The sequence below is a fragment of the Scyliorhinus torazame genome, chromosome 11, assembly GCF_047496885.1.
Source record: "Scyliorhinus torazame isolate Kashiwa2021f chromosome 11, sScyTor2.1, whole genome shotgun sequence".
Lineage (NCBI taxonomy): Eukaryota > Metazoa > Chordata > Chondrichthyes > Carcharhiniformes > Scyliorhinidae > Scyliorhinus > Scyliorhinus torazame.
The window spans coordinates 153,781,001-153,853,089 of record NC_092717.1 but is presented as its reverse complement, the minus strand read 5'-3'; positions in this window follow the sequence as shown (position 1 = coordinate 153,853,089).

Genomic DNA, 72,089 nt, shown 5'->3' with positions numbered 1-72,089 from the left:
GATGGAAGGGTGTGGAAGGAGGCAATGCCTGGGTGAGAGGGGTCTCTGACAAATGCTGTCTGCCTTCCTGAGGCAGCGGGAGGTGTAGACAGAATCAATGGGAGGGTGGCAAGCTTGTGTGATGTGTTGGGCTGAGTTCACCACACTCTGCAGTTTCTTGCGATCTTGGACTGAGCAATTGCCATACCAGGCTGTGATGGAGCCGGATAGAATGCTCTCTATGGCACATCTGTAGACGTTTGTGAGAATCGATGCAGACATGCCGGCTGGGATTCTCCGAGCCTCCGCGCCAAAATTGCGATCGGCTCCGACGCCGAGACGCGATTATCTGGTGACCGGAGAATCGTCGGCAGTCGCGCGCGCGCAGTCTGATGTGTTGGGTGCTCTGGATCCGTGGAACACATACAGGCCACCAACACTTAAAATAGTGCAACACTATTTTAATAAGTTAGAAACTGTTGAAAATACTTTCACTGTGGGTTAACACGATGTTAGATTAAACTAAAGACCTATGCCTGTCCTAACCAGTCTATGCACTCAGCACATGGTGAAGATCTGTGCTGTAAGCTGTAAGCTCTGTCCTTCTAGGAGGCTCCATCCCGAATGAGCGGGAACTCTGATGCCCCCTGTCTTATAGTGAGTGTGCTCTAACTGGTGATTGGCTGCGGTGTTGTGTGTGTTGATTGGTCTTGCTGTGTGTCCATCAGTGTGTGTGTATCTGCACCATGATATACTGGTGTATATTATGACATCCCCCTTTTAAAAAAGAATGTATGTGTGTGGCAATAAATAATGTATGGTGAGAATGTTCCTACCTTCGTGTGGGGTGCGAAGACATATTTACAGGACTACGTACATGAGAACTAAGCGATTTACATGGGAAGGAGCCTGGTGCAGAGAAGCAGTATGCAACAAGAATAACGAGATCAACACTATATACAAACCAGGGAAACGATCAAACAAAGCAACAAAACAATTCAGAGAGTATACAGTTCCGCAAAGTTGATAAATTAAGTCTCTGAGGTGGGCGACGAATTCTGGTTGACCGCCTCAAGGGTGGGTCGAGAGCCGCTGGTTGAGGAGCGGGCTGGACTGCGTCGGAGACGGGGGGATGCAGAGTGACAGGGAACTCTGCATAGTCCGTGGCAGGGTCAGCAGGAGGGCGAGGCAACAGTGGAGGATCAAGTGGCGAGCATGGAACGAGACGAAGGGCGGGTCGATTCCGACGCAGAATAGAGCCATCTGGTAGACGAACCAGGAATGAGCGGGGCCCACCTGCCGAAGGACAACAGCGGTTGCAGACCAGCCACCATCTGAAAGATGGACGCGGACGTTGTCATCTGGAGCCAGAGCAGGGAGATCAGCTGCATGGGAGTCATGAGCCGCCTTGTGCTGTGCACGAGACATCCGTGCATCCGGCGAAGGACCGGAACGTGGTCAAGGTCTGGGACATGGATGGATGGCAGCGTCGTCCTCAGGGTGCGACCCATGAGTAACTGGGCTGGCGACAGGCCAGTGGACGGTGGGGCGGAGCGATAGGCCAGCAAGGCAAGGCAGCAATTGGACCCAGCATCGGCAGCCTTGCATAGGAGCCGTTTCACTCTTTGTACAGGGGACTGGATGTCTCATGGGCAAAATTGTACCGCCTGCCAAAGTTGGGCCATTCCTGGCTGACGAAGCAGGGGCCATTGTCTGACATAACCGTGAGCGGGATGCTGTGTCGAGCAAAGGTTTCGTTACATGCACGAATGACTGCAGATGAGGTGATGTCGTGCAACCGTTTCACCTCCGGGTAATTTGAAACGTAGTCCACGATCAGGACATTGTCTCTACCCAGCGCGTGGAACAGGTTGATGCCCACTTTGATCCATGGTGACGTGACCAACTCATGGGGCTGCAGGGTCTCACGTGGTTGGGCCATCTGGAAGCGCTGACAAGTGGGGCAGTTGAGCACTGTGTTGGTTATGTCCTCATTAATGCCGGGCCAGTACATTGCCTCTCGGGCCCGTCGGCGTCACTTTTCCATGCCAAGGTGGCCCTCTTGTGGTTGTTCCAGGACAAGGTGGCGCATGCTATGCGTGATAACAATGCGGTCCAGTTTTAGAAGAACCCCGTCTACTACCGTCAGATCATCTCTGACATAGAATTCAGGGCATTGGCCCTTGAGCCATTCGTCCGTTAGGTGGCGCATGACACGCTGTAGCAAGGGTTCAGCCGCCGTTTTGTGGCGAATTTGGACGAGGCGTTCATCCGAGGCAGGTAGATTGGAGGCCGCGAATGCCACATGGGCGTCAACCTGGCAGACAAATCCCGCTGGGTCACATGGAGTGTTGACTGCCCTAGAGAGAGCATCAGCAATGATGAGGTCTTTGCCTGGGGTGCATACCAGCTGGAAGTCATATCGCCGGAGCTTGAGAAGAATACGCTGGAGGCGAGGCGTCATGTCGTCCAAGTCGTTCTGTATTATATTGACCAGTGGGCGATGGTCGGTCTCGACGGTGAATTGAGGAAGTCCGTAGACATAATCGTGAAACTTAATCACACCGGTCAGACAGCCCAGGCACTCCTTTTCTATCTGCGCGTAGCGCTGCTCCGTGGGGGTCATCGCACGTGACGCATATGCAACGGGGGCCCATGATGAGGCTTCATCACATTGAAGGAGCACTGCCCCAATGCCAGATTGACTGGCATTGGTCAAAATTTTGGTCTCCTTTGCTGGATCAAAGAAAGCTCAGACCGGGGCCGTGGTCAGTTTTGCTTTGAGTTCTCTCCATTCGCGCTCGTGGGTAGGGAGCCATTGGAAGTCTGTCGTCTTCCTGACCAGGTTCCTGAGAGCCGTGGTATGAGAGGTGAGGTTAGTGATGAATTTCCCTAACAAATTGACCATGCCCAGAAATCGGAGGACCGCCTTCTTGTCCTCTGGTGTTTTCATAGCTGTGATGGCAGCTATCTTGTCTGCATTCGGCTGCACACCCAATTGGGAGATGTGGTCCCCAAGGAACATGAGTTCCGTCTGACCAAAAGAGCATTTGGCCCTGTTGAGGCAGAGGCCATGCTCATGTCTACGTCTGAATACGCGCTGGTGGCGACTAACATGCTCCTGCGGGGTGGTGGATCAAATTATTATGTCATTGACATAGAGGCGAACACCTTCAATGCCTTCCATCATTTGTTCCATAATCCTATGGAACACTTCTGATGCAGATATGATCCCAAACGGCATCCTGATGTAACAATATCTGCCAAAGGCGGTATGAATGTGCAAAGTTTCCTGCTGGATTTATCGAGCTGGATTTGCCAGAATCCTTTCGAGGCGTTGAGTTTGGTGAAGAGCTTGGCGCGAGCCATGTCATATGTGAGCTCTTCGCGCTTGGGATTTGGAAATGCTCCCTCATGATATTTTGATTTAGATCCTTGGGATCAATGCAAATTCCCAATTCCCCGGAAGGCTTTTTTACACATACCATGGAACTGACCCAGTCGGTTGGTTCCGTGACTTTGGAAATCACTCCTTGGTTCTGGAGGTCCTGCAGTTGCTGCTTGAGGCGGTCCTTAAGGGGTGCTGGGACCCTGCGAGGTGCGTGCACCACAGGCGTGGCATTCGGTTTTAATAAAATCTTGTAGGTGTGCGGAAGCCTGCTCATGCCCTCGAAGACGTTGTGGTACTGGTTGATAATGGCGTTGAGCTGCGCCCTGAAGTCGGTGTCCTGAAAGGCAGACGCGTCAGCAGGAGAGAGAGAGTGAACTCTCTGAACTAGATTCAACAGCTGCATGCCTGCGCGCCAAGCAGGGAGGCTTTTGAGGAGCCCATGATTTCAAAGGGAAGGATGGCTTTGCGTGACCTGTGCGTCACTTCAAGTTGGCATGAGCCACTGGCAGCAATGGCATTGCCATTATAATCTAACAGCTGGCAGGCTGACGGGAGGATGGCTGGTTTGACATGAAGGCTTTGGAGATCAGACCGCGCAATGAGATTGGCGGAGGCACCAGTGTCCAGGCGGAATTTGTGACCGGTTGACCGTCAGGGTGGCATACCAGTCATCGTCTGGATCGATGCTGTATACCGATAGAGGCTGGATTCTTTGCTTCGGGGACACCCTGTTTTTGTAACGATACCGACTCGAAAAGGCACCTTCGGGTCCTCGGTGTCAATATTGGGTAGGAGGTCCGCATCGGACTCGGTGACCGTGGGTTGAATGGCCCGGACATTCCTGCAAGGCTGGCTGGAACGATATGAGTTGACAGGCTGAGCTGATCTGCATAAACTTAATGTTCATGGAGTATACAGCCCACTGCCAGGTCAGAAAAGGTATCTGTGATGGCGCGGATGCACCTCTGCACCGATATCTGTGAGAAACCAAACAGGTCCCCACTCGCCTCCTGGAAGGGCCCCATGACAAAGAGGTTCAGGGCGACCATTTCTTTGATGGCACTGGATGGGGTGTCCTCCTCCATACCCTCGCCGTTCTAGGTGCACTATCACCTTGCACAGGTGCCGCATGGTCTCTCTGGTTAGCCGAAGGCTTCTGCGGCACCCTCGGTCTGGCAGGTCCTGGAAGGACAGGTGCCGAATGTATACATGTAGCCGGATGTGTCGCCTCCTTCGCACCTCCTCCTTGGCCTGTTGGACATCCAACTCGCCAACCTCACTGGCTCAACCCTGCATCACTGGGGCAGGCTCCTGTTCTGCAGGTCCTCCCTGAACGGTTTCTGTTCCCACAGCCTCAGTTCATCCACAAGGATCCACAAGACAGGCAGAAGGCAACCATTGCTGACTGAATACCGAAGTCCATTCTTTGCAAGGGGAAAGGGGTAAACATGTTTACATGGTAAGTACTCCCATGCCCATCCAGGTCCAATGGGCTATTTGGTGGCTCTGGTTTGTGCAGCAGCTCCAGCTTCTGGATGTCCCCCCGCTCCAAATCCACCCCCCTCCCTCAACCATTCCTTGCGATGCTTTGCCTTCCACACCGCAACCCATACCCCATTGGTGCCTGGTACTGGGGGGGCCTCTGACCCGAGCACCTGTCCCTGTTGGCAGGGGTACTGATGACTGGCCCTACCTATACCAGCAGAGGGCAGTAGAGTGGAGCTGCTGATTGGCTGTTGTGGGGGAAATTTGCATACGTCCGTGTGCTCACCCTAACTTGAAGGTGGTTTGTGGAGGAGCTCTTGTCAAGTGACACTTGCTGAGTGATAGTTTGCTGAGAAGGGGAGTGAATAACAGGTAAGCTCTTTCTTTCTTTTTCTTTTTTTATCTAGAAGGGATGGCAGGGAAGGTAGTGCAATGTTCCTCCTGCAGAATGTTTGCGGTGAGGGACGCCATCAGTGTCCCTGCTGTTTTCATCTGTGGGAAATGCACCCATCACCAGCTCCTCAGAAACCGCGTTGGGGAGCTGCAGCTGGAGCTGGATGAACTTTGGATCATTCAGGAGGCAGAGGTGGTCATAGATAGAAGCTTCAGGGATGTAGTTACTCCGAAGAATCAAGATAGTTAGGTGACGGTGTAAGGGGCTGGGAGGAAGCAGTCAGTCCAGGGATCCCCTGTGGTCGTTCCCCTTAGAAACAAGTATACCGCTTTGGATACTGTTGGGTGGGACGAGTAACCAGGGGTAAGCCATGGGGTACAGGTCTCTGGCACAGAGTCTGTCCCTGTTGCTCAGAAGGGAAGGGGGGAGAGGAGTAGATCATTAGTCATTAGAGACTCCATAGTTAGGAGGATAGATAGGAGATTCTGTGGGAACGAGAGAGACTCGCGGTTGGTGTGTTGACCCCCAGGTGCCAGGGTGCGTGATGTCTCGGATCGTGTTTTCGGGATCCTTAAGGGGGAGGGGGAGCAGCCCCAAGTCGTGGTCCACATTGGTACCAACGACATAGGTAGGAAAAGGGATAGGGATGTAAGGCAGGAATTCAGGGAGCTAGGGTGGAAACTTAGATCTAGGACAAACAGAGTTATTATCTCTGTGTTGTTACCCGTGCCACGTGATAGCGAGACGAGGAATAGGGAGAGAGAGGAGTTGAACACGTGGCTACAGGGATGGTGCAGGAGGGAGGGTTTCAGGTTGCTGGATAATTGGGGCTCATTCTGGGGTCAGTGGGACCTCTACAAACGGAATGGTCTACAGCTGGACCAGAGGGGTACCAATATCCTGGGGGGGAAATTTGCTAATGCTTTTCGGGGGGGTTTAAACTAGTTCAGCAGGAGCTTGGGAACCTGAATTGTAGCTCCAGTATACAGGAGGTTGAGGGTAGTGAGGTCATGAGTAAGGTTTCAAAGTTGCAGGAGTGTACCGGCAGGCAGGAAGGTAGTTTAAAGTGTGTCTTCTTCAATGCCAGGAGCATCCGGAATAAGGTGGGTGAACTTGCGGCATGGGTTGGTACCTGGGACTTCGATGTTGTGGCCATTGCGGAGACATGGATAGAGCATGGACAGGAATGGTTGTTGCAGGTGCCGGGGTTTAGATATTTCAGTAAGCTCAGGGAAGATGGTAAAAGACGGGGAGGGGTGGCATTGTTAGTCAAGGACAGTATTACGGTGGCAGAAAGGACGTTTGATGAGGACTCGTCTGCTGAGGTAGAACCTCAGCTCTTCTGAGGTAGAACCTCAGTTCACACCTCTTTAACCTGAGGTTACCCCATCTCTGGATCTGTAAAGATTTAATCACCTGCTAATGCTCGCATTCCAAGCATTGTCTGGCAGCTTTGAATTTGTCTATATATTTGTTTCCGGAACATACCTCTTCATTCACCTGAGGAAGGAGCAGCGCTCCGAAAGCTAGTGACATCGAAACAAACCTGTTGGACTTCAACCTGGTGTTGTAAGACTTCGTACTGAGGTAGAAAGGTGCTGAGGTTAGAAACAGGAAAGGAGAGGTCACCCTGTTAGGGGTTTTCTATAGGCCTCCGAATAGTTCCAGAGATGTAGAGGAAAGGATTGCAACGATGATTCTGGATAGGAGCGAAAGCAACAGGGTAGTTGTTATGGGGGACTGTAACTTTCCAAATATTGACTGGAAACGCTATTGTTCGAGTACTTTAGATGGGTCCGTTTTTGTCCAATGTGTGCAGGAGGGTTTCCTGACACAGTATGTAGATAGGCCAACGAGAAGCGAGGCCATATTGGATTTGGTACTGGGCAATGAACCAGGACAGGTGTTAGATTTGGAGGTAGGTGAGCACTTTGGTGATAGTGACCACAATTCGATTACGTTTACTTTAGTGATGGAAAGGGATAGGTATATACCGCAGGGCAAGAGTTATATCTGGGGGAAAGGCAATTATGATGCGATGAGGCATGACTTAGGATGCATCGGATGGAGAGGAAAGCTGCAGGGGATGGGCACAATGGAAATGTGGAGCTTGTTTAAGGAACAGCTACTGCGTGTCCTTGATAAGTATGTATCTGTCAGGCAGGGAGGAAGTGGTCGAGCAAGGGAACCGTGGTTTACTAAAGCTGTCGAAACACTTGTCAAGAGGAAGACGGAGGCTTATGTAAAGATGAGACATGAAGGATCAGTTAGGGCGCTTGAGAGGTACAAGTTAGCTAGGAAGGACCTAAAGAGACAGCTAAGAAGAGCAAGGAGGGGCCATGAGAAGTCTTTGGCAAGTTGGATCAAGGATAGCCCTAAAGCTTTCTATAGATATGTCAGGAATAAACAAATGACTAGGGTAAGATTAGGGCCAGTCAAGGACAGTAGTGGGAAGTTGTGCTTGGAGTCCGAGGAGATAAGAGAGGTGCTAAATGAATATTTTTCATCAGTATTCACACAGGAAAAATACAATGTTGTCGAGGAGAATACTGAGATTTAGGCTACTAGACTAGAAGGGCTTCAGGTTCATAAGGAGGAGGTGTTAACAATTCTGGAAAGTGTGAAAATAGATAAGTCCCCTGGGCCGGATGGGATTTATCCTAGGATTCTCTGGGAAGCTAGGGAGGAGATTGCTGAGCCTTTGTCTTTGATCTTTAAGTCTTCTTTGTCTACAGGAATAGTGCCAGAAGACTGGAGTATAGCAAATGTTGTCCTCTTGTTCAAGAAGGGGAGGAGAGACAACCCCAGTAACTATAGACAAGTGAGCCTTACTTCTGTTGTGGGCAAAATCTTGGGAAGGTTTATAAGAGACAGGATGTGTAATCTGGAAAGGAATAATTTGATTAGAGATAGTCAACACGGTTTTGTGAAGGGTAGGTCGTGCCTCACAAACTTATTAATTTCTTTGAGAAGGTGACCAAACAGGTGGATGAGGGTAAAGCAGTTGATGTGATGTATATGGATTTCAGTAAAGCGTTTGATAAGGTTCCCCATGGTAGGCTACTGCAGAAAATACGGAGGCATGGGATTCAGGGTGATTTAGCAGTTTGGATCAGAAATTGGCTAGCTGGAAGAAGACAAAGGGTGGTGGTTGATGGGAAATGTTCAGAGTGGAGTCCAGGTACTAGTGGTGTACCACAAGAATCTGTTTTGGGGCCACTGCTGTTTGTCATTTTTATAAATGACCTGGAGGAGGGCGTAGAAGGATGGGTGAGTAAATTTGCAGATGACACTAAAGTCGGTGGAGTTGTGGACAGTGCGGAAGGATGTTACAAGTTACAGAGGGACATAGATCAGCTGCAGCGCTGGGCTGAGAGGTGGCAAATGGAGTTTAATGCAGAAAAGGGTGAGGTGATTCATTTTGGAAGGAATAACAGGAAGACAGAGTAGTGGGCTAAGGGTAAGATTATTGGCAGTGTGGATGAGCAGAGAAATCTCGGTGTCCATGTACATAGATCCCTGAAAGTTGCCACCCAGGTTGAGAGGGTTGTTAAGAAGGCGTACGGTGTGTTAGCTTTTATTGGTAGAGGGATTGCGTTTCGGAGCCATGAGGTCATGTTGCAGCTATACAGCACTCTGGTGCGGCCGCATTTGGAGTATTGCGTGCAATTCTGGTCGCTGCATTATAGGAAGGATGTGGAAGCATTGGAAAGGGTGCAGAGGAGATTTACCAGAATGTTGCCTGGTATGGAGGGAAGATCTTATGAGGAAAGGCTGAGGGACGGTAGCATTGTGGTTAGCACAATTACTTCACAGCTCCAGGGTCCCAAGTTCAATTCCCGGCTTGGGTCACTGTCTGTGTAGAGTCTGCACGTTCTCCCCATGTGCGCGTGGGTTTCCTCCGGGTGCTCCGGTTTCCTCCCACAGTCCAAAGATGTGCGGGTTAGGTGGATTGGCCATGCTAAATTGTCCTTCGTGTCCAAAATTGCCCTTAGTGGTGGGTGGGGTTACTGGGTAATGGGTTTAGGTGGGGTTACTGGGTAATGGGGATAGGGTGGAGGTGTGGGCTTGGGTAGGGTGCTCTTTCTAAGAGCCAGTGCAGACTCGATGGGCCGAATGGCCTCCTTCTGCACTGTAAATTCTATGAAAACTTGAGGCTGTTTTCGTTTGAGAGAAGAAAGTTAAGAGGTGACTTAATTGAGGCATACAAGATGATCAGAGGATTGGATAGGGTGGACAGTGAGAGCCTTTTTCCTCGGATGGTGATGTCTGGCACGAGGGGACATAGCTTTAAATTGAGGGGAGATAGATATAAGACAGATGTCAGAGGTAGGTTCTTTACTCAGAGAGTAGTAAGGGCATAGAATGCCCTGCCTGCAACAGTAGTGGACTCGCCAACACTAAGGGCATTCAAATGGTCATTGGGTAGACATCTGGACGATAAGGGAATAGTGTAGATGGGCTTTAGAGTGATTTCACAGATCGGCGCAACATCAAGGGCCGAAGGGCCTGTACTGCGCTGTAATGTTCTATGTTCTATACCAGGGACATGCTCTGTGGCCCTGTCTTACATTCCCCTCTGTGGCCTACTGTGGATGTCCTCCTTAGATGGGCTGTGTGATGCCCCGCCAGCAGGGTGGCATCTGGCGTCACCATGTGCCACTGACCTACTACATGCTTGGTGGCATGCGTGCAGGCAGGGCCCATGGATGGGAGAGGGGCAGATGGGTATCTGCTGGGACCATAGCTGCAGTGTGCTGTGGGTCCTGTATGTGGCCCTGGGCTGTGGCAACCAGTATGGGGCATGATGGTGGGAGCAGGGGGTCGGACAGGCAGGGCTAGGAGACAGCCGGTGGTCCTGCAGAGTGGGCTAGCTGATAGTGTCACTGGTGGGGCTTCTGCCCTGAGAGGATGGTATGCCAGGGAGGATGCCAGAGGCCATGGTGCATGTGTCCTCTGTCCGTGTGTGCTCTGTTCGTCCCCTGCTTCCCCTGCAGTGGGGTTGCACTTCGGAGGACTGATCTGAGAAACGCCAACACCTGGTGTGCCATGGGGTGCACATTGATTTGCCTGTCCCGTTGGTGGGTCAACTGGCTTCTGGTGGTTCCCAGGGATTAGGGTGGGGTGGGGTGGGGAGCACCCATATGACTGGTGGCACTCTACACATTTACATTCACTGCCTGATCACGACTCTGGCATCATGAAGTGGAGAATTCAGCCCCTTGATTTTCTTCCACAAATCTTTACTTATTGTTCAGGTTTCTACGGTTCCAGGAAATTGGATAGAATATAGCTTGAGAAGAAGATTTGTAACAGGGTATTTTATTAAGTCAAAGAAAGGTGAGAAAAACCTAAATTAGCAAGTTACATTTGGAACATAGAACATAGAACAGTACAGCACAGAACAGGCTCTTCGGCCCTCGATGTTGTGCCGAGCATTGTCCGAAACCAAGATCAAGCATCCCACTCCCTGTCATTCTGGTGTGCTCCATGTGCCTATCCAATAACCGCTTGTAAGTTCCTAAAGTGTCCGACTCCACTATCACAGCAGGCAGTCCACTCCACACCCTAACCACTCTCTGAGTAAAGAACCTACCTCGGACATCCCTCCTATATCTTCCACCCTGAATCTTATAGTTATGCCCCCTTGTAACAGCTACATCCACCCGAGGAAATAGTCTCTGAACGTCCACTCTATCTATCCCCCTCATTATCTTATAAACCTCTATTAAGTCGCCTCTCATCCTCCTTCGCTCCAAAGAGAAAAGCCCGAGTTCCCTCAACCTTTCCTCATAAGACCTATCCTACAAACCAGGCAGCATCCTGGTAAATCTCCTTTGCACCCTTTCCAATGCTTCCACATCACAGTAGAGGACTGAGCACACATCCTTGCAGAGCCCCGGATTTGAGGACTATTGTGGAGGAGGTGCTGTTGCCTAAATGATAGATTGTGGTCTGTTGGTGAGAGGTGAGGAAGTCAAATATCCAGCCAGTTGACCCACCAACGGGACAGGCAAGTCAATGTGCACCCCATGGCACACCAGGTGTTGGCGCTTCTCAGTTCACTCTTGACACCGAGGACCCGAAGGCGCCTTTTCAAGTCGGTATCGTCACAAAAAACAGGGTGTCCCCGAAGCAAAGAATCCAGCCTCCATCGGTATACAGCAATGATCCAGACGATGAGTGGTGTGCCACCCTTACGGTCAGTGTCCAGTACCCGCTGGACACTGGTGCCTCCGCCAATCTCATTGCATGGTCTGACCTCCAAAGCCTTCGTGTCAAACCAGCCATCCTCCCATTAGCCTGCCAGCTATTAGATTATAATGGCAATGCCATTGCTGGCAGCGGCTCATGCCAACTTGAAGTGACGCACAGGTCACGCAAAGCCATCCTTCCCTTTGAAATCGTGGGCTCCTCGAAAGCCTCCCTGCTTGGCGCGTAGGCATGCAAGCTGTTCAACCTAGTTCAGAGAGTTCACTCTCTCTCTCCTGCTGATGCGTCTCCCTTTCAGGGCACCGGCTTCAGGGCGCAGCTGGACACCATTATCAACCACTACCACGATGTCTTCGAGGGCATGGGCACGCTCCCGTACACCTACAAGATTTTATTAAAACCGAATGCCACGCCTGTGGTGCACGCACCTCGCAGGGTCCCAGCGTAAGGACCGCGTCAAGCAGCAGCTGCAGGACCTCCAGAACCAAGGCGTGATTTCCAAAGTCACGGAACCGACCGACTGGTATGTGTAAAAAAGCCTTCTGCGAATTGAGAATTTGCATTGATCCCAAGGATCGAAAGCGCAATATCATGAGGGAGCACTACCCGATTCACAGTCGCGAAGAGCTCACATGTGAGATGGCTCGCGCCAGGCTCGTCACCAAACTCAACGCCTCAAAAGGATTCTGGCAAATCCAGCTCGATAAATCCAGCAGGAAATTTGCACATTTAACACCCCCTTTGGCAGATATTGTTATAACAGGATGCCGTTTGGGATCATATCTGCATCAGAAGTGTTCCATCGGATTATGGAACAAATGATGGAAGGCATTGAGGGTGTTTGCGTCTATGTCAATGACATAATCATTTGATCTACCACCCTGCAGGAGCATGTTAGTCACCTCCAGCGCGTAATCTGATGTATACATGAGCATGGCCTCCACCTCAACAGGGTCAAATGCTCTTATGGCCAGACGGAACTCAAGTTCCTCGGGGACAACATCTCCCAATTGGGTGTACAGCCGGATGCGGACTTTCTTTGATCCAGCAAAGGAGACCACAATTTCGACCGATGCCAGTCAATCCGGCATTGGGGCAGTGCTCCGTCAACGTGATGAGGTCTCATCATGGGCCCCCGTTGCATATGCGTCATGTGCGATGACCCCCACGGAGCAGCGCTACGCGCAGATAGAAAAGGAGTGCCTGGGCCTTCTGACGGGTGTGGTTAAGTTTCACGATTATGTCTACGGACTTCCTCAATTCACCGTCGAGACCGACCATCGCATGACGCCTCGCCTCCAGTGTATTCTTCTCAAGCTCCGGCGATATGACTTCCAGCTGGTATACACCCCAGGCAAGGACCTCATCATTGCTGGCGCTCTCTCCAGGGCAGTCAACACTCCAAGTGACCCAGCGGGATTTGTCTGCCACGTTGACGCCCATGTGGCATTCGCGGCCTCCAATCTACCTGCCTCGGATGAACGCCTCGTCCAAATTCGCCACAAAACGGCGGCCGACCCCTTGCTACAGCGTGTCATGCACCAACTCTATAATGTCAGAGATGATCTGGCGGTAGTAGACAGGGTTCTTCTAAAACCGAACCGCATTGTCATCCCGCATAGCATGCACCAGCTTGTCCTGGAACAACTACACGAGGGCCACCTTGGCGTGGAAAAGTGCCGCCGACGGGCCCGAGAGGCAGTGTACTGGCCCGGCATTAATGAGGACATAGCCAACACAGTGCTCAACTGCCCCACTTGTCAGGGCTTCCAGCTGGCCCAACCATGTGAGACCCTTCAGCCCCATGATTTGGTTACGTCACCATGGACCAAGGTGGGCATCGACCTGTTCCACGCGCTGGGTAGAGACAATGTCCTGATCGTGGACTACTTTTCAAATTACCCGGAGGTGATACGGTTGCACGACCTCACCTCATCTGCAGTCATTCGTGCATGTAAAGAAACCTTTGCTCGACACGGCATCCCGTTCACGGTTATGTCGGACAATGGTCCCTGCTTCGCCAGCCAAGCATGGTCCAACTTTGCCAAGCGGTCCAATTTTGCCCATGTGACATCCAGTCCTCTGTACCCCCAATCCAACGGTAAAGTGGAGAAGGGAGTACATATCGTCAAACAGCTCCTATGCAAGGCTGCCGATACTGGGTCCAATTTCTACCTAGCCCTGCTGGCCTATCGCTCTGCCCCACTGCCCACTGGTCTGTCGCCAGCCATGTTACTCATGGGTTGCACCCTGAGGACGACGCTGCCATCCATCCATGTCCCAGACCTCGACCACGTTCCGGTCCTTCGCCGGATGCAGCTGTCTCGTGCAGAGCACAAGGCGGCTCATGACTCCCATGCAGCTGATCTCCCTGCTCTGGCTCCAGATGACAACGTCCGCATCCATCTTCTGGATGGTGGCTGGTCTGCAACCGCTGTGGTTCTTCGGCAGGTGGCCCCCCCCGAACCATCCTGGTTCGTCTACCGGATGGCTCTATTCTGCGCTGCAATCGACGCGCCCTTTGTCTCATTTCATGCTCGCTACGTGATCCTCCACTGTCGCCTCGCCCTCCTGCTGACCCTGCCATGGACTATGCAGAGCTCCCTGTCACTCTGCATCCCCCTGACTCTGACGCAGTCCAGCCCGCTCCTGAACCGGCGACTCTCGACCTACCCTTGAGGCGGTCAACCAGAATTCGTTGCCCACCTCAGAGACTAAATTTATGTACTTTGCGAACTTATGGACTCTCTGAATTGTTTCGTTGCTTTGTTTGATCGTTTCCCTGGTTTGTATATAGTGTTAGTCTCGTTACTCTTGTTGCATACTGCTTCTCTGCACCAGGCACCTTCCCATGTAAATAGCTTAGTTCTCATGTACGTAGTCCTGTAAATATGTCTTCGCACCCCAACACAACAGTCAGGGCCACAGGTAGTCGTTGAGGCAGGCTACCTTGTCTTCTTTGGTACTGGCATTATGGGGAAAAAGGGTGATGGAGATTTAGCCCCATGTTTTACACCCTGGTAATGAAAAAGAGAATGAAGGAAGAAGTAGAGGGCGGGATTCTCCGTCAGCTGAGGCTGGAATTGGGAAACGTGATTGGGCGGAGAATTAGCTTTGACGCCAAAATCGGTTTCATGCCAAATCGCAATTCTCCAGTGCCTCAAAAGCAGCGTTGTTATACCGCCAATTCACTGTGAGACCGTGAGAATGAGTGAACATTAGGCTTTAATATCCATGAACCCAGCTGCCAGAGTTGGCTGTGCAAATGAGTGCCACCCATAGGTTGCCGGACTATATATGGCCCCGGTGAAGGCGGAGCCAGAAATGGAGTCCACCGGGGTTCCAGTACAGTATCTGGAAGTAGTCTGTATCATCACTTCCAGGTCATGGGTCACATCATTATACAGACAGTACAGACAGCTCATGCATTAGGTGAAATACATTCACCACATTCACCCCCATTAACAAAATCACGTCCAGCGGGGTTGACATGGGGTCATTAGAGATTCAGTCTGTCTGGAGGCTGGATCGTTCTTTTAGACCTCCTCTGCTCTTGCGATGCGGTGGGCACGGTCGTTGCCGATGGTGACTCCGGGGGCGTCGTGTCTGGAGCTTGAGCTGGTGTGGTGTGTTGGAGATGGTTGGGGGGTGGGGGTAGGCAAGGGAGTGGTGGCAGTGCTGGCGTGGGCCAAGACAGGAGACCCAGGGGGGCATAAGGGGTGCAGGGGGTGGCTGTAGGCAGCAGGGAGGAGGGCACGTTGGCAGGGGATCCAGCTGGTGCCAGATCTCGTAGGGACACCGTATCGTGCCGTCCATCCTGGTGCGCGATGTAGGTGCACTGGGGGTTGGCGTGCAGCAGCTGGACCCTCTCGACCAGGGGGTCAGTCTTATGGCTCCTCATGTGCCTCTGGAGAAGGACAGGTCCCGGAGTTGTGAGCCAAGGTGGAAGCGAGACCCCGGAGGTGGGCTTCCTAGAGAAACAAGCGGTCGTGAGGGGTCTCGTTCGTGGCTGTGCAGAGGAGAGATCTAATGGAGTGGAGGGAGTTGGGGATTGGGAGAATTCTAGAACGGAGGGCCAGAAGGACGGCCTTCCATACCGTCGCCTTCTCCCTCTCCACCTGCCCGTTTCCCTGGGGGTTATAGCTCGTAGTCCTGCTCGAGGCGATGCCTTGGTTGAGCAGGTACTGACGCAGCTCATTGCTCATGAACGATGTACCCCGGTCACTGTGGACGTAAGCAGGGAAACCGAACAGTGTGAAGATGCTGTGCAGTGCCTTTACCACAGTGGCCGGGGTCATGTCGGGGCAGGGGACTGCGAAGGGGAAGTGGGAGTACTCGGCGATGACGGTTAGAAAGTATATATGACGGTTGGTGGAGGGGAGGGGCCCTTTGAAGTCCATACTTAGGCGCTGAAAGGGCCGGGAGACCTTTACCAGGCGGGCCTTGTCCGGCCAGTAGAAGTGCAGTTTGCACTCTGCGCAGACCTGGCAGTCCCTGGTCATGGCCTTGACCTCCTCGGCGGAGAAGGGCAGATTGCGGGCCTTAATAAAGTGGGTAAGGCGGGTGACCCCCGGGTGGCAGAGGTCATCGTGGATAGCCCGAAGTTGGTCATCTTGCGCGCTGGCACATGTGCCGCCGGACAGGGCATCTGGTGGTTCGTTGAGCTTCCCAGGATGATACTTGATATCGTAATTGTAGGTGGAGAGTTCGATCCTCCTCCTCAGGATTTAGCAATTTTTTATTTTGCCCCGTTGTGCGTTGTCAAACATGAAGGCGACCAACCGCTGGTCGGTGACGAGGGTGAACCTCCTACCGGCTAGGTAGTGACTCCAGTGCCGCACGGCTTCCACTATGGCTTGTGCTTCCTTCTCGACTGAGGAGTGTTGGATTTCGGAAGCGTGGAGGGTTCTAGAGAAGAATGCTACTGGCCTGCCCGCCTGGTTGAGTGTGGTGGCCAGTGCGATGTCTGACGCATGGCTCTCTACCTGAAAGGGGACAGACTCGCCCACCGCGTGCACATCGGCCTTGGTGATGTCGGCCTTGATGCGGCTGAAGGCCAAGTGGGCCTCAGCCGTCAGGGGAAAAGTGGTGGTTTGAATAAGTGGGCGGGCTTTGTCCGCAGAGTTGGAGACCCACTGGGCGTAGTAGGCGAACAGCCCCAGGCATCGTTTGAGGGACTTGAGGCTGTGGAGAGGGGGGAGTTCCGTGAGGGGGCGCATACAATCGGGGTCGGGCCCCAGGACTCTGTTCCGCAGGACGTAGCCGAGGATGGTCAATTGTGTAGTGCGTAAAACGCACTTCTCTTTGTTGTGCGTGAGGCTGAATGATTGGGCGGCCTGGAGGAACCTCTGAAGGTTGGCGTCATGGTCCTGATGATCATGGCCGCAGATGGTGACATTGTCCAAGTACGTGAATGTAGCCAGCAAACCGTACTGGTCCAACATTCGGGCCATCATTCTCTGAAAGATCCAGACTCCTCTAGTGACGCCGAAGGGGATCCTCAGGAAGTGGAAGAGTCAGCCGGCTGCTTCAAAAGCAGTGTAGTGGCGTTCTTCTGGGCGGATTGGGAGCTGGTGGTAGGCCGACTTCAGATCAACCGTTGAGACCACACGGTACTGTGCGATCTGATTGACCATCTCCACTATGCGGGGGAGGGGGTACGTATCCAGTTGCGTGAACCGGTTAATAGTCTAGCTGTAGTCTACAACCATCCAGTTCTTTTCCCCGGTCCGGACGACCACCACTTGTGCTCTCCAGGGGTTGTTGCTGGCCTCGATGATCCCTTCACTCAACAGTCACAGGACCTGCGACTTGATAAAAGCCATATCTTGGGAACTATACCGCCTGCTCCTGGTGGCGATGGGCTTACAGTCGGGAGTGAGGTTCACAAAGAGCGAAGGGGGGGAGACCTTGAGGGTCGCGAGGCTGCATACCGTGAGGGGGGGTAAGGGTCCGCCAAACTGTGGGGTCAGGCTTTGGTGACTGCATTGGAAGTCTAATCCGAGCAGTAGGGAGGCGCAGAGGTGAGGGAGGACGTACAACTTAAAATGGGCGTACTCGGCGCCCTGCATCGCGAGGTTAGCGATACAGTACCCCCGGATCTGGACCGAATGGGATCCGGAGGCAAGGGAGATGGTTTGGGATGCGGGGTATATGGGAAGTGAGCAGCACATTACCGTGTCAGGGTGAACAAAGCTCTCCATGCACCTGGAGTCGAAAAGGCAGGGTGTCTCATGCCCGTTGACCCGCACGACCATCATTGAGTTTTTCAAGTGCTTCGGTTGTGACTGGTCGAGGGTGACTGCGCCCAGCTGCGGGTAGCTAGTGTGGTCGGAGGTGTCGTGGTCACAAAATGGCGGCCCCAATGAGTCACACGTGTCGGGCTGGGTCGAAGGTGGCGACGAAGGTGGCCGCCCCCACGAGTCGCACGTGTCGGGCCGGGTCGAAGATGGCGACCAAGATGGCCGCCCCCATCGGTCGCACGTGCCGGTCGGTGTTTGAGCCGGCAGGCAAGTTGGCGACCCCCACGAGTCGCATGAGGATGATGACGCGTCTGAAGGGGGCGTTCCGGGCAGGCACGCAGCCACGTTGCGGGGTCTGCGGGCCGGTGAGTGCACGGGTCGGAACTGGTGAGTGTTCGATTTCTGGGCTTTAGGTCGACCCAGACAGACTCTGGCGAAGTGTCCTTTTATTCCACAGTCGCTGCACGTCGCTGTGCGGGCTGGGCAACGCTGCCGGGGGTGTTGGCCCTGACCGCAGAAGTAGCACTGCGGTTCCCCCGGCTGGACTGGCAGCCGCGCGGCACAGGCCCACGACGATGGCATCCACGAGGGGTTCGCTGGGTCCGCGGGGAACGCACTGAGGTTCTGGTAGACCAGCTCTAACAAGGTAGCTAGCTTTACCGTGTCCCGCAGGTCAGTGGTCCCATTTTCCAGCAAGCGCATCTTGATGTAGTTCGATCGGACTCCAGCCACGTAGGTGTCCCGGATCTGTAGGTTCATGTGTTCCTCTGCGGTCACATCCTGGTAGCTGCAGTTCCTTGCGAGTAGGGTCAGTTTTTCCAGGTACTCATCTAGCAATTCCCCAGCGCGTTGACGGCAAGTTGTGAAGAGATGTTGGGCATACAGCTCGTTTACAGGCTTCATGAAATGCGCCTTGCGGGTTGCAACCGCTGCCTTGTACGTGGCTGCTTTCTCGATTATCACGGGATCGATGGCTCACCCGAGCGTGAAGGAGTCACTGTTTGAGGGTTTCAGTGGGAGGCATTGTGGAGGATTCGAGGTAGACCTCGAAACAGTGAAGCCAATGTTCGAAGATCTCCTTGGCTTCCGACGCGCGCGCGTCGAGTTCGAGCTTATCTGGCTTTAGAGCAGCTTCCATGATGCTGTCATGGATATTAAATTGTTCTACTGTCAATTCACTGTGAGACCGTGAGAATGAGTGAACATTAGGCTTTAATATCCATGAACTCGCCTGCCAGAGTCGGCTGTACAAATGAGTGCCACCCACAGGTGGCCGGACTATATATGGCCCCGGTGAGGGCGGAGCCAGATGCGGAGCCCACCGGGTTCCAGTACAGTACCTGGAAGTAGCCTGTATCATCACTTTCAGGTCATGGGTCGCATCATTATACAGACAGTACAGACAGCTCATGCATTAGGTGAAATACATTCGCCACAAGCGTCAACCTGTTCCACTGTGCACGTACAGTAAACACAGTTGGCACATCACTAATGGGCCTGACCCGGTATTCTCCGGGGCCTCCGCGATTCTTCGCCTCCACTTGGAGGAATTCCTGGCAGCGAGGTTTATTTGTGCGTCGTGGCTGCTGAGGAAGAGAGAGGGGGTACAGAAAATATCCAACATCGCCATAGTATGCCGCTGGCCAGGGACTTCTCTCAAGGCCGGGGGGAGTAGCGGGGGGTGGCCAGAAGGTGGGCTGTGGGGTCAGGGTTGATGGGCATGGAACACCATTGCCGCAGCTTGCAAGGCAGCCTTGCAGCTGTGCATACCGCTGACTGCCCACAGTGAACTTAGGTCCATGGGTGGTATGGATGCCCTCTAGGTACCCTCTGGCCCCAGCCGACCCATCAGCAGGATGGGCATGCTCCAACACAACCAGTGGTATCTTGTTGGCTAGGATGGTGGGTGTGGGGAGTGCAGTGTGTATATGCTGCTGCAGCTTGTCAGCCTCCTGAGTGTCAATCACGAATCTGGCGAATCCGGCACCGTTTCTCATTGTAATCGATTGGATTCCACGTGGTGCCGGTGCTAGTCCCTTGACAGCCACCGAATCCGTCCAGGTGCAGCGTCAGTTTTGCTGTCGTAGAAGTCCACGAATCCTGCCCCGGCATCAACAGTATGGGTGCGATTCTCCCCCAAATTTCGAAGTTAATTAGTGGCGGGATTTTCAGGGAGTTTCCCAGTTCCCCAATGGTATTCAATGACACTCAGGACGGGATTCTACGGCTGCGTTCACCCGACGGCCGGAGAATCCCGTCAAGGTCAATGCAATTTTCCATTATCGGCGTCTCATCGTGGCATTCTTACAGCGGGTGGGGTGGAAGAACCCAGCCCTTATTCACTTTCTGTGGCCCCGGAGAGATTCTCACCAGTTTTGCCCACTGGGGAGCTGAACTCTGAGATTGGGTCGCCATTGAATAATAATTTTGAAAGCGTGTCCCTATCTCTAAGTGAGCTTGTGGGTCCCCCACCCATGAATAATGTCACCCCCCACACACATGAACACAAATTCACATCCCCCAAGATACCCCACTATGGGGTCCCTGCGGGTCCCCCCTCTACAGGTTCCCAGAAGCCCCCTTACAGCACCCACTCCCTTCTAGGGCCCCCACGCATCATACCCCCAACCTCCCGACAGCCTCCGCGCGTTGCGAGATTCATCTAAGCTCCACGAGAAGTTAGAGTCCGACCTACGCCCCAAATGGGCGGGACCGAATGACTCGCGGAAGTAGATTGTAAACCTACCTACGAGCTACCTGCTAGGTATCGACCAGCATCCCTCGATTCTCTGGCCCCATGCAAGTAGGAAGGCCCCTACTTACCTGCACCGCACTCACCCACCCTTAAAACCCCTCCCTCCACCCTCGTTTCATGCGTATGGCCCCTCTCGCTCCCTGACCCATGGCAGTGCCACTCTGGCACTTGGGTACCCTTGCACTGGCACCCTGGCACCCAGGCAGTGTTCCAGCCAGCTTTGCTGTGCTGTCCAGGTACCTTGGCAGTGCCACAATGGCAGTGCCAAGGTGCCAGAAGGGTAGTCCCAAGGTGCCCACATTCCAGGGGTATGTCCACCCTGCGGTCTCCGATGGTCTGGGAGCCCCCCCCCCAGGTGCAGTTCCGCCTGCTCCCCGCACGCAACATCCCAGCCAACAAGATGGCACTGGTTGCCCATCCTGCTGATGAGTCGGCTGGGGCCAGAGTGGAGTCAGTGTGGACCAGCACTGAATGGCGACGGGCTTCAGCCTCCCTGGGCAGGCCAGAGTATCGAGGGGCGCTGGTGGATCCCAAGCAGGTAGCTCGTAGTTAGGTTGACAGACTACTTCCGCGAGAGTTATTCAGTCCCGCCCATTTGGGGCGGAGGTCCAGCTCTAACGTCTCGTAGGGTTTCGGTGAATCTTGCAAGGCATGGAGGCTGTCGGCAGGCTCGCCGCAGGCCTCTCCCTGTATTCTCCAGCCACGTTGGACGATGTTGGTGTATCATCGGAAGGCCCTCCTCCCGATGGGCCGAGTTCCCGATCGCGCGGTTGATGTGTGGTCTGAACTGTCGGGAATCCGATGTGGCGGCCGCAGACTGTGTCCAGCGCCGCCACACTCGGTCGTGATCCGTGCCGCCGGCAGGTGGGGGGGGGGCTTCCGCGAGGGCTGGTGGTGGGTGGCCAGGGGAGGCCAGGGGGTGGCCTGTGAGGCCGTAGTTAGCAGGTCTGGTCAGCGCATGTGCGGCCATGGACCCGGCCATTCTCCGGCTGGTTTTGGCGCGGAAGCCCAAGTTTTACCTGGTGCTGGTGCTCGCCCCCCACCTGTCCCGGAATCGGTGAGGGTTCGGCACAAATTTTGATGTCATAAAATGCCCGGGAACTCTCTGTTTCAGCCGGCACTTAACCGCTGAAATGGAGAATCCAGCCCATTGTGTCCCAAACGGAGAATCTCGCCTCTAATCTTTAACCATCTTGTCTGACTTTCTTCCTTGATTTTCAGCTTTATTGAACTATCCTTCATGCTTTGTAGCTCACCGTTGAAGACAATGTCATGTTTCTTCAGAATTTAGAATCTGTCAAGAGATTCACCTCGGCCCAATTTAATCTGATCTTTTCTGGTCAAGTTCTTCCCATTAGTGCTGGATAATTTCCTTCGACTATGTGCAAGGACGAATCTGCCGTCTGTCCATTTAATTGCACTGTTACATCAATACAGACTCTCAATGGAACCACTTCTCCTGTATAGATTTTTAACACTCTCTTTGAAGGTTGGGACCCTTTCTTGATAAAAATTTTCTAGTACCAATGCAACAGCTGCCGCAGTGTCCACCTCCATCTTCAATGGCTGACTGTCCAGAAATGGAGTGACCTAATGTTTGTTTGTTGCATCAGCAAAAGCCGTTCCTTTAATAACTGTTCATCTTCGGACTGTGAATCGAGTTTCTTATCAAACCTAACTGTTGAGATTCTTAAGCTGCCACTTTCATGGATAAAGCAACTTACAAAAAATTATTTTAGGTCAGGTTGCTTTGGGTTAACAATTGCTTTTGAATAGCTTCGCTCTTTAAACCACAGACTAATCTACCCCTGATAGTATCCCCAAACTCACAGTGCTCGATCAGTCTTTTAAGAGTAGCTACCAACTGTGCATTCGATTCACCTTCTTCTTGGTTGCGTTTATGAAGCTTAAACGTTTCCGCGATGACTGAAGGTTTTGGTGAGTAGTGGCCTTGCAATATTTCATCGTAGGTTTTCATGCCTGGCTTTTCCAGCTGTACCACTGTACCAGACTCCTCAGGAGGGTAAATGTTCCCTCCACCCCCACCCCCAAGAAAGTTGGGACTTTTATATCTGCTGCTACCTTGTTCACTTGAGTAAAATAGTCGAATCTCTCTGTATATGAGCTCCATCACTTTGTATTCTCATGAAATGGTCCCACAGCACCAAATACCCTCTCTATTTTTCACTATTGAAGGACCTGCGTTTTCACATTATGCCATTAATTTTTAACATTACTTTGCTTCCTTTCTTCCCAAAACAAGTAAACCTGAACTCAGCCTGTTTTCCTTTTGTGTTTTACAACACCCCCAGCACTACACTTTTTCTTGCAAGCTACTTACTACTCAGTGTTCCCAGTACATTATGGATCGGTTTAGGTGGAGCCCAAAGTTGTTTTCTTCAGATTCTTCGATGATTATTAGGTTCTGCTGCAACCCTTGTGTGGCTCCTCCATCACCAGCTCTCGTGCAGTGACAATTTTAATTATTTAATTTTCTTTTCGGGTGCCTACAAACGCCGTTCGCCTACCTCACCGTTAGTTTTTATCTGGTGGTTATAAAATAAAGTTTGCAAGTCAGGTGTTCAAACAAACGAAGAGCTTTATTTAGAAGATGTTAGCATGACAGGTCGCGATGTTACACCGTCCATTTACCTGCAGAACGCCAGATGACGTAATCTCCGATGAGATCATGCAATCGGTCTCTTTCATAGAATTTACAATGCAGAAGGAGGCCATTCGGCCCATCGAGTCGGCACTGGCCCTTACAAATAGCACCCAACTGAAGCCCACATATCTATCCTATCCTAGTAACCCAGTAACCCCCATTTAACATTTTATGGACACTAAGGGTAATTTAGCATGGCCAATCCACCTAACCGGCACATCTTTGGACGGTGGGAGGAAACCGGAGCACCCGGAGGAAACCCACGCAGACACGGGGAGAATGGGCAGACTCCGCACAAACAGTGACCCAGCCGGGAATCGAACCAGAGACCCTGGAGCTGTGAAGCAACTGTGCTAACCACTATGCTACCGTGCCGCCCCTTAAAATGCTCCGCTCCACTGCAAGGCTGTGAGTGAGGAAATCCATGAATACAAAACAATAAACTTGTCTCAACAGCTATTATAATAGTTCACTGATTTCCACTAAGATTGGTTGGCACGTGTCTGTATTGTTGACCGTCCCAAGGAATCTTTGTAATTCTGCGATGGTTTTAGGTATGTGGGAACTCATTGATCACATTGGTTTTCTTCGGGTCGACCATAATTCCTGAAGATTGCACAATGTGCCCTCAAAATGTTATCAGAGGCTTTGTAAATTCATTGGCTGGATTCTCCGTGGCCTGACATGGCGGCGAATTCCCTGATCAGGCAGAGAATATTGCGTTGAGCAAGTACCGCAATTGGCGGCTGGCGCCGATTCTGTTGCGATACTCTGGTCCCCCGCTGGCAGCGGCAGAGTTTCTCGCTCAGCGTCGGTGGCACCATGTAAATTTGCGATTTGCATCGATTTAACAATGATTAACGTGCTGGACATTGAATGCTTCACCCCTCCGCGATACTCCACTCCTCTCAGGCAGGAGTCACACGAGCGTGAATTGGTGCAAACAGGATCCAGGCACCAGGGGTGTGGAGGAGGAACAAGAAGGTAAGAAAATTCTCTAAACTTTTTGGTCTTGCCTGGACCTCAGGGAGCAGTGGGGAATGACATGGTGGCAAGTGTGTGGACTTGGGGTGTCCCCTCAGGATCGGGGTGGCCTGGCTCAATCCTCCATTGCTGCATTATTTCATTTAAAATCATCCCCTAGCTGCAACTTACAGGCTCCTGTCTGTTGAGACTGCTGACTGTTCACTGTATCCTGTCTGTGCTCAGGGAACTTCTGGTCATGTGGGAACCCACCCAACCCACCCCTCTGGTAGCTCTCATACCCCAGCAGTATCACCAACAGGATGGGTGTGCCCATGCTCAATCACCAGCTCACCAGGCGTTGGCACTCCTCAGAAGCACAGTCCCACAACAGAGGAAACAGGGGATTAGCAGAGTTGATCCCAAACAAAGGGCACGTGCACTGTGCCCACTGGCACTCTCCCTGGCACACAGCCCCTCTCACAGTAGAAGTCTCACCAGTGACGATATCAGCTAGTCCCTGAGGATAACGAGCTGTCTCAAACCCTGCTGTTTACTGTCCCCGGCCAGGAAATGGGGCCAGCTCCCTGTCACAACTTGTGTATAATACACAGGCTTCACATAACACTGCAGCTAGTGTCCCAGCAAATGCATACTTCCCTCTCTCACCCCTATCTGTAGGATCTGCCTGCACACTAGCCTCTTAGCATGGAGACAGCACAAGTTGACCATCTCACAACCAGTTGACACCCTGCTGGTGGGATAACAAACTGCTCATCCAGTGAGTAGACCCACAATAGATTCCATTGGGAGCTAACATGGGTTGTTTTAGCCACTGGCACCCCTTTAGACTGGGATGGTTGGTGAGGGTAGAGAATCCTCAGATCACAGGCCTGGTCACACTCACTGATGGGAACAGGGGTGCAGTGCGGACGACATTATCTTGAAGGGGCCGGGGAGGGCGGGGGGTGGGGGGGAGTGTTGGAGCGTGACAGGTTGAGTGTGGTGCAACAGTACAACTCAGGGTAACCATGTTACCCAGTGGCATTGGATGGTCAAGCGAATAGTCTTGCTAAAATTCTCTGTCTCTCCCCCCTCCACCCGCAGATACATAGATAGCAAACTACAGCCAGCTATGCTTGCTATCTACCTGGATGCTGCTGTCATTGTGAATGCATAGAGGATAGAGTGCCAGCGCCCTTCATAAGAGGTGCCTTCCCCAGACAAGCAAGTGGCTAGTCAGTGAGACTTAAGTGCCTGTGGTCCAACAGGCCGAGGAGGAGGTGTGAAGGAGACACTGCATCAGGCCACATTTAAACTATTAGCGCCTGTCCTTTAAGGAGCTGCCGGACCACATGTTGCTCTGCTGACTCCCGCTCAGCAGGAGGACTATGCAGCACCTATGCCAGATGGTAGCGCACCTGCATCGCGGAGGTTTGGAGGAGAACACCTACTCTCGGTGGCCATCAAGGTGAGGTCGCCTGAACTATTACGCCTCTGGTTTATTCCAGGGCTCGAGTTTGAACCTGTGTGTGGTCTTGTAATCGTCTGCACACAGGTGCGTTTGAATGTCCTATGTGCCCGGGCATCGGACTACATCACCTTCAACCTGGACCAGGCCCAACAAGGTGCCCGGGTAACAGGATTTGTGGCCGGCATGCCTCAATCCAGGCGGTGATCAAATATGCACATCTCACCCTCCGAGCACCAGTTCAACAAGGGGTGCCCTTCATCAACAGGAAGGCTTTCCACTCCATGAATGTGCAATTGGTGTGTAACCATCTGCTGTACAGCGTGCGCACCTGGGCCTGATACCCAGGAAGCGTGCACAACGCATATATCCTGGCAAGCTCGCCAGTTCCTGGCATCGTAGAGGCCCTCCCTCGGGTGAGGGGTTGGTAATTGGGTAACAAGGGTTACCGGCTGAGTTCATGACTAATCATGCCTGTCTGGAGGACCCTGACCGAGGAGGAGACCCATTATAACGATGCCTATGCAGCAATCAGGGCATTATCAGCGTGCTCAAGACGCATTTCCGATGTCTGGGCCGCTCTGGTGGGGTGCTTCAAAACAGTCCCGAGAGGGTCTCGAGCATCATGGTGGCCTGCTGCATCTTTCATAGCATCATACAGCAGAGGGGCGACAGGCTGCAGGAAGGGGAAGAGCGGCAGGCCTCATCTGACTTGGAGGATGGTGTCCAGGGTGATCTGGGCATGGAGCCCAAACTGGCAGGCCAGGCCGCCCAACATGTGATTCAGAGTTGCCGCACACAGGACAACCTCATCACCTCCCAATTTACCAACTAGGAGGAGGCCACCAGCAGCTCTGTCGCCCTGTTCCACAGGTTCCTCCCCCACCTGCCCAAATTCAATTCGCCCCGCACACAGTATCTCCTTTCCCCTGAACATCTCACCCCTACCTTGTTCTTCAACACACTTGGGAATTGGAGTTGTGGCATTTCCACCGCTCTACCCGGGGACTCCACACATTCTTCGCCCTCCGCGGCCAATACGCACTCTCACACCCCTAACATCTCTTTCTTTCCGACTCCCACTATCTGGAAACGCTGCTTAAAGTACCAAACACTTGGTCAGGTCTCAAACCAAAACCATTGCCCCACACCCCATCGTTTGGTTGTGGGACGGAAAATGTATTCAGTAACTCAGGTCACAACTCATCCTCTTATTCACTCTTCTACAGAGCTCCCTTTGGACTGATCGCACATGCTATTCATACTTAACAACTCTATGGTGATTGCTACTGTGAAGGAAGCGGGCTGCCCTACAATTCGGCCCACCCCCTCCTCAGGTCAACCCTCTGTGCTCTCGGGATGAAACTTTGTACAACTGGCCGCCCTGATGTTCGGCTGGTTAAGCCAAACCTCAACCAGTACATGGTTGTGTTCAGAAGGAAGTAGTCGAAGGTAGGTTCCATCCACTCCAAGCCTAAGCCAAGAGAAGGCTGTGTTGTGTTCGAACACGTTTAAATGAAAAACGAAAAAGTGGGGGGGGGGTCACGGATAGTGACAATATGATAGAATGAACGCTGACATTAGGCGTACGATAATAACAGAAACTATGCTTGGTCCCCTTTCACGCCCAGAGACAGCAAACCCAGGATGTCAGCCGGCAATGAAGAACTCAAAGCCAGCACTTGGTGGGGTGATTCTGGGATTGGGGCTCTGACCTTCGGAGACAACCCATTGTTCGACTCCATCCCCATCTGGCTGTCATCCTGATCTTGTTTACCTTAATCTACCTCATCATCCTCACGGTCCAATTCCGTAGGTGGACAGCAGAGATCACGAAGCGGCAGAACTTGGGACCCATGTTTACTGCACGGTCTACTTTAATTCAGCCAAACTAAAGATCCCCGGGGACTCATACTTGTTTTGCACTGAGTATCCAGGTTGTCTGCATCTGCCATTGGTTTTCCCACTCGCCCAACCTGTCCAGATCTTGCTGTAGGATCCCTGCATCCTCATCACAATTCACCCTCCCACCTCAGTGACCTCCCTTTCCTCTGGCCACCGGCAACGTCCAGTTCCCTCTGCTCATGCTTGGTGAGGGATCGCAGATCTGCTGGTCCCCCTCCAGTCGTCTCCCATCGTGGCAGTTGTGTGCAGCCTTCTCCTGGGGGTGGGGGCGAACACAAACAACGACAATGTTAGACGTTCTGATGCATGTAGCCCAGGGATTGTGTAGATGACCCAACTGACTGGATGTCAGTAGCCAGGGGATCCGGCCATGGCAGCTGGCATGGGTGCTGGCATGTGGGGCAGGGTGGGGGTTCGGCTGTCCCGGGGGGGGGGGGGGGGAGTAGGATTACAGGTGTGTGGGACGGTTGTGTGCCAACTCACACTGGCTGCCCTGAGGAGGTCATGGAGTTCTGTCCGGAACTGCTGGCCAGTCCGGGCGATGTTGCCCATGGTGATGACCGCCTCTGCCACCTGCACCCAGGCACGGCGAATGGCGCCACCTGGCAGCATTCCTCCCGGGCCAGAGTACAGGATTATCCATCTCTCCTTCATGGTGTCCAAGAGGGTCTCCAGCTCATGGTCCCTGAACCGTGGTGCTGCCCTCCTTCCAGCCATCTTGTTGACTGGGACGGTGTGTGTGGGGGAATGGATCGTTTAAGTGCGGCTGCAGCATGTGAGCCTCACGTGCGGCAATCACGTACCTGCCGAATCCGTATGTTGGCAATTGATTGGGTTCGATGTGGCGATAGTGCTAGCCCATTTAAGGTAGCTGAATCGGTGCAGCTGTTGTGCCATTTTTCCTGTCGTAAAACGCCACTGTTCCCACGCTGGTGTCGGCAGTTAGTCTCAAAATCGGAGAATCCAGCCCGACATCTTATCATGCCATTGTGCAAGAGAGAGCAGGATCGTGTAATTTTGCATCACTTCCTGTGATGATGATGTTCCTGATTAAAATAGTGCACAGTTAGAAATAACGCCTTATACTATAGACCACTGCCCAGGACCTGAAGATAAAATTTTGCCGCATACTTCTAAATCATTTAATTTTCACATTGGAAATGACGCAGTGATTTTTATTAGAAGTGCACAACTAAGTGTGTGTTGTAAAGGGTATAAAACAAAACTGTTATTCTCTCTTTCTATTGCAACAAAGCAAACTTCCGTGTCAGAAGTGTAGTTGGATCAATAGGTGACAGATGAACTGTTGGGAGCCTGCAATTGGAACAATGGTGGGTTGTGTACTGGTTCAGCCTCAAAGACCACTCAGGCAATACGAAGCCCACCATACTCTCCCAGTCAATATATGGAACGTGGTTCACGAAGAATCAAATGAGTTTCTGAGATCGGGGATGATCGGCAACTATTGTCTAATTTCATGGGCTTTATAATTGGCCTGAATGCTGTATGACAATTACCACCCACAAGTGTGCTTACATTAAAGGAGGATGAGTAAGTCCATATCACCTTCGCGGAGGTGAACCGAATAAAGCATTATTTGTCTTCTGGTTATCTGTATCATTGCTAATAGCATTAAGACATCTGCTTAGATCAGGAAGTACTGGTACAGAGCCTCAGGAAATGAACAAAGTTGCAGAATGGCAGGATATTGAAGATTTGAACATCTGATCAATTATTTAAAACTCTGCTACATTAGCTGGCAAATTGCAATCCAGTTTAAAATGAGTCAGATGACAAGTAAGGCTATCCAAACAGCAGATGAGGACATGAAATAATCAACAAAGCAATGAGCAACTAAATTACCTTTGGGATGAACAGAATGGACTGTTACCACTGAAAACCAGTAAGGAAATAATAGACACAACAAAATAAAGATTGAACTGGATTGAATTGTCTGCATAGATAACAATTAAGCTTAATTGAAATCAAAATTAATATTTCCAGAAGTATCGTGAGGATTTAACAATTTAAGTAAACACGGGAGCATAAAATAGACAAGATAAAAGCTCAAACAAAATGAGTTCAAGCTAATAGCAATTTAGTAACTTGCCAATCTGCAAATTACAGAAATTGAATCAAATCATAAGGAGCATGTCAGGCAATGGTACAAGCAGATGGGATTGGATTGGCCAGTTCTAAAACCGCAGTGGATTTGTAGGTACACTCAAAGAGGGAGCAGATCTGCTGTAAAGCTGCAAAACTATTGTGTTCATTTTTAAAAGCATCAGGCATACCGGGAAATGAGATGCTGACATACTGGTGAACATACTGCATCAAACTACTTGCAGAAGCAGCAAGCTCTCAACATAGCTAACATTCTCCATACAATGTACCAGGTAAAAGCTCTCCACACCCAATCACAAATGATGGTGGACGAATGGCATGGTGGCACAGTAGTTAATGATGTGTTGGGTGTTCTGGATCACAAACAGGTCACCAACACTGGAAGTGGTGCAACTCTATTTTATTATGAGGTTAACTATATTAACATACATGAACTGTGGGTAAATGCAATACCAGCTTTAACTGTTGACCCTTGCCTAGTCCTAACCAGATGATACACTCAGCACATGGTGAATGTCTGTGTTGCAGGCTGTGAGCTCTGTGCTCCGGGCTGGCTGCTACTAGAATGAGCGGGAACTCTCCTGTCCCCTGTCTTTATAGTGCATGTGCTCTCACTGGTGATTGGCTGTGGTGTTGTGTATGCTGATTGGTCCCACTGCATGTCCATCAGTGTGTGCGTGTGTGTCTGCACCATAATATACTGGTGTATATTATGACAGCATTGCTGCCTCACGATAGCGAGGACCCGGTTTTGTTACCGGCCCCGGGTCACTGTCCATGTCGAGTTTGTACATTCACCCCGTGTCTGCATGGGTCTCACCCCCACAACCCTAAAATGTGCAGGGTAGGTGGATTGGCCACACTAAATTGCCCCTTAATTGGGGAAAAAAAAATAATGAAGGAAAACAAATGTTGGTGGACAACTACATAAATAATGAGAGGAAGAAGCTTTATGATCATCCCCCTCCTCACCATAGCCCTGAAGTGCAAAAATCGGAGCTGAAGCAGTCACAACCATCGTTCGTGAAAAGTTCCAAGTGGATAATCCTGCTCAGCCTCCTCCTGAGGCGCCAACCTTCATCGTGATAATCTTTAGCCAATTCAATGCACTCCTAGTGACGTCAAGAAATGACAATGTCCTGGAGATCGAAAAAGGCTTTGGGCCCCAACATTATCCCAGCTGTAGCGCTGAAGACAAGTCTTTCATAGTTAGCTGTGCCTGTAGCCAAGTTGTACAGCCACAGTACTGGCATCTGCCTGACAATGTGGAAAATTACCTGTCCACAAAAAGGAAAAATGCAATCTGGCCAGTAACAATCCTATTTGTTTTATTTGTTTTCCTCACATTCAGGGCAGCAATGAATTAATGTGGCACCAAGCAGGGGGACCAAGTTTAATTGAAGTTAACGTAGATCAATGGGAAATTTCTCAAATATTAATCATACTCGGCACAAAGTAAGATCATTTTTGTTTTTGAGGCAAATCATGGCAGCCCCAGGATACCGATGTGGATGTTCCTTAGTGTAGTGAAAACGGCCCAACTGTTTCATCGGTGACCTTCCCTCATTAAAAGGTCAGAAGTAGTTCAATCATAATTGCACAACTCTACTTACAATTCCATTGATAAGGAAGCTTGCATGCCCACATCCGGCAACATTTAGACAGCATCCAAACTCAGGATAATGAAGGGAAAATGGCATTTTTACCACTCAAAACTAAGCAATAGCCATCTTCAACAAGAGACAGTCTAACCACTTTTCCTCAATATTCAGTGTGATTATCATTGCAAAATTGCCCAGTTTCAATGTTTGAGCATATTTCTGGACCAATACCTCGGATGTGCAGTCAAGTGCACACACCCTTTCGCTTGGGTAAAAAATTAATGGAAGAAGTCACGAATGGCAAGAGTTTACTGTATCTTACACAGATATACATGAAAACTTTCCAGTGGTTACATTGTGTGCAGTTTTGGTCTCCTACTTTGACGAAGAACAATCTTACTAATCAGGGTGTCCAGCGAAGGTTCACCAGACTATTCCCGGGATGGCAGGACTGACAGATGAAGAAAGATTGGTTCAACTCGGCCTGTACTCACTGGAGTTTAGAAGAATGAGAGGGGCTCTCATAGAAACATACAAAGTCCCGATGGGACTGGACAGGCTAGACGTGGAAAGCATGTTCCCGATGTTGGGGATGTCCAGAACTAGGGGTCAAAGTCTAAGAATAAGGGTTAAACCATTCAGGACCAAGATGAGGAAGAACTTCTTCTCTCAGAGAGTTGTAAACTTGTGGAACTCTCCACCACAGAAAGCTGTTGGGACCAGTTCATTGGATATATTCAAGAAGGAGCTGGATGTGGCCATTGCAACTAAAGGGATCAAGGGTATGGGGCGAAATCAGGAATGGGATACTAAATTTGCATGATCAGTTATGATCATATTGAATGGTGGAGCAGGCTCGAAGGGCCGAATGGCCTTCTCCTGCACCTAATTTCTATGTTTCTATAACTGCTGAACATTGAAAGAGGATTGGTAAATACTCCAGGAGTTGAATTTGAGGGATGTCAGGAGAGATAGGTAAATAGCAGAAAGGTTTCTACATCAGGAAGCAAGTAATTCTGCAATGGCTGGAACCTATCTAATTCACTCCCATTATATAGTATGTTTGCTGTTCGCGACTTTGCTATTCGCAAGTTTACACTGTAATGCAACCCTCGCGAGTGGCAGGGCTTTATTGTATCCTGAAAGCTGTCATGATTCTTTAATTTTGCTCCAGCCACATCTCCCATGGGTTTCTGCATCTCCACATAATGTGAGTGAGCGACCAGAGCTAGTCTCTGAGGGACTTGTTGATGGCACTAGTCAAGAAGCCTACAACTGACCACAACAAGAGGAAATGTTCAATCAAAGCCACAACCGCGAGGGTGATTTTAGAGAAAGCCATCCAGTTGCTGAAGATGCAATTCAGATGCCTGGACAGATTTAAGGGCATCGTTCAGTTGTGCAGAATGGTAGTGGTCTGCTGTGCCTTGCACAACATTGTGTTGCAGAGGTAACTGGAAGTGCAGGAGGACCAAAATGCATACACGTGGGATCCTCAGAGGAAGAGGAGCTTAATGTGCCTTGGATTTCTGCAGCCACTCACTTAGCTCCCAGTGAAGCCCTGGGTGGTCTCATTCAGGCACAGTTATTCTGAGTGGGTGAAGCCTTATGCCACAACAATGTTGTGTAGCAACACACTCTGCAGCTTTGGGTGGAATGATGGAGATGACAGGTCAATTGAGAGCTCAAATAAAGTGCTTGATTAATTTACAATTCCACATATATAACAATATTACCATTGTTATCAAAACCTAAGTAAATCTCCTCAGGTAACTAAGAAATCTTACTCTTCTAGAACATAGAACATTACAGCGCAGTGCAGGCCCTTTGGCCCTCGATGTTGCGCCGACCTGTGAAACCACTCTAAAGCCCATCTACACTATTCCCTGATCGGCCATATGTCTAGCCAATGACCATTTGAATGTCCTTAGTGTTGGCGAGTCCACTACTGTTGCAGGCAAGGCATTCCACGCCCTTACTACTCTCTGAGTAAAGAACCTACCTCTGACATCTGTCCTATATCTATCTCCCCTCAATTTATAGCTATGTCCCCTCGTGCTAGACATCACCATCCGAGGAAAAAGGCTCTCACTGTCCACCCTATCCAATCCTCTATCATCTTGTATGCCTCAATTAAGTCACCTCTTAACCTTCTTCTCTCTAACGAATCAGCCTCAAGTCCCTCAGCCTTTCCGCATAAGATCTTCCCTCCATACCAGGCAACATTCTGGTAAATCACCTCTACACTCTTTCCAATGCTTCCACATCCTTCCTATAATGCGGCGACCAGAATTGCACGCAATATTCCAACTGCGGCTGCACCAGAGTTTTGTACAGCTGCAACATGGCCTCATGGCTCCGGAACTCAATCCCTCCACCAATAAAGGCTAACACGCCTTCTTAACAACCCTCTCAACCTGGGTGGCAACTTTCAGGGATCTATGTACATGGACACCAAAAATCTCTCTGCTCATCCACACTGCCAAGAATCTTACCATTAGCCCAGTACTCTGTCTTCCTATTATTCCTTCCAAAATGAATCACCTCACACTTTTCTGCATTAAACTCCATCTGCCACCTCTCAGCCCAGCACTGCAACTTATCTATGTCCCTCTGTAACTTGTAACATCCTTCCGCACTGTCCACAACTCCACCGACTTTAGTGTCATCTGCAAATTTACTCACCCATCCTTCAACGCCCTCCTCCAGATCATTTATAAAAATGACAAACAGCAGTGGCCCCAAAACAGATCCTTCTGGTACACCACTAGTAACTTGACTGCAGTCTGAACATTTCCCATCAACCACCACCCTTTGTCTTCTTCCAACTAGCCAATTTCTGATCCAAACTGCTAAATCACCCTGAATCCTATGCCTCCGCATTTTCTGCAATAGCCTACCGTGGGGAACCTTATCAAACGCTTTACTGAAATCCATATACACCACATCAACTGCTTTACCCTCATCCACCTGTTTGGTCACCTTCTCAAAGAACTCAATACGGTTTGTGAGGGACGACCTACCCTTCACAAAACCGTGTTGACTATCTCTAATCAAATTATTCCTTTCCAGATGATTATACATCCTATCTCTTATAAACCTTTCCAAGATTTTGCCCACAACAGAAGTAAGGCTCGCTGGTCTATAGTTACCTGTGTTGTCTCTACTCCCCTTCTTGAACAAGGGGACAACATTTGGTATCCTCCAGTCTTCTGGCACTATTCCTGTAGACAAAGAAGACTTAAAGATCAAAGGCAAAGGCTCAGCAATCTCCTCCCTAGCTTCCCAGAGAATCCTAGGATAAATCCCATCCGGCCCAGGGGACTTATCTATTTTCACACTTTCCAGAATTGTTATCACCTCCTCCTTATGAACCTCAAGCCCTTTTATTCTAGTAGCCTGAATCTCAGTTTGCTCCTAGACAACATTATCTTTTTCCTGTGTGAATACTGATGAAAAATATTCATTTAGCACCTCTCCTATCTCCTCGGACTCCACGCACAACTTCCCACTACTGTCCTTGACTGGCTCTACTCTTACCCTAGTCATTCTTTTATTCCTGACATATTTATAGAAAGCTTGAGGGTTATCCTTGATCCTACCTGCCAAAGACTTCTCATGTCCCCTCCTGGCTCTTCTTAGCTCTCTCTTTAGGTCCTTCCTAGCTAACTTGTAACTCTCGAGCGCCCTAACTTTACCTCATAACCATGGTGCCCTTGCTTGATCACTTCCTCCCTGCCTGACAGTACATACTTATCAAGGACACGCAGTAGCTGTTCCTTGAACAAGCTCCACATTTCCATTATGCCCATCTCCTGCAGTTTCCCTCTCCATCCGATGCATCCTAAATCTTGCCTCATTGCATCATAATTGCCTTTCCCCCAGATATAATTCTTGCCCTGCGGTATATACCTATCCCTTTCCATCACTAAAGTAAACGTAATCGAAATGTGGTCACTATCACCAAAGTGCTCACCTACCTCCAAATCTAACACCTGTCCTGGTTCATTACCCAGTACCATATCCAATATGGCCTCGCCTCTCGTTGGCCTATTTACATACTGTGTCAGGAAACCCTGCTGCACACATTGGACAAAAACGGACCCATCTAAAGTTCTCGAACAATAGCGTTTCCAGTCAATATTTGGAAAGTTAAAGTCCCCCATAACAACTACCCAGTTGCTTTCGCTCCTATCCAGAATCATCTTTGCAATCCTTTCCCCTACATCTCTGGAACTTTTTGGAGGCCTATAGAAAACCCCTAACAGGGTGACCTCTCCTTTCTTGTTTCTAACCTCAGCCCATACCACCTCAGTAGACGAGTCCTCATAAAACGTTCTTTCTGCCACCGTAATACTTGACTAACAATGCCACCCCTCCCCCTCTTTTGCCATCTTCCCTGAGCTTACTGAAATATCTAAACCCCGGCACCTGCAACAACCATTCCTGTCCCTGCTCTATCCATGTCTCCGAAATGGCCACAGCATCGAAGTCCCTGGTACCAACCCATGCCGCAAGTTCACCCACCTTATTCCGGATGCTCCTGGCATTGAAGAAGACATATTTTAAACCACCTTCTGCTTAATTACTCCCCACGAGTCATTCTTTGTGACTTTGGCCGAGCTGGGAGCAGGCTGCTTGTTTCCCTGCTCTAACATCTGAGATGCTCGTGGTGGACGCCCTCTGGGTTTTGCTGCCCGTGAAGGAAGATGGGGACACAGTGGTTAGTGATAATCGCAGAAGTAAAAGACAGTAAAAAATGGATGCAAGAATAGTGATCTGAACTGGACTTATAAACCTTAAATGGAACACTAGTAAACGGGGGATTAGGAATACTGGTCCTAACTTTATTTTCCTTCTGGCGTGCCATGGACAAGTAATCCAAAGGCTGATATAATGCTCTGGGAACAGAAACGCCAATCCCACCATGGGAACTGGTAGAATTTAAACAGAAGTAATTAAAAATCTGGAAATGAAAGCCTGTCTAATTGACCCACTAGGTTCACTAATGCCCTTTCGGGAAGGAAATCTATCATACTTACCTGGTCTGGCCTACGTGTGACTCCAGACCCACATTAATGTGGTTGACTCTGAAAAGGCCTAGCAAGCCCCTCAGATCAAGGGCAATAATTTTTTTTTCCAATTAAGGAGCAATTTAGTGTGGCCAATTCTCCTACCCGGCACATCTTTGGGTTGTGGGGGTGAAAACCACGCAAACACGGGGAGAATGTGCAAACTCCACACGGGCATTGACCCAGGGCCGGGATCGAACCTGGGACCTCGCCGCCGTGAGCAGGTGTGTTAACCACTGCGCCCAGTTCAAGGGCAATTATAATAATCTTTTATTAGTGTCACAAATAGACTTACATTAACACTGTAATGAAGTTACTGTAATAATCCCATAGTCGGCACACGACGGCGCCTCTTTGGCTACACTGAGGGAGAATTCAGAATGTCCAATTCAACGAACAAGCACGTCTTTCGGAGCTTGTGGGTGGAAACCGAAGCAGCCGGAGGAAACCCACGCAGACACAGGGAAAACATGCAGACTTTGCACATACAGTGACCCAAGCCGGGATTTAAACCACTGTGCTCCCGTGTCTTCCATAGAGATGGGCAACAGATGCTGGCCTTGTCTGAGACACCCACATCGCAAACAAAAACTAGATACAAGACTGCCCCACTTGTTCTTGTCAGACTGAGTTGTGGGGGCAGGAGGTAGCATGTGGGGTTCATGGTGTAATGGGCCAGGGTTTAGAGAACCCCAAAGTGTATCATGGAGTTCACCTGACCCACAACGTTTACTAGATTGTGTTATGGGGAGCACATGGCCCACTCTACAGGTGTGGTACAGCAGAAATGGAAAAGTATTTTTTAAAGCAAAACATGTTTATTCTATGAACTCAAGTGAACCTTTTTAAAACATACAGTAAACATCTTAGCAACCATCAATTCAAATACAACCCCCAAAGAATGCAACACTATGTAATCCTTAATAACTTCCCAAACAACATCCAGAAGACAGAAGAAACACCTTTCAACAGAAGCATTAGATTTACATTCACTACTGAGAACATTTATAATTCTGAATTCACCAAATGATCAAGAGATAGTCTTTTGATGGCAGAGAGAACAGCAGTACACTTGCTTGGTCTGGCATCAGCTCCAACACTGAAAACGAAACTAAAACACACCCTGCAGTAAACAGCCTAAAACGAAAGTAAAAAGCTGACAGGCAGCCCAGCCCCACCCACTCTCTGACATTACTGCAGTAATAAACACCCATTTCTTAAAGGTACTCTCACTACAGATATTTATATACATCCCCATTTATAAAGACCCATTTCTTAAAGGTACTCTCACATGACACATCCCCCCAAGAAAAAAAAAACCATCAACTTCAAGATGGTTTCATTTTTCACCTTTTCACTATCCTTTAACAAATGCACACAGTAAATATACGTTTTTGTTTCAAAAAAACAACACACGCATACATTAATATGTTTTTTTCGTTTTTCTTCCTCCAACTGAAATCCTTCTTGATTGATAGTCTCTTTGAACAAGAAGGTCTCTGTACAATCCGTCCATTTCTCTACCCATCGGCATTTCTCTTTAAAGTCAGATACTTTTGTTCAATCTGATCAGAGTCCCTTGTAATTCTCCAACACAGGAGCATTGGTTATCACAGCTTTCAGGCAGTCAAATGCATGTTGAAACTCCGCTGTCCATTGAAATCTTTGACGTTTCTTCAGCAAGTCCATCAGTGGAGCAACCATGCTACAAACATTTTTCACCAATGTTCGATCAAATCCACTCATGCCAAGAAATCGCATTATTTCCCTTCGTCTTAAGGGTATTGAAAACTCCTCAAGGAAAGTGACTTGGGCTTTTCCAAATTCACTTTTGGCTAGGATTATCACCAAACCCGCCTCCTGAAGTCAATCGAGTAACTCCATCAAATGTTTTAAATGTTCTTTCCATGTCTGGCTGAAGATTACCAGATCGTCGATGTATACCGCACAATTGGATAATCCTGAAACAACTTTGTTAGTTAACCGTTGAAATGTGGCTGTGGCATTTTTCATGTCAAATGCCATAACTTTGAATTGGTATATACCATCTGGAGTCACAAAAGCTGAAATCTCCTTCACCCTTTCGGATAAAGGTACCTGCCAGTAACCTTTAAGTCAATCCAGTTTGGAAATAAAAACTGATTGTCCCACTTTCTCAATGCAATCCTCCAAATGTGGGATAAGAGTCCATTCTCGTAACTGCATTAACCTTTCTATAGTCCACACACAACCGTTGGATACTGTCTGGTTTAGGTACCGTCACTATGAGTGAGCTCCACTGGCTGCAACCCACTTCAATTGTGCCATTTTTAAGCATACTCTCAATCTCTTTGTTAACCTGTGCCAATTTTAAAAGGTTAAGTCTATCTGGATATTGTATGATTGGAACAGCAATTCCCACATCTACATCATGTATAGCCATTTTAGTACTTCCCAATTTATCTCTACTAACTTGCCCATGTGATATCAATAACTCTTTCAGGTCAGTCCATTTTTCCTCTGGAAGGTAACTCAATAATTTATCCCAATTTTTATGAACATCCTCATTTTCCCATTTAATTTGAGGTATGTCAAATTCACAGTCATCTGGATTTGGTTCGTCACTTTGAGTTAGAATCATTAAAACCTCCTCCTTTTCCTCTCCTTCTCTTTCAAAGTATCTTTTAAGCATATTCACATGACACACTCAGTGAGTCTTCCTTCTATCTGGTTTTTACCAGATTTTTGCCACATAATTCACCTCACGTAATTTCCTTTCAATATGATAAGGTCCACAAAACCTAGCTTTTAAAGGTTCAACTACCACTGTTAACAACACTAAAATTTTATCTCCACTGGCAAAACTACGAACTTTGGATATCTTGTCCACGGCCCGTTTCATCACATTTTGTGCAACTTTTAAATGTTGTCCAGCCAATTCACCTGCTCTGTTTAATCGTTCCTTAAAATTTGACACGTAATCCAATCACGTAATTTCGATTTCTCACTCACCAATTTTTCCTTAATCAATTTAAGTGGTCCTCGTCCCTCATGACCAAAAATTAGTCAAAAGGACTGAATTTGGTTGACTCATTAGGTGTATCCCTAATTGCAAACTGTACGAATGGAATTCCTTTATCCCAATCCTCTGGAAAATCTTGACAATAAGCCCTCAACATTGTCTTTAATGTCTGATGCCACTTTTCTAACACTCCCTGCGATTCTGGATGATACGCAGTTGATTTAAATTATTTTATTCCGAAGCTATCCATAACTTCTTTGAATAACCTTGAGGTAAAATTCAATCCGATTGTCTTTCCGTGGGTAGTCCCTATCTAGTAAAGAATTTAAGTAAATCCTCCACAATCTTTTTAGCTGTAATAGTACGTAATGGGATGGCCTCTGGAAACCTAGTAGACACATCCATTATAGTCAAAAGATATTGATTCCCACTTTTTGTTTTAGGAAGCGGTCCTACACAATCAATTAGGACCCTTGTAAAAGGTTCCTCAAATGCTGGAATGGGTATTAAGGGTGCTGGGTTTATCACTGCTTGAGGTTTCCCTATCACTTGACATGTGTGACATGATTGACAAAATTTAACTGCATCTTTATGTAGTCCAGGCCAATAAAAATGTTTTTGGATTTTAGCTTGAGTTTTCCTTATTCCCAAATGACCTCCCACTGGTACCTCATGTGCAACTCGCAACACCTCCTTTCTATACCCTACCGGCAATACTACTTGATGAACTTCTGCCTATTTTTCATACGCCTGCATATGTAAAGGTCTCCATTTTCTCATCAAGACATCATTTTACAGTAATAACTCTCTGGTATACACTCAGATTCCTCTTCCGTGTATGCTTTCTGATACATCCATTTTATTTCTATATCTTTCTGTTGTAACTCCGCCAATTATCCTGACCTAAAAATATCTGCCTCATCCTCCACCTGTTCTTGTTCTTTTTCAACGATCTGATCAAAAATCGTTTCTGATAATTGCACTTCAACTTCATCTTCACTCTCTGATTTCTCTTGTCTTAACCTGTGACTTTGTGACCTTGTTACTACACAATACGGAAAAATCCCAGGATATTCATCCTTCAACACTTCAGTTGCCTGATTCTCCACTGGCTTATCAACCACAGTAGGCATCACTCCCACAAGTGATCCAGCTATATCATTACCCAAGGTAAACTGTATTCCTGGACAAGATAGTTTCTCTATTACTCCTACTACCACTTCACCAGTCTTCACTGGACTTTCCAACCTTACCTTATATAATTGAACACACCTCCTCTCACCCTGAATTCCACGTATTACCACGTTTTCTGGCAACATTCTTCCCAAACTACATAACTCCTCACCTCTTACCATTAAAGATTGACAAGCTCCCGTATCTCTTAAAATTGTGACTTCTTTACCTGCTCCTCCTGATACACATGAGTAAACTTTACCCACACAAGTAAATTCCTTAAAGAGATCTGGCACCTTCTTATCAATCACCTCTTGATCAGGCTGTACAATCTTTTGCACCTCCTTCGCTTCACTTGGGCTTTCCTATACCACTTTAACAAACCCTACTGTCTTATCCTGTTTTACCACATCAGCCTTCCTAGTGCTTTTCTTCAACCACCAACACTGTGACTTTACATGGGCTAGTTTGTTACAGTGAAAACATTTGAAACTTTTCATGTCTCTTCCACCCACCTGGATTTGTTTTTTAGCCTGAGGTACACTCCCCTTATTATCTCCCAACAGATCACGTTTACCTTTACCACTTGAGTATTTCTCATGTCCCCAGTTTCTATCCCTCACATGCTGAAACTTATGTCGGAAACCAAGCTTTGATTTATGAACTAATTCATAATCATCTGCCATTTCTGCTGCTAACCTCGCAGTTTTAACCCTCTGTTCTTCCACATGAGTTCTCACTACATCAGGAATTTAATTTTTAAACTCCTCCAAAAGTATAATTTCTCTAGGAGCTTCATACGTTTGGTCTATTTTCAAATCCCTTATCCACCTTCTCAAAATTACGCTGTTTGATCCTTTCAAACTCCATGTATGTTTGACCAAATTCTTTCCTTAACTTTCTAAATCTTTGTCTGTAGGCTTCAGGCACTAGTTCATATGCACCTAAGATGGATTTTTTTCAGCTCCTCATACGCCCCAGATACTTCCTCCGGTAGTGATGCAAACACTTCACTAGCTCTACCTAGCAGCTTTGTTTGAATCAGTAACACCCACATGTCCTGTGGCCATTTCATTTGTTTAGCTACCTTCTCAAATGAAATGAAAAAGGCTTCTACCTCCTTCTCATCAAACCTTGGCAATGCTTCGACATATTTAAATAGATCCCCACCAAGCCTTCGCCTATGATGCTCTTTCTCACTATCCTCATCACTATCACCCAACTGTACGTTTCCCTTTATGCCTGCCAATTATAACTGACTGTCATGTTTCATTGCCATTTTCTGAAGTTAAAACTCTCCCTCTTTGTCTTTTTCCCTGATCTGTATCTCCCTTTCTCTTTCTTTTTCCTCTCAATCTCTTTCGTATTCAAGCTGCTTTCATTCTTTCTCATATTCCATTTGTTTAATTTGCAACTGAATTTTTGCCATTTCCAATGAGTCAAACTGTAGCTCAGGCAACTTTAAATGCTTAGCCACCACCATAATTACCTCACCTTTTCACATTTTGTCAGGTAATGTCAACTGCAATGTTTTTGCCAAATCTAACAATCTGCTTTTAGTGTCTGCCGTAAGGTACTGCGTGTCACCGTCTCCACCCCTAAAAACTTTAGAGCCTCTGAAAGAGCCATTGTCCACAACACACTCCCTGCTTAAACTAAAATACCACACCTGAAAAGCAACCACAATAAGCTCACCCCTCACTGTCTTTAAGTTCAATAAGCAAATCCAATAGATAGACTTTTATTCCCCTTGAGCCCCCAATTTGTTATGGGCCAGGGTTTAGAGAACCCCAAAGTGTATCATCATGGAGTTCACCTGGCCCACAACTTTTACTAGATTGTGGTACGGGGAGCACACGGCCCACTCTACAGGTGTGGTACAGCAGAAATGGAAAAGTATTTTTTAAAGCAAAACAATGTTTATTCTATGAACTCAAGTTAACCTTTTTAAAACATATAGTGAACATCTTAGCAACCATCAATTCAAATACAACCCCCAAAGAATGTAACACTAAGTAATCCTTAATAACTTCCCAAACAACATCAAGAAGACAGAAGAAACACCTTTCAACAGAATCACATTATTGATAGTGCATCAATACTCCCGCCACTTGACAATGGGATTTCCCATTGAAGCCACCCTACGCCGGGAAACACTTGGGTGGGCGTGTGCTGCAGGCAGGAAAAGTGAATCGCTTCAGCTGGAGGATTCCGGCCCTTGTTTCTACCCTTTTTCTTCCTTCAAATTTCAAAAACCATGTTAGGTTCAGACATTCTGACCCTTGCCATAGCCCCTTTTAAATGGAAATCCTTTCACCATCAGCCGATACGTGATTAGACAGGAATCCCAGAAGTAGGGTGCTCATGGAATTTTCCATTCTGTAATCTGTATGTAGTGGCAGGCAGGAAGGTGGGCGGGATTCCCGTTGCACGGAGCGTCGGCTGAACATGCACGATCACCCACATTTCAGATGCAGGATCTCGGCGATTCTCACGGCGGGGCAGCCGGGATTTGCCCACCCCATTGTTATTGCATGGGGCTGAAGGTCCTGGTGCCATATTTAAATGGCACCAGGACAGACATTCACTCACTGCATAACAGGTGTTTTGTTGCACAGGGATTCCATAGCAGTGAGGAAGACAAACCATCAGTAACACGTTTCAGCGAACCCTCACTGGAGATTCTCCTCCAGGCTGTCCAAGAAAGGTGGGAGGTTCTCTTTCTGAGGGATGGGAGCAAGAGGTCCTTCCCCCCAGATTGTCTCAGCCTGGCAGGAGGTCACCAGGGAGGTTAGTGCCCATAGCAAACAGAGAAGAACTGCCTGACATGCTGAAAATAGATGAATGATCTGCTCTGCCCTGCCAGGGTACAGGAAATTTCAACTCACTTTCACCAGGGCATCAGGCAGTCTAAGGGTAAGGGTCCACAGGAATGTTTCACACTAGCAGCAGGTGGGATATCTGCACTGATCTTATGCCAGCGGCGTTGAGATCACCATCTCATAGCAGATTCTGCACGTACAACATATTAATCTCTTACTGGGGACGGCTCAGCACATACAACAAGTAAGGATGCTTTGGTATTACTGTTTCATCCATAGTGCTAATAGTCAATCCATCTGTCTTTATTTAGGGCAAGATTTCCCCTTAACAAAAGTGAATGAGCCGTGACTGGCTGGTGACCCCAACGTTAAGGACACACGCCCGTTCAAGGGGCAGTCTGCAGAGTTGGCTGGTGAGGATAAGGATAATTTCTGAGTGAAGGGCGAGATCAGTCTCCCCCAACAAACCAGTGAGGGTGTGTCCGGTATGTATTGACAAAATGCAGACAATGCCTGTGAGTGATCCATCATGTTTGAACCTGCCGGGTCAATCACTAATTCTCTGTTCTCTCTATTTCAAGAACGGCAAGAAAAGGGCGAGGAGGTCCACCTCCAGAAAATTCAGCCTCCAAACCACCTCTGAGGAAGAAGCTTCAGTATCTTCAGACAATGAATAACAATGAATTCATCCGCACCCCTTCACCAGCGCAGATACATGCGCCTAAGATGCTAGTTCTAGAGTAGGACCGGGATCACAATCTCACGATGAACTCACAGACACGGGTCCACAGCTGGCAGAGATGATGACAGCTGGCCGAGGTGATGATCAGGATCCTGTTGAGTCCAATTCCGATGATAAGCCTCTGGGTTAGGCCCGAAGAGAAATGTTGGAGATGCAGAGACAGACAGTGGAACATCAGGCGTGCTTGTCAGAGGCCGCCAGCGATCTGGACTGAAGGATGGAGGAGTCTATCCATATTCTGCCTGGTGTCGTGGCGAGTGCATCAAAGTCTCCATTGGAAGGATGGCAGCCACCTTGGAGCCACATCCAGCTCAATCTGGAGGATTTGCACTTGGACCTGCATTCCATCTCTCTAGCCATGGCAAGGCTAGAGGGGTGCAGGGCATGTTGTCCTTGAAGGTGTGGAGGCAGTGGTGTAGTGGTATTGGTGCTGGACGGGTAATCCAGAAACCCAGAGTCATGCTCTGGGGACACAGGTTCGATACCCGTCATGGCAGATGGTGTAATTTGAATTCACTTTTCAAAAATCAGGAATTAAAAGTCTTTCTTTTAAAAGCATCCAATTCATTTTTTCCAATTAAGGAGCAATTTAGCTTGGCCAATCCACCTACTCTGCATATTTTTGGGTTGTCGGGGCGAAACCCACGCAATACGGGGAGAATGTGCAATCTCCACACGGACAGTGACCCAGAGCTGGGATCGAAACTGGGACATCGGCGCGTGAGGCAGCAATGCTAACCATGGCGTCACCGCGCTGCCTTAGGAATTAAAAGTCTAAAGGTGACCACAAAACCATTATCGATTGTCGTAAAAACGCATCTGGTTCATAATGTAATTTCGGGAAGGAAATCTGTCATCCTTACCTGGTCTGGCCTACATGTGACTTCAGATCTACAGCAATGTGGTTGACTCTTAAATACTTATGGATGGGCAATAAATGCTGGCCAACCAGCGACGCCCACACCCCATGAACGAATTAAGAAAAAAGGTATCACTTCAACTCAAGGAATTGGACGCACCATTGGGCCCCCCAAGGGAGGGGGAGTGCAAGTCAGGAACCCCCAGAGTATCCACCCAGGATATTCCAAGAGTCCCTTGCAACGTCAAGGGTCCCCTCTTTCAGTGACCACATCAACTGCATCAGGTCAGGTCGAGGGGAATGCACCTGCCCCAGAGCAGGAGACTCTTAGCAGAAGGGGGCCCTCAGCCTTGGGCCACCAGAGCATGCCCAGCAAAGTCTTAGAATATAGAATATACAGTGCAGAAGGAGGCCATTCGGCCCATCGAGGGTGCACCAACCCACTTAAGCTCTCACTTCCACTCTATCCCCGGAACCCAATAACCCATCCTAACCTTTTTGGTCACTAAGGGCAATTTATCACGGCCAATCCACCTAACCTGCGCGTCTTTGGACTGTGGGAGGAAACCAGAGCACCCGAAGGAAACCCACGCATTCAATGGGAGAACGTGCAGACTCTGCACAGACAGTGACCCAGTGGAGACTCGAACCTGGGACCCTGGCGCTGTGAAGCCACAGTGCTATTCACTTGTGCTACCGTGCTGCCCAGACCACAGCACATAGCAGTCAGCAGGCTTCCTCCACCTCTGCTTTGGATGTCAGGGCTGCACCTAGATGTCGTGCTAGGGTTAGAAAATTAAGATGTTTTGAATATTCATTGGTGGCATAGATGTTCACTCATTGTATATACTTTTCACTTCTGTAAATGTATTTTGCATTAATCCTCTTCAGGTCTCACAGATTCAGGGGCTAATCTGTGTTTCAAGACTCCGCATTCATTCAAGAGTCAAAATATACACACCACTACCCCTCCCAACCACCAATGAGCTCTCAACTGGATCTTCAGTTGCATTCATTCTCACACAATTTCACTACAAAGAACAAAGAACAAAGAAATGTACAGCACAGGAACAGGCCCTTCGGCCCTCCAAGCCCGTGCCGACCATACTGCCCGACTAAACTACAATCTTCTACACTTCCTGGGTCCGTATCCTTCTATTCCCATCCTATTCATATATTTGTCAAGATGCCCCTTAAATGTCCCTATCGTCCCTGCTTCCACTACCTCCTCCGGTAGCGAGTTCCAGGTACCCACTACTCTCTGCGTAAAAAACTTGCCTCGTACATCTACTCTAAACCTTGCCCCTCTCACCTTAAACCTATGCCCCCTAGTAATTGATGTGTACATGATGTGGAGATGCCAGTGTTGGACTGGGGTGGGGACGGTAAGAAGTCTTACAACACCAGGTTAAAGTCTAACAGGTTTGTTTGGAATCACCAGCTTTCGGAGTGTAGCCCTTTCATCAGGTGAGTCACATACCTGGTGAATCTCACGACAGTGAGTAGCCTTTATTTCCATATCTGTAACATCAGCAAAGGCACATCATATGTGACAATGATTCCCGGTCAATATGCCTGTCACCCTGAAATCTGGGGCAGATATGCTTTGGGCTCAGGGGAATTGATCACCAAGGTTAGTGATTATCCTGTTGCTGTCACATTGTTGCTTGTTGTTTATGGATGGCACAATTATTTATCATGACTAAAGTTATAATTGTTTCTGTGAGTATTAATACTTTTTTTTGCAGGGCACCACGATGGTGCAATGGTTAGCACTGCTGCCTTATGGCGCCGAGGACCCAGGTTCGATCCCGGCCCCGGGTCACTGTCCGTGTGGAATTTGCTGATTCTTCCTGTGTCTGCGTGGGTCTCACCCCTTGAAGGGTGGGCGGATTAGCCACTCTAGAATTGCCCCTTAATTGGAAAAAATAATATATATTTTTGCAATATCACTGTCATATTGTCTTGTGCTGGGAAACAAGCTTGTGGAGTGTTTGATTGAGCTGAAGACAGATTGACTGAACAGGTCAATAAAGGAGGGCGTGAAAACAGATGATTTAAATGGTAATGAACAGAGAGCCGGGGGAGCTTGAATAGGAATTTACATTAGGCTAATGATAGGTGCCCCCACGGTGGCCAGGCCCGCGATCGGGGCCCACCGATCCGTGGGCGGGCCTGTGCCGTGGGGGCACTCTTTTCCTTCCGCCTCCGCCATGGTCTCCACCATGGCGGAGGCGGAAGAGACCCCCTCCACTGCGCATGCGCGGGGATGCCGTGAGTGGCCGCTGACACTCCCGCGCATGCGCCGCCCAGCAAAGACATTTCCGCGCCAGCTGGCGGGGCACCAAGGGCCTTTCCCGCCAGCTGGCCGGGCGGAAATCAGTCCGTGTGGCCCTAGCCCCTCAAGGTTAGGGCTCGGCCGCTCAAGATGCAGAGGATTCCGCACCTTTGGGGCGGCGCGATGCCGGACTGATTCGCGCCGTTTTTGGCGCCGATTGGCGGACATCGCGCCAATTGCGGAGAATTCCGCCCCTAGTCTCTGGCACATAATTTGCTCTCAGTATTTACCTGGTATCCTCAGGCCACCCCTTGCAGGTTGATTAAGTCCTGAAGGTTAACAAGTGGGTGAGCCTCCCCCTCAGATGTGATGGTGCATTCACAACAAGGGTCTTCACTTGGCTTAGAGGAGCCATATGCTATAATCCTTGGTCAGGCTATTGTTAGTTCTCCTCCAGAAACCTAGATAATAGTTATTGATACCCTAGACTTGTACTTATGTCATGACTGTAACATTTGTGCCTTCAATGCCATGACCAGTACAGTAGGAACATTGAGCTTTGTAGTTGTTATAACCTGCCTACTTACGATTGGCTGGGGAATGACTATCCCACAATCCTATGGGAGTATGAACTTCCCCAATGAGGGGGGCGGAGAAACTCCTAGTATAAATAAGCTGGCCAGTTCAGGAACCAGCAGGAAGGAGAAGGTAGCAAGGGAAGTTACTGCTACTGTTATGTATATATTATTATAGTAAATAAACGTTATTACTTTGTATCCTTAAAACTCGTGCTGGATTCTTCGTGGCCCTTACAAAACTGGCGACGAAGGTAAAAGTGAATAGCTGTCTACACTGCTGAAGCCACCTCCCTGGATTTTTGTTGGATACAGGTTGGAAGTTGTTTTCTATTATACCATGCCTCTGTACGGACGTTTGGATGTTTTTGATGCTGCGCTGGAAAGCTGGAACCAGTACACACAACGGATGCGTTACTATTTCCGGGCAAACAATATCACTGAAAACGAGCGCCAGGTGGTCATATTGCTCACCGCCTGCGGACCGCATACGTTTGGGGTGATTAGGAGCCTTACGTACCCAGCTGCGCCGGACACCACAACGTTTGACGAACTTGTGAATATAGTGGGGCAACACTTTAACCCAACCCCATCCACGATAGTCCAGCGTTACTGGTTTAATACCGCTGAGAGGACCCCTGGAGAATCCCTTGCCGATTTTTTATCCAGGCTACGTGGGATTGCGGAATACTGTGACTATGGTGAGACCTTGTCAGAAATGTTACGCGACCGTTTGGTTTGCGGTATTAACAATGCAGCAACCCAGTGAAAGTTGTTAGCGGAGCCAACATTGACTTTTCAACAGGCAATACAAATAGTCTTGTCCCGAGAGAGCGCAGAGCGAGGAGTACAGGAGCTACAGGGAATGGAAGTGCATGCCTTGGGGCGCAACCCTTTCCGCCCAAAAACGTCCCCCCGCACTCCTGCGGTACCTTGGGCGAGGCAACGACCGGACCGACGCCAGTGGCCATCGGACATTCCTCCCCGAAGGGAGCCTTCTCCAGAGCCAATGGATGAGGAGCCATGTCCGTGTCAGACTTGTAGGCGCCGACCCCGTCGCGGACGGCGGTCCTGGGGATGCCAGAGGCGCCGTCGTTCCGACCGAAACTGGGACCAGCCCAGGGGCCGTAACTGGGACCAACCCAGACGCCGTACCTTCCATGTGGATGAACCTGTGGCGACCACTCCTGAGGACGTGGAGACGGAGGACGACTGCCTGCAGCTGCATTGTGTGGCAGCTCCCCGTGTGGCCCCCATTAAGGTGACAGTACGGGTCAATGGCCACCCGCTGGAGATGGAGTTGGATACTGGCGCAGCGGTCTCCGTGATCGCCCAGAGGACATTCGACCGCATCAAGCAGGGTATACAGACCCTTACATTAACTGACTCACAGGCCAGGTTGGCCACCTACACGGGGGAACCACTAGACATTGCAGGAACTACAATAACCCCTGTTGTCTATGGACGCCAGGAGGGGCGTTTCCCACTTATCGTAGTGCGTGGCCATGGGCCCAGCCTGTTGGGTCGGGACTGGTTGCGCCATTTGCGGTTGCAATGGCAGCACATCCTCCAAACAGTTTCTGGAGGGTTGACTGAGGTGCTAGGACGATACCCAGAGGTATTCCAGCCTGGTTTGGGGAAAATAAAAGGGGCCGTAGCCCGTATCCAAGTTGAACCAGGAGCCACGCCGCGCTATTTCCGGGCGCGCCCAGTGCCTTACGCTTTGCTCGAGAAGGTAGAAGGGGAGCTCACTCGTTTGGAGAGTTTGGGTATTATCAGGCCCGTCCGTTTTGCTGACTGGGCAGCACCAATTGTACCAGTAATGAAGCCAGATGCCACAGTTCGCTTGTATGGCGACTATAAACTTACAGTGAATACAGTTTCCCGACTCGACCGATACCCAATGCCTCGCATAGAGGATCTCTACGCGAAACTTGCAGGTGGACTCTCATTCACAAAATTAGATATGAGTCACGCCTACCTGCAGTTGGAGCTGGACCCTGCCTCCCGACCATATGTAACAATTAACACACACCGGGGCCTGTATGAATATACACGGTTGCCCTTTGGAGTATCCTCTGCCTGCGCAATTTTTCAACGTGTTATGGAGGGCATTTTGAGAGGTTTACCACGAGTGGCTGTCTACCTAGATGACGTGTTGATTACAGGGACGTCGGAGCAAGAGCATTTGGAAAATCTGGAGGCTGTCCTTAGACGCCTTTCGGAGGCTGGAGTCCGTTTACGTCACACAAAGTGCGTATTTCAGGCAAAAGTAGTCTACCTAGGTTATCGGGTGGACCGCGAGGGTCTGCACCCCGTCGCAGGGAAGGTGCGTGCAATTCAACATGCCCCCACCCCGACTGACACTTCGCATCTTCGTTCTTTTCTCGGTCTCGTAAACTATTACAGGAAGTTCCTCCCCAATCTGGCAACTACGCTGGCCCCCTTGCACCTGCTGCTAAAGAAAAATCACACCTGGGTTTGGGGTCAGCCGCAAGAAACCGCTTTCCGGCGGGTAAAGCAACAATTGTCGTCGTCTGGGTTACTAACCCACTATGATCCGGGAAAGCCTTTGCTCGTCACATGTGATGCATCCCCGTATGGTATTGGGGCCGTCCTGTCCCACAAGATGGAGAACGGGGCCGAGCGACCGATAGCTTTCGCCTCCCGCACATTGACTGCAGTGGAGAAAAAGTACGCACAGATCGAGAAGGAGGGCCTGGCAGTGGTTTTCGCGGTGAAACGCTTCCACCTGTACGGCCGCCATTTCACTATCGTGACTGATCATAAGCCCCTGCTGGGACTCTTCAGAGAGGATAAGCCAATACCGCCCATTGCTTCTGCACGGATCCAGCGCTGGGCTTTGTTGCTTGCTGCATATGAGTATTCTCTGGAGCACAAACCAGGTACGCAGATAGTAAATGCCGACGCACTGAGCCGATTGCCTTTATCGACCGGCCCCATGTCGACCCCCACGACCGGTGAGGTGGTTGCAACCCTAAATTTTATGGACACCTTGCCTGTCACGGCATCACAGATCCGTGAGTGGACTCAGACGGAGCCAGTCCTGTCAAAGGTTCGGCACATAGTCCTGTATGGTGGGCAGCATAGACAGCTCCCAGGCGAGTTGCGGGCATTTTCCTCCAAGCTGTCAGAGTTCAGCGTGGAAGACGGCATCCTCTTGTGGGGGACGCGTGTGATTGTCCCGGAAAAAGGCCAGGAGCTGATATTATCAGACTTGCACAATGGGCATCCGGGCGTGACCAAGATGAAAATGTTGGCCCGGAGTTATGTCTGGTGGCCAGGCCTCGACACCGACATTGAGAAGGTGGCCCAAAACTGCTCCATTTGCCAGGAGCATCAGAAGCTTCCGCCGGCCGTGCCCCTACATCACTGGGAATGGCCAGGGCGGCCTTGGGCACGCTTGCATGCAGATTTCGCAGGCCCTTTTCAGGGATCCATGTTCCTTCTACTAATTGACGCCCAGTCCAAATGGCTGGAGGTGCATAAGATGCAGGGGACAACGTCCTGCGCAACAATTGAAAAGATGCGTTCATCATTTAGTACGCATGGCCTCCCCGAGGTGCTGGTCACGGATAATGGCACTCCATTCACGAGTGAGGAGTTTGCTAGGTTTACAAAGATGAACGGCATCCGCCATATCCGCACTGCCCCTTACCACCCGGCTTCAAATGGATTGGCAGAGCGTGCAGTGCAAACATTCAAAAGAGGCCTAAAGAAGCAGTCTTCCGGATCAATGGATACGAGACTGGCTCGCTTTTTGTTTACGTACAGGACCACCCCCCATGCAGTGACTGGGGTAGCTCCCGCAGAACTCCTAATGGGCCGAAGACTTCGCACCCGCCTTAGTATGGTCTTCCCGGACATTGGCGCAAAGGTACGCCGCACACAAGAACGGCAGGGACAGGGATTGTCTCGGCATCGTCCGATTCGGCAGTTTGCGCCCGGTGACCCAGTATTCGTGCGGAATTTTGCTGGTGGTGCCCAATGGGTTCCTGGTGTAATCTTTCGCCAAACGGGCCCTATATCTTACCAAGTGCAAGCCCAGGGTCGTCTCCAGCGAAAACACGTAGACCACGTCCGGTCCAGAAGATCATCCCCGCAAAAGATTCCCCGTCCCCGGAGCTCATTTCAACAGCCGCAAAGACCAGAGACAAGGGAAGGTAGTCCTCAAAATCTTGCACTGGTGCCTCACTCGAAGCCTGCGCAGGTCGTTACGGGACCGAATGGAGATAGAGACGCTGACATGATGGAGGCAGCAGACTCTGACTCCGAGATGGAGACACAGGATGCATCAGAGGGGGAATCCTCGGGTCCACAGGCCGTGGATGTACAACCGCGCCGTTCATCACGGAAGCGCCGGTCTCCGTCTCGTTACACGCCGCCTGATCCAGCGCCGCGTGCAAATGGCATCCGGCCTGCGGCCAAACGAGTTCGACGCCTTCCTTCGCCAGGGTCTTCGGTGGATTCCTTGGACTTTGGGGGGGGAGAGATGTTATAACCTGCCTACTTACGATTGGCTGGGGACTAATGACTATCCCACAATCCTATGGGAGTATGAACTTCCCCAATGAGGGGGGGCGGAGAAACTCCTAGTATAAATAAGCTGGCCAGTTCAGGAACCAGCAGGAAGGAAAAGGTAGCAAGGGAAGTTACTGCTACTGTTAGGTATATATTATTATAGTAAATAAAGGTTATTACTTTGTATCCTTAAAACTCGTGCTGGATTCTTCGTGGCCCTTACAAAAGTAGTGCCCATTTTGTTTCTGTGCAGCAGCTGTGGCCCATTATAGTTTGAATCCTACATCACTTTCCACATGCCTCGGTGAGGTTTAGATGGCAATTAAGGCCAATTTCATGACAGAATCAGAACTTAATTGATTCTCACTTGAATGCGCACCATTAGTAAAGGACGAATATCTGTTCATTGTGTATTAGGGGCTTAAGTCCCAGAACTCAGCTGAGCCATGCTCTCTATGGTTTGTGCAGGAAGATAATAAGATGACCGTTCATTTGGCCCAAAATTGTTCTGAACTCCTCCCAAGTGTCCTGCAGCACCTGTCCTATTGATTTTTCAGGCTTGTCATTCAATAGTGATTGTGAACATGGTGCTCTTTATTTTTGTAGTTGGGACCAGTGTCCAGTCTCCCCCTATACCCCCAAATCTTCCCACCCTCCTCCATAGCAACTGCCTCTTAATTCCCATTCCTCCTGTCACTTTCCAGCCTCCCCCGTTACACTTGACCCCATCATTGTTCATGTTGATATTCCTGTTCAGCCACCCGAGCCTTTCAGTTGATGACCCTATGCCATTTGTCGAACTGTCCCACACTGTTCAGGATCCCACCACGGGGTCATCCAATACCCACCACTGCCCCTCCCCATCCATGACTTTTCAACGACTGACATACAAGATCCAAATGCCTTCCATGAAGGTAACTTGTACCCTCTGTCTCCAGAGGAGCAAAGCATTAGGTGACTCGGCACATCATTCTGTTCATAACCAACACTGTCCAGACAGGCCTCTCTCACCCAAGACCAGGACCAAGACATGCGTGCCATGCAGAGCACTGTAACATGGCCTGTATAGGCTCAGGACAAGCCTCTTCAGTATGCCCCACAACGTGGCGGCCCCAAGGTAACCTCTTCAATAGCCCCCAACAGTGTGTCCTTAGCCCCAGGACAGTCTCTTCAATATGTCCCCAAGAATGTGGCCTCAACCCCAGGACAGTTTCTGAACCTTTCCTGGACTCTTGCTCCTGGACAGCCTTTCACTCTCCCATTCTACTCCTTGACCATCCCCTCATCTTGCCTCCATCTCATCCCTCCCTGCTGCTTGCACCTCCCATGTCCAGCCTTGCCACAGTTTGTGCTACAGGCACCAGATATTCAGCAGGTACGGTGTGAAAGGAATGTGAAAGCAGTGTCTACAGACCTCCAAGTTGTCAATGGAGTGAAGCGCGCCAGGTTCGTGCCACTTATACATGTTCTAATTATCCGCTGGCAGGTCACTTAAATTGGAGGGAGAATGTAATACTGACGAGTTAGCCTTTTAATGAGCACTGATGAGATGCAAATGAATGCAAATGTGCTTCCCGACATAGACCAACGAGAAACGTGACTCACCTTGTACGTGCCATCAAAGTACAGAGAACAGAATTCCAAACTAATTCCCCACCGGCAGAATTCTGGCTTTTTCCATCATTCCAAATTTAATACCCCCGCCCATCACTGGCGGGTGCAGATGTTCTGCTCATGGTAACTGAATTAAACAAGGATGGCAAAGCACTCTGCTGAAACAATCATGCTCCAGACCAACTGCCCTCTCCCACTGGGCTTGGGACCATGCCATTAATATTCCTCCCATCCACTCTGTTTCTCTTTCCACAGAAACTGTCCGGCTTACTGAATATTTCCAGCATTTTCTGCTTCTCTCAGATTACCAACGTCCACGCTATTTTGCTCTTCCCTTTTCTGAGCATTTAAATTAAGTAATATATTACAAGTCAGAATGTTCGGTACTTCTGGTTAACTAGTTGAAATGCTTTGATGAACAGCAGTCCAAACATCACTCCTTAAACCTTCTGAAAAGTTTATGTAACGCAGACAAATCTATTCTGGTGAGTGATAGCTAGAAATCAATGCTGTCCCTAACTGTTTATTTGTAAAGCAATATGTTCACATATTGCATTCCGGAAAAGTCTACAGAAAGGCAATTTTCTAGGTGCCAATCATCTGGTGGCAAAGTTAGATCCACAGATTCAGGCAATAATCTCTGACCATATGAGCACTTTGGAGAGACAAGCCTTTAAAGCATACTGTGATTCATATTCAGGGGAATAACCAGGTAAAACTGTCTTCAATAGTCACGAATGCTCAGTTGGCCAGGGCAGCCACAGAATGTAGACGGGTAATTTGAAATGCTTTCCAGGGGCACTTGTCAGACGATCCAACCTATTGGGAGTTTTTCTGAATCAGTTCTATACACACAGACTCTGTGAAGAACTAAAGTTTTTTTCATACATAACCATGCTGGCATAATTATGCAGTATTATGTAGGAAATACAGTTAGAAACATTTGTTCAATTTACTGTTCCACAACCTCTTCTGCATTCATCTCCATTCTGCTTTGATCTTCTCTGGTATTTTATCATTCCTAACTTGTCGGTCTGAAGTTGTCATGACCTTCCTGTTCCTGCGAGAACTGCTTACACAGTTTTCTTCATGGAATGTGGTTTTAGATTTGGATTTATAATCTCATCCACTCCCAAAAATCAAATATATTTGCACGACCAAACCTGATCACCAGATTTATAAAATATTTATTAATAGAAAGTGTATACCCAAGCCGGCAACTTTTAGAGTGATTACTTCTCAAAAGAAGAATTGCAAACTTAGGGGTGTCTCCGAAAACTGGAGACATTGAAGGTCGTGATTCTCGTAACCATTTTCTTCGTTTGCTGCAAGAATTTTATTATCTTCTACAAACAAAAACATCAACAAAAATGTTCCTTCAACCATCTATTTGTGATACCAGATACTGAATGAAATTTCTTTGGTGAGAAGACACTGATGGTGTAAATAATGATGTCTGCCAGCTCCTGTGAGAATTAAGTAATATTAAAAGTGATTGTTTCTGATAATAATTAACAATTAATGCATCGATCGGGCATTTCTTTATGTCCAATTTTAAATGAGCTTTAATGGCTTTAGAATATTCGGAACATCAGAACATAGGACTGAAGTAGGCCATTTCGCCCTTTGAGCCTGTTCCGACATTGATGAATTGTGACCTCACTCCATATCATGGTAAAATAGTAGAGAGTCGCATCAGGAGGCCTTTTTAAAAATTATTCTTTTGTGAGATGTGGGTATCAGCATTTGTTGCACATCCCTAATTCACATAAACTGAATGGTTTGCTCGGCCATTTCAGAGGGAAGTCAAGAATCATATGCATTGTGGGTGTGGAATCAGATGCAGGTCAGATCAGGTAAGGACAGAAGATTTCCCTCTCATTTTTATGATAGTTGATGATAGTTTCATGGTCGCTATTACTGGGACTACTTTTCAATTCCAGAATTATTAATTGAAATTAGATTCCACCAGCTGCAGAGCTGGACCAATTTTCCAAAAGCATTAGTCTCGGCCTCTGGGTTATTAGTGATTGTCATTCCATGGCAGCCTTTGATTGGCTGGAAGCTCTTGTCAGGATTTCATAGAATTTACAGTGCAGAAGGAGGCCATTCGGCCCATCGAGTTTGCACCGGCTCTTTGAAAGAGCACCGTACCCAAGGCGACACCTCCACCCTAACCCCATAACCCAGTAACCCCACCCAACACTAAGGGCAATTTTGGACACCAAGGGCAATTTAGCATGGCCAATCCACCTAACCTGCACATCTTTGGACTGTGGGAGGAAACCGGAGCACCCGGAGGAAACCCGCACACACACAGGGAGAACGTGCAGACTCCGCACAGACAATGACCCAAGCCGGGAATCGAACCTGGGACCTTGGAGCTGTGAAGCAATTGTGCTAACCACCATGCTACCGTGCTGCCCTCTGCCACACGGGGTCCTCATCCTGTGGAAGGACCACTGCTCGGCTCTCTATTGCCTGATTGGCTTGTGATTCACCAGGGAATGATGCAAATGCTTGTGGTTGCACATGGTATATCTTTGTCGGCTACTTAAAATGAAATTAACAATTTTATTGGAAGCATCATTTGCCTGCTAATTCACGTTTAATTTGCATTGGTTTTGAATTGTGTTAAAGTCAAAGCTACAGCAAGTGGAAACTTGTTGGTCATTTCTTGTCTTTGGGGATTAATTGAGAAATGTTGTCAATGTCGCATCTCACTGGCCTGATCACTACTTTGATTACAAAGTGTTACTGCTGAAAACCTTTTGATTCCAAGATGTCAAATTTGTTTTTAAGTTTCTCAATGTTTGAACATTTGCAGAAGTTTATATCAGCTTCATTAGTTAAATCAACCTCCCAAATCCATGCCCACCTTACTTGGAACTCCATGTTTGGATCCATCCAATCAGGCATCTGCCCCAGTAATAACAGTGGAACAGCAAGTCACAAGTGACATCCTAAGGGATTGTGGCAAAGGCAAATGTTCCCTCCAGGAACTGACTGCAGCCCTTGACATGGTTGACCACACAGTCCTCTTTCAGTGGCACTTCACTGCTGTCCAGCAGGGTGAGAATACCCTCACCTTGTTTTATTTTTATCTAATTGCAGCCAGAGAATCACCTGCAATGACTTCGTTTCCTCCTCCTGCACCATTACGTCTGGTGTCCGTCAAGGATCTATCCTCGACCCCCTCCTATTTCTCATTGATATGCAGCACCTCGGTGACATCATCTGAAAACACAGTGTGAGTTTTCACATATACACAAACAACACACAGGACTACTTCACTAACCCATTTCTCACCTCCTCCACTGTCTCTAAATTGTCAGGCTGCTTATCCAAAATCCAGTACTGGCTGAGCAAAAATTTGCTCCAGTTAAATTTTGGAAAGATGGAAACCATTGGGCTGCATTTTATGTTGAGGTGGTGGGCCCACCCACTGGCTGAAAAGTTAGGGGCTGGTTTCTCCGCTGCATTGGGTGGAGACCTCTTAATTTAAGAGACCCCCATCAGAGGCACCCTAATTAAAGAGAACCTCACCATAGACCCGCCATAAGAGAGACCCCTGCCTGGAAGCCCCCCAGAAGAGCGACCCCCCCCTCCAGAATTCCTCCCAGAAGAGAGACCCCTGTCTGGAACCCCTCCCCCCCCCCGCCCCCAAGAAGAGAGACCCCTGCAGAAATTAATTTTTTGAATTCTTCCAAAATAATTATTTCCCTACTAAGTTTTTGACTAAAACATATTTCTCCTTCCTCTCGAACTTCCTCAGCTCCTGCCTCTAACTTCAACCTGTTAAGTTGGTGCTCTCTTTGCAGTGTTATTTTCCAAAGTTCAAATTCTCTCTCTTTTTCTTTTGCTTCTGTCAATGCTAATCTCTCTTTCTCTTCTCCCACTCATGTTAATCTTTCCATTTTCTCTTTGAAAATTCCTCTCTTTTTCTTTTACCATCGCTGCATTTTGCTGCATTTCCGATTCTTTCATTTTAAATTGGATTCAAGGTCATTCGAATGGATTAGATTGTTACTAGTAAGTTTAAATATTGAGCTATGATTTGTATTATCTCTGCTTTCTTTGCACCTTTTGGCAGGGCTAACTGCAGTTTATCTGCTAAAGTAATCTAGGACAAAGTTTCGGCACAACATCGTGGGCCGAAGGGCCTGTTCTGTGCTGTATTTTCTATGTTCTATGTTCTATGTAACAAGCTTTGTTTTTGGTTGCACTTTCAATTCCTCCTGAGTGATTCCCTCCAATCTCAGAACATCTTTTAAAACTGTAAGAGCCATTTCCAATCACTCCTATTTCAAACCCGGAAAGAATGCAATCAGTCCACACCGAGTCACTGTCTTTCAAATTCAAAAATCTCGCTACAAGCCCCCAATTTGCCACGGATGCCTCGTCAGACCTCAATAAAGGTTAAGATACTGAATGAGACACGTAACATTTTACATTTTAAGACTGGGCAGAAAAGACAGATTCTTTCTGGGAGTAATAATATAAAAAATTGGCCTTTCTTATTTTAAAAACAAAACTTTATTGAAACAAAAGAAAAGAAAACGCTGGTTAACTTTCAAGCTACACAGTTCTAACACTAACAGATTATATACAGTTTAATTTTAACACAAATTCTCATCAAACAACACTTGGCCTTAAGCTCAGCTCTCGTTCTACTCACTCATCCAGGCAAAGACAGCACTTTGATGTGGGAAGCAATCTTCCTTCTGTTTGGGACATCTCTTTCAGAATCCTTTGTCAAAGATTTCTCTCTCTATAGCTTATCTCATCATCTGTTCCATATCTGCCCGTATACTTGTGCTTGCAAGTTTCCTGACCAGGTTGGCTGCCCTCTACATGCTTCTTTGTAACTGTTTTACAACAGCATTTTCATGACTTTCTTCTCATAGATTAATAGAATTTACAGTGAGAAAGAGGCCATTCGGTCCATCGGGTCTGCACCGGGCCTTGGAAAGAGCACCCTATGCCTCCACCCTATATCCCCATAACTCAATAATCCCACTTAACCTTTTGGAAACTAAGGGGCAATTTAGCATAGTCAATCCACCTAACCTGCACATCTTGGGACTGTGGGAGGAAACCGGAGCACCCGAAGGAAACCCAAGCTGACACGGGAGAAAGTGCAAACGCCACACAGACAGACACCCAAGGCCGGAATTGAACCTGGGACCCTGGAGCTGTGAGGCAGCAGTGCTAACCATTGTGCCATCGTGTCGCCCCATGGTGGGTCTTTGTCATAATCTCTTCCACTGGCTGCCTATCTGCTTCTCTGTCTTTGGTCCCAAATAGGATCTCTCTCTCTCACTCTAAGCTCCACCAGCCCTTCAAACAAAGGCCGGGATTCTCTGAAAAGATGATTAAGTGTTGACGCTAACGTAAACACCGGAGTGTTTCACGCCGGCGTCAACAGGCCTCTTGGCCCAGTGATTCTGTTGCCCACAGAGTGCTCTGCGCTGCTCCAGCTGCTGTGCGCAGCCCTGCACTGCTCGTCGTGGGTCTGTGCATGCGAGTGGGGGCCGCTTGCGCGCCGGCGCCGCACAACATGGCAGAGCCACACGGAGGGCTGGTAGGGAAGAAGGTAGGCACCCCCCGGGATCGCACGCGCCCGCTGACCGGTGGCCCCCGATCGCGGGCCTGGCCGTCGTGGAAGCCCCCCCCTGGAGTCTGTCCCCCCACCAGGACGGCCACCGCGGCAGTGGGTCCGGGCTCCCGCCGGGTGGAACCATACGTGAACCACGCTGGTGGAATTCGGTGGGAAATCGGCCGGTCGACTGCGGAGAATCGCTGCAGGGTCCTCTTTCAAAGGCCCCCGACCAGCGCCGCGTCGACCACACACACACGGCTGGTGGCGATTTTCCGGTCGCCGGAGAATAGCGTCCCGGCGTTGGACCGGCGTCGCGGCCCGCCTCGGCGTCAACGCCGATTCTCCGAACTGGCACGGGCTCGGAGAATCCCGGACTTTAAGTTTCTCCCTTGAGGTGGCCCAGCCTGAATCTATTTCCATTATTTGGCTGACAGCTCATTCCCGTCTACAGAAAAGATCTGGGGCGAGATTCTCCGACCTCCCGCCGGGTCGGAGAATCGCCGGGGGATGGCGTGAATCCCGCCCCCGCTGGTTGCCGAATTCGCCGGCACCGGAGATTTGGCGGGGGCGGGAATCGCGCCGCGCCGGTTGGCGGGCCCCCCTCCGCGATTCTCCGGCCCGGATGGGCCAAAGTCCCGCTGCTAGGATGCCTGTCCCGCCGGCGTGGATTAAACCACCTCTCTTACCGGCGGGACAAGGCGGCGCGGGTGGGCTCCGGGGTCCTGGGTGGGGGCACGGGGCGATCTGGCCCCGGGGGTGCCCCCACGGTGGCCTGGCTCGCGATCGGGGCCCACCGATCCGCGGGCGGGCCTGTGCCATGGGGGCACTCTTTTCCTTCCGCCTTCGCCACGGTCTCCACCATGGCGGAGGCGGAAGAGACTCCCTCCACAGCGCATGCGTGGGGATGCCGTGAGCACCGCTAACGCTCTCGCGCATGCGCCGCCCAGCAATGTCATTTCCGCGCCAGCTGGCGGGGCACCAAAGGCCTTTTCCACCAGCTGACGGTGCGGAAATTAGTCCGGCGCGGGCCTAGCCCCTCAAGGTTGGGGCTCGGCTCCCCAAGATGCAGAGGATTCCGCACCTTTGGGGCGGCGCGATGTCCGACTGATTTGCGCCGTTTTTGGCGCCGACCGGCGGACATCGCGCCGATACCGGAGAATTTCGCCCCAGAGCTGGGCCATTCATATGTAACTAGATTCCCATTACGAGATCATTAGGTCCTCAGACTCTGTTAATGGTAGGATGTGTGGTCCTGCAGGAATGTCCTGAAGAACAATGAGTCTTAGCTGAATTACATTGTGCATTTCCTAACGAGGTTAGGTTTTGAATGGGAGCCTGTGACTCAGCTAGGTATGGATATATCGCTTTGCCTCTGCTGCTAGCAGTTTCCATTCTGCTTAAACTTTTAAATTGTCTTCTTCAGTTTTGAACCCCATTTCTGAATCAATATTTCCAATATCTTCCTATTGTGACAGGGTAAAGGGCAGGAAAGTGGATGTTAGGAATGTCGGATCAACCTGATCCTTTTGAGTGTCAGGTCAGGTTCAAGGGTTAGCACTGTTCAGTGGTTAGCACTGAAGCTTCACAGCGCCAGGGTCCCAGGTTCGATTCCCGGCTTCGGTCACTATCAGTTCAGAATCTGCAAGTTCTCCCTGTGTCTGCGTGGGTTTCCTCCGGGTGCTCTGGTTTCCTCCCACAAGTCCCGAAAGACGTGCTGTCAGGTGAATTGGACATTCTGAATTCTCCCTCCGTGTACCCGAACAGGCACCGGAATGTGGCGACTAGGGGCTTTTCACAGTAACTTTATTGCAATGTTAATGTAAGCCTACTTGTGACAATAAAGATTATTATTATTATTATTAGGGGCTGAATGACCTACCTCTGTTCCTGTTTCCTATGGTCGTCACTACCCACCCACAGAACTGTCCAAACAACTGAAGTTGTTCTTCAGCATCTCACTATACTGTTAACTATCGCCCCATTGCTTTGTTCCGAACCACGGTAGTGAGGGGGTTGATGTGTTGGGTACTCTGGATCTGTGGAGGCTGCGTTTACCTTAGCAGTAACATAGATAGGCTACCAACACTTGTAATAGTACAACTTATTTTATTTAACTAAGAGCTCCTAAACATACTTGCACTGTGGGTCGACACTATGTTAGATTGACTGAAGACCTATGCCTAACCTGACCAGCCTATACTGCTAGCACATGGTGGATGTTTGTGCTACTGACTGCGGGCTCTGTCTGTCTCAGAGGCTGCATCCCGACTGAGCGGGAAAACTAGTGCCCTCTGTCTTTATAGTGACCGTGCCCTAACTGGTGATTGGCTGCTGTGTTGTGTGTGTTGATTGGTCTTGCAGTGTATCAGTCAGTGTGTGTCTTTGCACCATCATATACTGATGTGTATATTATGACAGGGGTAAGTGTCATCACGGGGATCCATAAGACTGTGAGACATAGGAGCAGAAGTAAACCATTTGGCCCATCGAGTCTGCTGCACCATTCAATGAGATCATGACTGATCTGATATGATAATTCTCAACTCCACTTTCCCACCTTATCCCCATAACCCTTGATTCCCTTATTAATTAAATATATCAATCCCAACTTGAACATACTTAACAACCCAATCTCTAGAGGCCTTTGTGATTCACTACACTCTGAGAGAAAAAAATCCACCTAATCTTTGTCTTAAATGGGCGATCCCTACTCTGATATTATGCATTGCCTGCTGATCGATTCATTTGTATTTGTTGGGCGTATCAGCAAATGCAGAGTTATCAGGCTCAGATTGGTGCCCACAGACATGGCTGGGGCAGCCTCCCCCCCCCCCCCCCCCCCATTGATTGAGGACCTGTGCCAAGGTAATATGTGTTTCATTGTAAATCCACCTCTGACCGCCTCCAATGCCAGCATATCTTTCCTTAGATAAGGGGATCTAACCTTCCTCTTGCTCCCAATTCATGGGCATGTGCGCCATGACTGAATTGAGCACAGTAAATGTATTTTGCTCCATTGAGGGCTTATCTGATGAGCAACTTAGCCATCAGCTATCTACCAAATGCAGGCTCTCCCTGTTCCTTGACCAATCCTGCACGGGCCTCCCATGAATGACTTGAAAGATCCAGACTTAGAGATTTTAATTGTCCTGGTAATTTTATTTATACTACTTTTACCTACAGTCACACAGTTTTTATTAATATTGCATTCTGTTGCATTTGGATCAGGGCAGTAGGTCATCTCGCAGCCATTGACATCTTCTGTAAACACAACTTGTATGCAGTCAGCTCCTCAAACATCCCCTTAAATTTCATTTGATGCTTATTCAGTCCCCAGGATGGGTAGTAAAATGGGGTGTGCTACCATGACTGGTCGTCCTTCACTATCCAGGTCCCATGTCCCTGGTTCTCTTCCTCTTATTCTTTCCCCTTCATGATAATGACAGAGCAGATGTATGGTTGGAGAAAGAGATATTTTTATTTCTCAAAATGACTGGATAATTCTTGTCAGGTTTCACTGATCAGGAATAGCTTCAATGCTTTCATTCTGGAGCAGCTGAATTGTACCTGCTTCAGGTGACCATCAATGCAGCTTATCAATCTGGTTGTAATATTAAGAAATCTTTGACCAACACTATTGTTGGAATTTTGTGTATTGCTTGGAAATGAAGCGATTATAATAAGCCGAGACATTGAACTCACTAATAGCCAATATTCCTCAATCTTTTATATCTCTCTGGGTGCAAATGCACAGGAAATTCAATCCCTAAATTTGAAATACCTCTTAAAAAAGACAAAGCAATGCTATAGATAAACCCCCAGGGGGGCAATACGCATCTCTACAGTCGCAGGTAAATGAGAGAGCTGAATTTTCATTTCCCATCCAACTGGGCTTGAAGGCAAGAAAGCACTAAAATTAGACCCATTGGCCAGCGAGCCAGTTCACCAGCTCTATCCCACCCAGGCATCATTTATACTGAGGTGGGACAATGTGTGAGAAATAGGGACAGCCATTAACGTGCAATGGAAGCTATTGTGGTTTGTCAAGGTTCACATGAGGCCAACTCAAGGAGGCCAATGGGCATTTTTCAGTCAGCCTCCAGATTCCCACAGGCAGCCGAGGTTAGTTTTCGTACCTCGAGGCAACCTCTCCAGAAGACTAAGGGGCCAGTGCTCCAGGCAGGATTAGATGTCCTCCCTGCCTGCCTGGGTGCTGCAGCAGCCACTGTGGTGACCTGGCTGCAAAGCCCAGTTTTTAAAATTCTAAATTCAAGAAAGTTGAAGAGGGGAGAGGTACGTCTGCGTTTTGAAGCAGCCTCTCCCTCACTCCACTTGCTTTTCATTGGCCTTTGTGCTTCAAGAGCCCTTCCACCGCTCTTAATTGCCCTCTGGCCATTAATTTCTCACCCAGTGCAAAATTAAAATGAGTGACTTTCGTCGTGTTGGGTGTTCTGATGCACAAATGATCCAACACGGCTGTAGATGGTACAACTCTGTTTTATTGTCTAATCAACGGTAACAACTAACTATTGGCTTGGGTATGTGCTTCACCAACTAACCTGTGGACCCAGCCCTATCACTATCTTAGTGAAGCACTCAGCACATGGTCTATGTCTGAGTGGCGCGCTGTGAGCTCTGTGCTCTGAGCTATCTCTGAGGTAGAATGAGCGGGAATTGTGGTGTTCCCTGGTTTATAGTGCGTGTGCTCTCACTGGTGATTGGCTGCGATGTTGTGTGTGTGCTGATTGGTCCAACTGCCTGTCCATCAGTGTGTGTGTGATTGCACCATGATATGCTGATGTGGATATCATGACAACTTTCTCACATCAGGCAGGTTTCTGACCGGTAGACCTGAAATTGGGCATGGGGTTTCATTGATGTGAATTGGGTGACCTAGCTGTCACAGGCAATTCAGCCATTTGTGCAAACTAATATTAGCTGCTTGGCTTGTTGACAATTCTCCACTGGCCAATTCTGTGAAGGGGATGTGGAACAGAAATGGAGGTGGTGGAGTGTGTCACCTGGAATACTGTGGTGTCGGGGGACCACTCCTATTTTCCTGGCTCAAGAACAATGATTTAATAAAGCAAATGCCCAGTGACTTTAAAAATCTGGACTGGAGCAAACCCATTACTTGAATACTAAAAAAGAAACTCAAAACTCGCAAGTGCTTCATGTACACATTTAAGGGGCATTTGGTTTGTGAGATTGTCATTGATTTTTTAAAAATCACCGAACCCAATTGGATCAAATGTCTTTGAAGCATTTTGGGACATGGGGCAGTGGTACCTAAAATTAACACTGACTGGGTTAGATTTTACATCCCTCCCCATACCAGGGGACAGGTGGGAATGGACATAAAATTGTGCACCATGGCAATGGTGCTGAATCATCACCGACTACTTGTCCGTGTGCCAATTAATGACCATTTGCCATGGTTGGGATTTTACCCATGGCAGAAGAGACTGGCACCAAGTCTCCAATCCACCAAGTGAAATCTGGTGGCATCATGACTAAGCTGGAGAGTGGCCTCCTGTTTGAGCACCCTGCACCCACCAGAGATCCTCCCCAGATATTGCCCACATATTTGTCCTCGCACCTCCCCCTGTTAATCCTGTGAGGAGGTGAAGGAGTTCCCACAGAATTGTTGTTCTAATTTTTAGGGATAGATAGCGGTAGAGGGAGAGGCTCTCAAAGCAGTCTTGGTGAGCTACTGTAGAATACACACACTGTCGTCACAATCTGCCAATGGTGGAGGGGACCAAAGTTAAAATTGAAGAGTTAGTGGCTGCACCCATCCATGTGAATGGTGAGCATTCCAACACACTCCTGATTTGAGCTTTATAAACAAGATAGATGCCTTCATGTGTCAAGACATGAGCAACTCATCATACATTAGACAGCCTTCATATTCCCATTGCAACAAGAGTGTTGAAACCGTGGGTCCATTTCATTTTCAGGTTGGATTTGTTTTTCCCAAAAATGTACTTTATTCACAAAATCTGGATAAATACATGACAAAACATTTTGAATAGAAATTTACAGAAAGTGAAATAAAATTCAATTTGTCTCCATACAGCATGTTCCATTCTAAGGTGCATCAATAAACTTTTAGCACTATTAGTGTTCACAATATACATTCCATGTCAGGCATATAACCCAAGGGGTTCAACACAGTTTCCAGAAGCTCGGTGCACTATGGCTGAAAAGTCTTCAATAGTTTCCCATTGCCCCTCTGTAGCAGCTGCCCTGAGCTTTGGTGCATCCCTCAGATGGTGAAGAGTTTGACAATAGTGGTGTTATTGACTATCAAGAGGGAGTGGCTGTCCTTTCTATTGTTGACGATGGTCATTATCTAGCATGAATGTTAACTGTCACATGACAACATAGGTTTGAGTTCGTGAATGTTATAGACTGGAATAGGTTGCTCCATATGAGGTGTTATGAATGAGCCGAACACTGTGGAGTTGTTGGTGAAGAACATTCCTGACCTTATGACAGAATGAAGGTGATGGAGCAGTGTGAGAGTTGTTATGATCCCAGCTGATGTTATGACAGAGCAAGTCAGATTCCACCATGGAACCTGGCTTGTTAGATCCCAACTTTTATGTTTTGTTCAGAAATGTGGATGGCAGCAGTCACAGAATCTGCTGATGAACTTTTAACAAAAGAAGAAAACATTTATTAAAGAAGAAAACATGAATTATAATTCTCCGTAGCTTCACCCCAATGATACCTTTTCAGATATATACAAATTCATCAAGATAACACAAGTTATCTTGTGGAGTATTGCGTACAGTTCTGGTCACCGCATTATAGGAAGGACGTGGAGGCTTTGGAGCGGGTGCAGAGGAGATTTACCAGGATGTTGCCTGGTATGGAGGGAAAATCTCATGAGGAAAGGCTGATGGACTTGAGGTTGTTTTCGTTGGAGAGAAGAAGGTTAAGAGGAGACTTAATAGAGGCATACAAAATGATCAGGGGGTTGGATAGGGTGGACAGTGAGAGCCTTCTCCCGCGGATGGAAATGGCTGGCACGAGGGGACATAACTTTAAACTGAGGGGTAATAGATATAGGACAGAGGTCAGAGGTAGGTTCTTTACGCAAAGAGTAGTGAGGCCGTGGAATGCCCTACCTGCTACAGTAGTGAACTCGCCAACATTGAGGGCATTTAAAAGTTTATTGGATAAACCTATGGATGATAATGGCATAGTGTAGGTTAGATGGCTTTTGTTTTGGTGCAACATCGTGGGCCGAAGGGCCTGTACTGCGCTGTATTGTTCTATGTTCTAAGTTCTAAGTTACAAAATCTACCATATAGAACATAGAACATAGAACAATACAGCGCAGTACAGGCCCTTCGGCCCACGATGTTGCACCGAAACAAAAGCCATCTAACCTACCCTATACCATTATCATCCATATGTTTATCCAATAAACTTTTAAATGCCCTCAATGTTGGCGAGTTCACTACTGTAGCAGGTAGGGCATTCCACGGCCTCACTACTCTTTGCGAAAAGAACCTACCTCTGACCTCTGTCCTATATCTATTACCCCTCAGTTTAAGGCTATGTCCCCTCGTGCTAGCCATTTCCATCCGCGGGAGAAGGCTCTCACTGTCCACCCTATCTAACCCTCTGATCATTTTGTATGCCTCTATTAAGTCTCCTCTTAACCTTCTTCTCTCCAACGAAAACAACCTCAAGTCCATCAGCCTTTCCTCATAAGATTTTCCCTCCATACCAGGCAACATCCTGGTAAATCTCCTCAGCACCCGCTCCAAAGCCTCCACGTCCTTCCTATAATGCGGTGACCAGAACTGTACGCAATACTCCAAATGCGGCCGTACCAGAGTTCTGTACAGCTGCAACATGACCTCCTGACTCCGGAACTCAATCCCTCTACCAATAAAGGCCAACACTCCATAGGCCTTCTTCACCACCCTATCAACCTGGGTGGCAACTTTCAGGGATCTATGTACATGGACACCTAGATCCCTCTGCTCATCCACACTTTCAAGAACTTTTCCATTAGCCAAATATTCCACATTCCTGTTATTCCTTCCAAAGTGAATCACCTCACACTTCTCTACATTAAACTCCATTTGCCACCTCTCAGCCCAGCACTGCAGCTTATCTATATCCCTCTGTAACCTGCTACTTCCTTGCACACTATCGACAACACCACCGACTTTAGTATCGTCTGCAAATTTACTCACCCACCCTTCTGCGCCTTCCTCTAGGTCATTGATAAAAATGACAAACAGCAACGGCCCCAGAACAGATCCTTGTGGTACTCCACTTGTGACAGAACTCCATTCTGAACATTTCCCATCAACCACCACCCTCTGTCTTCTTTCAGCTAGCCAATTTCTGATCCACATCTCTAAATCACCCTCAATCCCCAGGCACCGTATTTTCTGCAATAGCCTACCGTGGGGAACCTTATCAAACGCTTTGCTGAAATCCATATACACCACATCAACTGCTCTACCCTCGTCTACCTGTTCAGTCACCTTCTCAAAGAACTCGATAAGGTTTGTGAGGCATGACCTACCCTTCACAAAGCCATGCTGACTATCCCTGATCATATTATTCCTATCTAGATGATTATAAATCTTGCCTCTTATAATCCCCTCCAAGACTTTACCCACTGCAGACGTGAGGCTCACCGGTCTATAGTTGCCGGGGTTGTCTCTGCTCCCCTTTTTGAACAAAGGGACCACATTTGCTATCCTCCAGTCCTCTGGCACTATTCCTGTAGCCAATGATGACATAAAAATCAAAGCCAATGGTCCAGCAATCTCTTCCCTGGCCTCCCAGAGAATCCTAGGATAAATCCCATCAGGTCCCGGGGACTTATCTATTTTCAGCCTGTCCAGAATTGCCAACACCTCTTCCCTACGTACCTCAATGCCATCTAATCTATTTACCTGGAGCTCAGCATTCTCCTCCACAACGTTATCTTTTTCCTGAGTGAATACTGACGAAAAATATTCATTTAGTATCTCGCCTATCTCTTCAGACTCTACACACAACTTCCCATCCCTGTCCTTGACTGGTCCTACTCTTTCCCTAGTCATTCGCTTATTCCTGACATACCTATAGAAAGCTTTTGGGTTTTCCTTGATCCTTCCTGCCAAATACTTCTCATGTCCCCTCCTTGCTCGTCTTAGCTCTCTCTTTTGATCCTTCCTCGCTACCTTGTAACTATCCATCGCCCCAACTGAAACTTCACACCTCATCTTCACATAGGCCTCCTTCTTCCTCTTAACAAGAGATTCCACTTCTTTGGTAAACCACGGTTCCCTCGCTCGGCACCTTCCTCCCTGCCTGACCGGTACATACTTATCAAGAACACGCAGTAGCTGATCCTTGAACAAGCTCCACTTATCCAGTGTGTCCAACACTTGCAGCCTACTTCTCCACCTTATCCCCCCTAAGTCACGTCTAATGGCATCATGATTTCCCTTCCCCCAGCTATAACTCTTGCCCTGCGGTGTATACTTATCCCTTTCCATCCTTAACGTAAACGTCACCGAATTGTGGTCACTGTCCCCAAAGTGCTCACCTACCTCCAAATCCAACACCTGGCCTGGTTCATTACCCAAAACCAAATCCAATGTGGCCTCGCCTCTTGTTGGCCTGTCAACAAACTGTGTCAGGAAACCCTCCTGCACACACTGTACAAAAAACGACCCATCTAATGTACTCGAACTATATCTTTTCCAGTCAATATTTGGAAAGTTAAAGTCTCCCATAATAACTACCCTGTTACTTTCGCTCTTATCCAGGATCATCCTCGCCATCCTTTCCTCTACATCCCTAGAACTATTTGGAGGCCTATAGAAGACTCCCAACAGTGTGACCTCTCCTTTCATGTTTCTAACCTCAGCCCATACTACCTCGGAAGATGAGTCCCCATCTAGCATCCTCTCCGCCACCGTAATACTGCTCTTGACTAGCAGCGCCACACCTCCCCCTCTTTTGCCTCCTTCTCTGAGCTTACTAAAACACCTAAACCCCGGAACCTGCAACATCCATTCCTGTCCCTGCTCTATCCATGTCTCCGAAATGGCCACAACATCGTAGTCCCAGGTACCAACCCATGCTGCCAGTTCCCCTACCTTATTTCGTATACTCCTGGCATTGAAGTAGACACACTTCAAACCACCTACCTGAACACTGGCCCCCTCCGGCGACGTCAAATCTGAGCTCCTGACCTCTATACTCTCATTCTCCCTTACCCTAAAACTACAATCCAGGTTCCCATGCCCCTGCTGCATTAGTTTAAACCCCCCCAAAGTGCACGAACAAATCTCCCCCCCAGGATATTTGTGCCCCGCAGGTTCAGATGTAGACCATCCTGTCTGTAGAGGTCCCACCTTCCCCAGAAAGAGCCCCAGTTATCCAGAAATCTGAATCCCTCCCGCCTGCACCATCCGTGTAGCCACGTGTTTAATTGCTCTCTCTCCCTATTCCTCATCTCACTATCACGTGGCACGGGCAACAACCCAGAGATAACAACTCTGTTTGTTCTAGTTCTGAGCTTCCATCCTAGCTCCCTGAAAGCCTGCCTGACATCCTTATCCCCTTTCCTACCTATGTCGTTAGTGCCAATGTGGACCACGACTTGGGGCTGCTCCCCCTCTCCCTTAAGGACCCGGAAAACACGATCCGAGACATCACGTACCCTTGCACCTGGGAGGCAACATACCAAACGTGAGTCTCTCACGCTCCCACAAAATCTCCTATCTGTGCCCCTGACTATCGAGTCCCCAATTACTCATGCTCTGCTCCTCTCCCCCCTTCCCTTCTGAGCAACAGGGACAGACTCCGTGCCAGAGGCCCGTACCCCATGGCTTACCCCTGGTAAGTCGTCGTCCCCACAAGTATCCAAAGCGGTATACTTGTTTCTCAGGGGAACGACCGCAGGGGATCCCTGCACTGACTGTTTTTTCCCAGTCCCTTTTACAGTTACCCATCTATCTCCAATCTTTGGTGTAACTAATTCCCTGAAGCTGCTACTTATGACCCCCTCTGCCTCCCGAATGATCCGAAGTTCTTCCAACTCCAGCTCCAGTTCCCTAACTCGGTCTTGGAGGAGCTGGAGATGGCAGCACTTCCTGCAGGTAAAATCAGCAGGGACACTAACGGCATCCCTCACCTCAAACACCCTGCAGGAGGAACATTGCACTCCCTTCCCTGCCATCCCTCTAACTTTCTACCAAGATCTGGCTAACAACTAAATTAAATTTTTTATATTAAAAAAAATATTAATAACAATAATAAAATATGGTACTTACCTCAGACCAATGGGTTTTATTATTAGGTTAGAGGAGGAGGGCAGGTGGGAGACACTACACGTGTAGTGTCTCGGGTTTCCTCTCCACCAGAATTTATTGGTGAGGGTCTTCCCAGAAGTCCGCGGGTCGACTTCCTGTTCCCACCTTAAACACTAAAATTTAAAAAAAAAATTTAAAGGAGAGACTTACCTCCCAGAAATCACTTCCGCACTGCCCCCGCTGAAATGGACTAGCCTGCTCCGCTCCTGCTGAAATCGACTTGGCCTGCAAGGTAAGTAAGTTGTTAATCAGTACTTACCTCACCCAGGCTGCAACCTTTTAAACGGTCCCCTCTGCCTCGCAGCTCCCGCGCTGTTTCTAAGGTCCCAGCTCTCACTCCCGAACTAAACAGCTGACCTGCAAGGTAAGTAAGGTAATCAGCACTTACCTCACCCCAGGCAGCGACCTTTTAAACGGTCCCCTCTGCCTCGCAGCTCCCGCGCTTTTTCAAATTCCCGCGCTGTTTCTAAGGTCCCAGCTCTCACTCCCGAACTAAACAGCTGACCTGCAAGGTAAGTAAGTTAATCAGTACTTACCTCACCCAGGCAGCGACCTTTTAAACGGTCCCCTCTGCCTCGCAGCTCCCGCGCTGTCTCTAAGGTCCCAGCTCTCACTCCCGAACTAAACAGCTGACCTGCAAGGTAAGTAAGTTAATCAGCACTTACCTCACCCCAGGCAGCGACCTTTAAAACGGTCCCCTCTGCCTCGCAGCTCCTGCGCTTTTTCAAATTCCCGCGCTGTTTCTAAGGTCCCAGCTCTCACTCTTGAACTAAACTGCTGACCTGCAAGGTAAATAAGTTAATCAGTACTTACCTCACCCAGGCAGCGACCTTTTTAACGGTCCCCTCTGCCTCGCAGCTCCCGCGCTGTCTCTGAGGTCCCAGCTCTCACTCCCGAACTAAACAGCTGACCTGCAAGGTAAGTAAGTTGTTAATCAGTACTTACCTCACCCAGGCAGCGACCTTTTAAACGGTCCCCTCTGCCTCGCAGCTCCCGCGCTGTTTCTAAGGTCCCAGCTCTCACTCCCGAACTAAACAGCTGACCTGCAAGGTAAGTAAGTTAATCAGCACTCGAATGTTCACAATAAATATACAATCCATGTACTAATAGGTGACCTGTGGTCAGACACATGATACTCTGGAACCAATTGATAGTGTGATGAACGGTTACTGCCTTATCATCATGTAAGGTGATGTCCCCTTTAAGACCGGGCTTGGAACCCTGGGGACTCCGCCTCTGGCTCCGCCCATCTGGAAGCCATACATAAAGGGCTGCC